Genomic DNA, 70,783 nt, shown 5'->3' on the forward strand with positions numbered 1-70,783 from the left:
AGAATTTTTATTTTTGGAAAATTTCACTTTATTACCCTGAATTTTGGGGATAGTGTCAAGTTAATACCCAAACTTTTAAACATGTCACTGCAGTACTTAAACTTTCAAAAAGTGTTAAGTTGGTTTCTACCATTGATCGATCATTAGTTATCTGTTGAAAATATCAAAACTATCCTTAAAAAAAATCACAGTTCATTGTCTTGTACCTTGAACTCGCGGCCTTTTGTGACATTAGAGTCCATCAGTTAATTATCCAAGAAGGCAACCGTAAAATGAACAACTGTATGAACAATTGTTGAATTAACTGATGAACTTGCCTAATACAAAAAAAGAAAACCTACAAATTGATTCTAATCTATGAATTTCTCTTCTCTGTTTACTATTTGCAATTGCATTCTTCTTTTTAGTGTGTATTCAAAAGGCATTTTTCATAATTATCAAAGCCAAAAAAAATGGTTGCCGACAGAACTTGTGCAGATGGTGACACATGAACAACTGCAATGTTCGATGCTTGAAAGAATGCACAGCCGTAGTACTGCTTTACACATTTGACCATGAGCAATACGTTATATCTCAATTAGGCTTAGACATTGGTCTTCTTCAATCCATCTAAAAGAGTTTGACAACAGCGAAAGAATTCGGATTTGCTCCTATAGCACGCCTTATACCAACCTCATAACACATTGTAGCCATGCATTGAAAACATTTCAATGCATTAATCACTGTGGGCCTTTTAAATCTGGAAGATCAGTATTGATTAATCCAATGGCCTATTCCTTAAAAGGGGTCCAGCCCAAACATGAGAAAAGGTATCATGGGCATCAGCAAAATTTCAAATAGAATGGACCCAGTCATGGGCCTACTTAATTCACATCCAATACAACAGTGAAAAGCAAAAAAGGTACATTTATCAGTCTTCCATATAATGAGTGTCCGTTAGACTAGTTGTAGTGGGTTGGTTGGCATGTCCCTTTATTGATGTTTTTGGAGATATGGCGAATCCAAGTCAAGTGATCTCGTTTCCTTACTGGGCTCATAAGCCAGACCCAGGCGACTGGGCGACATGGGCCTATGACGGAATCACCTGTGGCTGCTGTTGCGTATATGAGATGCAGATTTTTATGCTTTTGACGTGAATGAATTTTGGTAGGGGTATGTTTGGCTTAGATCTTTCTGGATTACATTGGATGATGGGATGAATTTGCTACAGTTGTTATTGTCCTCAAGGCATGTATTGTTATATGGGCTCTTGGATTTTAAGGTCATCCATCAGCCCCCCTCTCTCTGGATGTGTTCTCAACTTCTCTCTTTATTGATCATTTCTGCAAGTAAGGACCCATTTAGTTCACGGGAATAGGGGTTTGGAATCGGAAACAGAATGGGCCATTCCCCCATTCCGATTCCAACAATAATTTGGTTTGGTGGAATTGGAATGTCATTCCCTCTCCCTCATTTGAGGGAATGGATTCATTCATTCCAACTGATTCTAATTCTCATTCTGATTCCAATTTATACCAAAGAGAATATGTGAATAGATCATTCTGATTCCGATTCTAACTGCAAATCAAACAAAACCCTAATTCTTTTGAAAATTAGTATATTATTTAAGACCGTGCATCAATGCAGTAAAAGTAGGACTCTTTTTCTTTTCATTTGGTGTCATATTGCTACTTGTGAAAAGAAAAAAAAAAAAAAAAAAAGAAATCCACATGCTAGATTCAGACTGAGGCCACAAACCACAACCCAATTGAGATAGTCTGGGGGCTATTGGGTGAAAAGAACTGGATCCAACTTTGGCCCACAGGCTAGAGAAATATTGTCGTTAAGTTGTTCAACCAACAGTACAAGTATCACGCTGGCCTGACCAGACCTGCCTGAAAAAGGTCGATGGGGGCTTCCTTGATGCATTTTACTATCCATGGATGTCGGCTTTACTGTACAACCGCAGCAATTTACTCCCACTCCACCTGCTCATCTACTTTCATGAATGATGAATTGATGATCATGTAATTAATGGGTCTAATTTTCATAGTTCCTGCAGGCCCAATATCAGAACCTGGGACGAGGTCTGGTCCATTTGGGAATGGATCAGGATTCAGTTGCACCTTCTGTCGAACGAACGGGATCTAAGCCGGGCATCCATAAAAAACCAAAAACCGAAAAATCAAATCAAATCAGAAAATGCGGTTAATTGAATTAATTGGTTTGGTATTTTTGAAAAATTGAAAGATCGGTTTGATTTTTTATTAACTTAGAAAAACACGGGTGGTTAATCAAATCGACTGGTATATATATTTATACTATATCTTATATATATTTTTAATATATATCACATATTTTCTATATACTATATATAAATATATACATATATTATATTTATAATAATTTATTTATTAATATATTATAGATATTATATATGTTTATAATATTTATAATATTATATATCATTTATTATTTATATTTATATAATATATTATAAATATAAAAAACCAAAAAATCGAACCGGTCAAAATTCAAAACTGGCGGACTGGTTAACCGGTGGTACCGGTCGGTTTCAAAAATTTGTCAGTAACCGAACCGTGGACACCCCTCTAAGGTTTTCTGTTTCTCCCTTCTGAATTCTGGAAGTTCGTTTGTTCTCCGTTCTCTGTCAAATAGAACTTCGGAATTTGGGATTATCTCTACATAACTACATTCATTGTCTTCTGCTCGAACCTCCTTAACAGAGAGAGAGAGAGAGAGAGGGAGAGAGGAGGAGGAGGAGGAGGATGACCGTGTTTCACTTCTTCAACTGCGCAATTCTTACGTTCGGTCCTCACGCCGTCTACTACTCGGCGACGCCATTGTAAGTCCCTTTCTTTTCCAATACTTTTTATAGATCTTCCATACATCAAACCAAACTTAACCTAGCTCTCGGGTTTTGGAGGAATTACTTCCCAAGTTATAGAGTTAGAACCAAATATCATTTATCAAATTTTGCTTCTTCTATCTGGTGGATTTGACTATACATGATTTTAATTCGTTTTATTCTTCTTTTCTTTTTGAATCTCCTCGAACTCTCATACGGTTCTTCTAGGGCCTTGGCTGATAGTCAGGGTTGCCTTGCAGACAAAAATAAAAGGAACTTAGAAAGACGTTTTGTGATTTTGTCTTTGGTATACATTCGTTGATAAAATTTCAAGACTGCGCTTGGGAAGTGTTCCGGAAGCTATTGATCTTTGTATATCTATGGTTTTAACTGTTACATTGACTTTGTGTTGACTACATTTGTGCAGATCCGAGTATGATACAATTGGTACTTCCGTTAAGGCCGCAACTGTATATCTTGGGACAGCTTTAGTTAAGGTTGGTTGTAAACATGAAGTGTCACTGGTCTCTCTTGAGAACTCTCAATTTTTGGCGTCACTCATGGAGTCTTTTAATCTGACATTCTATGACATCCTATTTAGTTCGTTTCAAGCATTAGCAATTATCAAGAACTTATACCTATAATTTTTTTGTTGTCAGATCGATGTTAATTCTTAGTTTGCACTGCTAAGCATTTTCTCAGTTAGGACCTTTAAGCTTGTTTTTTGTTTAATCCATTCACAGTAACTTGTAGGCTGGGTTATTTGACTGGTTGTTTAATTGACCTTGGCTGCACTGAACAAAGAATTCATATATAGTCTCTCTCTCTCTCTCTCTCTCTCTCTCTGAATATTCCATTGCAATTCTGGATTTGCTTCTTTTCATTTTTCCCTCTCATATTGAAAAACTCTCAGGTCTAACACAAGACAAAGAGGGAGGGTAGGGGGATGAAACGAAACTTGTATAATCATACCTGGTACCTACTTGGTTAGTCAAATGCATAGCTTGGTTCTTTCCTTTTAAGATTCAATAATTCTTCCATCACTTTGTTGAAACAAAACCAGTTTCTCTTTTCTTCATTTCACTCTGCTGTAATTTTTGGTATGCACACCTTATAAGAGCTCCACAATATCCCTCCAAAATACCTAAATCCAGAGAAATTCAAACTTTTGGATGTTAAGCTTTGAAATCACAAACAAGATTTGATGCAGTGTTTTCATGAAAGCTCGTATAATGTTCTGATGTGGCTTTGATTGGACAGACCTATATTTCACTACTTGAATTGTATTATGATGCAAAAAAAAAAAGAGATAAAAAAAGAAATTCTCCTACAAAACTAAGGAAAATGTTTATTACAGGAAGGGGGGAGGGAGAAGTAATTGCAGCAGTAGAAATGTTTTATCTTAAATCCTGACAAAAGATACCATCCCTTTTTGCTACATATCACATGGTGACATTTTAAGGAAAGCCCAAGCTACTGCATTCAAGGCTCCAAGGTGTTCTAGATTTTTTAATTTCTTTTTTTTCTTTTTAATTTTATTTCCTGAAATAAATCTACTTCATGCATTATGTAGTCAACTATGGTTTTAATCCATGCTTGTAGAACTGCCAAAACTTGATCTAGATTGAATGTCCGAACATCTTTTGTCCTGCATCATTTGTCTCATGTTCTTCTTTACTCATAAACTATCGTTCCCAGCACATCTTAATGTTACTTCTTATGCTTTGATGAGTGTGATACAATTTCTTCAATGTTGTTATGATTTTATTTATTTATATTGGCAGCTTGTGTGTCTGGCAACATTTCTCAAAGTACCTGAGAATGACAGTTTTGATCCATATCAGGTTTTGACTTTTTACTTGACTTTTTAAAGAACACTTTAATTTTGCATTTTCTATGTTCACATTTTCTTACTGGAATCTTGAAATTATTAATTTATTTTCTTTAAGGTTGATTTAGAAGCTTGCACATGTGTGTTTGGAAGGTTCAGAAAATAATAATATTAGTACTCACTACTTGGAGTTTTTGTTCTGTTTTGATCTATTTTTCTATTTTTATTTACTTATGCAGATGAAAAATGACGTTGAAAATTTTCTATATCTGTAATGTAAGGATGGCTTGATTTCTGCACATTTATGATTTATGAAGTCAAAGAATGGTTTTGGTTCTGATTGGGTCAAAGGAGAAAATAAGAGTTGTAGGGTTTCAGCTTATGTTGGAGCATGAATGATGTATTCTCTTAGAATCAGCCTAAGTAAATATGATTTGTAAAGTATGTTTACGGAAAGCTGACTTCTATAAACTCAGGTGGAAAAAAGAAAATGAGAATATATGAAAATATGTTGGTAGACAATTTTAATACATATATTGACTGTTATACAATCTTCAAAACTTTCATGTTGCTGAATTTCTGGGCAGCATAGAAAACAGAAATTCACTCTTTAAGAATGCTTGAAGGATCATTACTTGTAGCTTCCAGAAAAGACATAACAGCGAATAGGAGCTTCAGTGTTTGTTCTTTTCCACTGGCTGCAAAATGTTTTTATGCTGTTTTTCTGCAGATAGTTATGGAAGCAGGAAAATGGGAGGCCATGACTGGAGATTAGAACATTTTTTGATGACAAATGGATAATATCCAGGATCTATTTTATAACATGAGTGAAGGTCAAAAGGAAGAAAAAGGTTTCTTTTGTTCTTTTGGGTGGATCAGTATCAGTAGGAAAAATGATGTTAAGGTTGGCAATGGGTTGGTGAGGTTGCATCCAGAAATACCCAACTAAAAAGGTTACCAGATAAATCTGTCATTCTACAAAAACCTGTTTAGACTGAATATGAAAAATGTTGAGTTGGGTAGTTGGTAGTTACTTAAAGAATTCTATCCTAAACAAATTCTTCAGATATCAGTCTCAGAAAGCACGTAGTTGATAAAATTGGAAATGTTGAAAGATTGGTAATTGGCTTCTGTCAGATTATTAGAGCTAAGAAGTGACAGAAGTCAAACTAGGTAACATATTTGGTCAAGGGTGAATAGATTCCAACTGGGAATTGTTATTCTGATAATTTAACTAATGTGTTACCATGACTTACCCTACAGTTTTATGTTCATAAGATGTTGCGCTTCTTATTTACAGCCCTATTATAGCTATATTGGAAAATTCATGCATCTCTAGAGAGGGTGTGTATAAAGGGCCTTTTTTTTTTATAAGCAGATGAATGTGTATATTCATTCAATGAACCCCACCATACATCCTGTGATTCAGAATTAAAAACTAAAGAACTCCAACTATTCAAAAAGTTGTAATAGGGTATATCCTCAAAAGCTTTTAAAGCCTAAGTCCACGGAACCAATAACCATTAAATTTTGCTGATTACTACTTTGATAGGCGCAGCCTTGTCTTCAAAATTTCTGCTGTTTCTTTCCTTCCACACCCCCAGAAAAGGGACAAGGGGAGCAATTTTCAGAGAATTTTCCCTTTAGCAAAAAAACCCGGCTTGGGCCAAGAGGCAAGCAAAGAGGCCAAATCAGGGGGTATCATCCAGCTTGTGTTGAAAACTTTAAGGAAATGAACCCAGATTGAGTTGATCAAGAGGAGATCAAGAGGGTAGTGTTGATGATGGATAGATCTTGGGCCTAGATGGTTTTGCAATGGCTTTCTATCAAGATTGTTGGGATGTATTGAAAGATGATTTATCTGATGGTCTTAAGGAATTTGCAGATAACCACATAGTGAGTCCAGGAGTCAATGCCACTTTTTTGACCTTAGTCCCTAAGAAGCCTGATGCTAATCACCCTAAGGATTTTACCAATTAGTTTGGTGACTAGTATCTACAAAATATTAGTTAATGTTTTATCTTTGAGGCTTAAAGCAGTTCTCCTTTCCTTAATTAGCCAAGCCCAAAGGGCTTTTGTACAAGGGAGACAAATAATAAACCAAATTCTGATTGCTAATGAGTGTGTAGAGGATATGAGAAGATCTAAAAGAAAAGGTTTTGTTTGTAAGCTGGATTTGGAAAAGGTTTGTGATCTAGTGAACTGGCATTGCCTTCTACAAGTATTGAGAAAATGCGGCTTTGGAGACAAGTGGTGTAATTGGATTTTTTTTCTATATTAGTTCTTGTCATTTACTCTATCTTAATCAATGGAGTGGTGAAGGATTTCTTCCCAGCATGTAAAGGTATAAGGCAAGGGAGCCCTCTCTCACCCTTTCTCCTCACATTATGACGTTAATAGCTGATGTGCTTAGTAGAATGATCTCGAAGGCTGACAGGGAAGATGTAGTAAAGGGGTGGAGAATAGGTAGAGATGGTATTCCAGTCATCCATTTTCAATTTTCAGATAACATGCTACTTCTCTATGACAAGGGTGATTTTGAGAAGGTGAGAAATCTTAAGGAGTTGGTTAGAAGCTTTTAGAGGTTGTCCAATGTGAGAATCAATCTTGGAAAGAGTTGTGTAGCAGGTGTCAATTTGGAGGCTATTGCAAGATTCTTAGAGTGCTCCATTTCTTCTTGGCCCATGACCCATTTGGGGCTTCCTCTAGGGGCAAACCCTAGGGAAAAGTGGTGATGTCTGTGCTGGCAATTCCATCCTCTTTTGGGAGGATACTTGGGTCAGAGATGTTCCTTTGAAGGACATCTTCCCTTCCTTATTCTCTGTCTCTGAGTGTAAAAAGGAGTTTGTATCAAAATTTTTCTCCCCTCTTGGAAATCCATTGGCACAAAACTAGGACTTTGGGTTCTGTAGAGGTTTAAGGAGGAGGAAATTGAGTGTCTAACCAGCTTGCAAAGCCTTCTTGATAAAGTTTGTTTGGACCCTTCTGAACTAGATAAAAAAATTTGGACACCTCGACTAAAAGGGTCTTTTTCTTGTGTTTCTTTTCTCAAATCCTTTTCTCAGTCTCCTTCCAACCAATTCTTCCCCATCAAGGAAGTTTTTGCAAGCCTATTCCCCCTAAGGTTATGGCCTTTTCAAGCACCACAGACCCCGCGTGAACAGTAACGTGAATAGTAACCGTGAGTAATAATTCGATTGCTAGTCTTAGTTCACCAAACTAATTCCCACTTTAAACCTGCTCTAATACCATGCCAACTAACATAAAATAGAATAACAAATCAAGAAGAAAATAAGAAGAAATAGAGAAAACACTAAGATTTAACATGGTTTGGCTCGGCAGCCTACATCCTTGGGAAGAAAGGGAAAAATATCCACTATGAGAACAAGAGATACATGGCTGACCTCTCTACAGACTCACAACAAAATATCCACTCTCACTCAACCCTAATCCCATAAACCAATGGCTTAAATAAGCAAAAGACCCAATTATATCAGAATTTCACATAGGCCCATCTTTCTCCCATAAATACATACAAGTCTCCAAAATTTAGCAACATTACAATTATACCCCTTTAACCTCTAACGTCCTCTAGAGGCCTGAAAAAACTCTGATGAAACTCTATTAAAGTAAGGAGAAGGAAACAAATGAGACATGGACATACGTCCAACTTATCCATTTCTCCCTAATCCCATCAATCTTTGCATCTCTTCCAAGAAACCCCACTCAACATGGTCATAAGCTTTTTCAATATCAATTTTATACACCAACCCGAGTCTCCCACTCCTTAGTCTAGAGTTAAGACATTCACTAGTCGCCAGCACCCCATCCAAAATTTGCCTTCCTTCCACAAATGCCATTTGGGTTTCTCCCACCACCTAATGAATTACTCCTCTCAATCTCTTGGACAACACCTTAGCCAATAGCTTGTAAGGGTTGTTGATCAGGCTTATTGGCCTGAAATCTTTTATATTCGCTGCTTCATCTTTCTTTTGAATCAGTGTAACAATGGTGGCATTATTTAATTCTTCTATCAAGTTCTTTCAAATCACAAAACTTCTTGATCATTTGTACAAAGACTTCTTCCAAGAAACCCCAGTTAGCCTTAATAAAGTTTAAATTAAATCCATCTGGCCCTAGGGCTTTTATCCCCATTTATCTTTTTCATGGCGTCTCTTATTTCCTTAATTCAATCTTCCCAAGTATCCACCAGTTCCTCCCCCACCTGAAATCTTATATAAGGTTTCTTCTCCTTCTAGCACTTGTGAAAGCATGGAAGTATGCTGAATTTTTATCCCCCTCTTTTAGCCAAATAGCCCTTGACTTTTGTCTCCAACTTATTTTTTTTCTTTAAAATAATCCCTTCCAACTCTCCTTTTAGCTCTTTCCTTTCCAATTAAGCCTGCCTCGTCAACATCCCTTCTTCTTCCAGCTTGTCCAGCCTTTCCGTCTTTTCTAGCACCTCCTTTTTTCTGCTCTCTGTTCTCCCAAATACCTCCAACTTCCTGCTCCTGATTTCTTCTTTCAGAAGCTACAGCTTCCTTACCAACTTGAACCCAACTAAGCCTTCAACTTGCATATTTCTCCACTTCTCCTCTGCCCACTCCAAAAAGTTTGGTTCATGTAACCAAACATTTTCAAATCTGAAAGGCCTAACTGCATTTATAGAAACAAAATTCTGTAGAAATATCGGTTTATGATCTGACATGCTTGTTGTGAGTGCCTTTTGCACCACTTCCCCACATACTCCACCCAATTCCTTGAGAATAGGAATCTGTGCAACCTTCTAAGGACTACTGGAACTTGTCCATTTGACCATGTAAACCAGCCACCATTCAAAGGTGGGTCAGTAAGCTCACACTTACTGATAAATTCCCAAACCTTCTCATCCTCACATTTGTCCTCCTGTCCCTCCCCCCTTTCATCTTCCCCCTCCTTACAACGTTGAAATCTCCTTCTATACACCAAGGCCCATCCCACATCCCCCTCAACCCTTCTAGCTCTTCCCAAAAGTCAGCCCTCTCCCCTTTTGTATTCGGCTCATAAACATTTGTTATACCCAAACACCATTCCCCATTTACCCAAACTCTTCTATCACTATCTACATGGACTGGATGAAACTCAATCTGCCTCAAAAACAAAGAACAAAGCTCCTCCACCTCCCAATCATTCAAATTTCACCAAAATGTAGGATTCTACACCACATGAAACCTGGAATTTGAATTTCATAGCAGTTTGATAGAGAAGCCTCCTTGTTGCAATGGAGAAGAGAGAAGGGTGCACCTCGCATAAAGGCTGATCAAAGCACCAAGTGTCCTTCCAAAAGAAAGTCCTATCACCTCTTCCAGGCTTCAATTTCACCTTGCCAACAGAAACCCCTATCCATATTTCATTAGTCCTCCTTCAAAACCCCTATCCAGTAAGAGATGAGAGGTTCACCAGTCTCCCATTCATTGTTTGCTAAGCTAAACTTCCCATGGGATAATATGATTTGTTAAATTGTTAAAATCCCAATAAAGTTACTATGTAGTAGATTACAAGTATACTAATGGCAGGTTTATTTCCATGGGGTAATATGATTCAGTGTTCTTGGGAGAAGGTGGATCAGATTTTAGGGTTTGAGGCCCTAATTCTGATGGGTTGTTTTCTTGTAAATCCTTCTTATAGTCTTTGGTAGCCACCTTCTCTTCTCCTTTCCCAGTCAAGGAAATTTGGTACTCTCCCATTCCCCCTAAAGTTAGTGCTTTCTGTTTGGAGGTGTTTCATGGTTGTTTTAATACTTATGGTCCACTTCAAAGAAAAAGACCAACTTGGTGTTTGTCCCCTAACTGGTGTGTCCTGTGTAAGTTGAATGGTGAGACTGCATTTCATCTTCTGATCTCCTGCCCTTTTGTTAGCTTTATTTGGAATTGGCTTGCTTCCCTCTTTGGTTGCAGGTGGTTTTTCCCTAACAGGTTGGATAACTTATTTAGCCCTACCGGCATTAGTTGCACTAAAAGAAGGGGCAGGATCCTGTAGAGGTGTACTAGAGCTGCACTATTGTGGACTGTTTGGGAGGAAAGAAATGCAAGAATATTTGAAGAGAAAAAAGCAAGGAATCTTTGATTGAAACAATAACTCTGAGTGGGGCAAACTGGGCAAAAAGCATAGAGTTCTCATATTTTAAGGTTGAAGATTTCTTCAGGGCTTAGGGTGTTATTGCCACCTCTTCATCTACAAGACAGAAATCTGTTGAGACTTGGTCTCCCCCTATAGATGGCTGGAAGAAGCTGACCTTTGATGTGAGTTGTGTGGGTAGTCTGGGCCCCTCAGGCATTGGGGGGGGGTCATTAGAGATGTATACGAAAATGTCATTGCTCTATACTCGGGTCATGTGGGACAAGGTGATGTGGCAAGGTTAGAGTTTCTGGCTGCAGTATATGTGTTTGAAAAGGCAAAAGAGCTGGGTATTAACAGACTGATTATTGAGGGAGACTCGAAAACTGTGATAAAATGGCTGCAAAAGGGTGAGGGGTGACATGGCAGTTGTGACATGAATTCAGAAGATTTAAATGGCTCTCAAAGGACATGTCAATCCGAGTGAGATGGGTGACAAGAACTGCAAACAGCTTGGCAGATAGCTTAGCTAAGCAAGGGGTACAAAGAACACATCCGTTCTGGGCTCAATTGTAATTTGGTTTTGGGTCAACTTTCTAAAGCTGGGTTTCACAACTTCTTGTTGTAACCATTTTTAACTCTAATCAATGAAATCTATTCTGTGTTGCTGATAAAAAGAGGGTTTTCTTTACTTGTTATGGCTTTTATGACATTGTTGAGGTGCATTGGCACAGGCTGCCTCTTTTGTGCCCCTTTTATACCCTGCTAATGTGTCAAACAATTTCATTTCATTTTCTTCGAACTTCTTCAGCCTTGAAACCCGGAACTGTTTTTAAGGAGTAAACCACATGCATACTAATGGTAGGAGATTGTATCATGTGGGTATTTTTTTACTTGTTACAACTTTTATATATTCTTGATGTGTCTTTTATCATCTGAAATTGGATATATTTGTATGAGCTGTCTCATTTGTTTCCTTCGTTTCTACACTGCGTAGAAGTTTCTCTACCTTCTCTATGGTTAGTCAATCTTGTGGTCTATATGGTTAGTGTCTTTGCAAATCAATCAATTTCCTTCCTTTTCTTCAGACTTCCTTAGCATTGAATCTCTGAACTCTTTTCAAGTGGTTCTTGTGTCTAATGTCCCATACTGAAACTTACTTCAATGCTCGGTGTATGAGGTCATGCAAGAGTCGATATCCTATTAGGAAAATATGCTGTACAAATTGTAATGACTATCATTTTTTTCAGGAACTATTGAAAGCTTTAATTGGGTTTATAGATGTTGCTGGGCTTTATTTTGCATTGACACAACTGACACATAGAAACATATCTCAAAATCATAAGTTTCAAGCTGTTGGACTTGGTGAGTATATCTTCACATTTTGCAAATATTTGATTCTTGATACTTTGTCTTTGATTTATATGAAAAAAATGCGAGCTGTTTCGACGTGGTGTTTTGGAATGGTAGAATACTGATATGTTTCATTCTATTGCCAATGAGCGTATTTATACAGTAAGCTACTACAATAAATAGAAAGAAAGAAAAAAAGAAAGAAAAGAAAATAGAAAGAAGAAAAAATAGAAAGAAGAGAAAATAGAAAGTACAAAAATAGAAAGAAAGAAATAGAAAGAAGAAACTTTCTAAATCAATCCTTCCACAATCCTAGGAATATATACAATTCTATTTTCAGATCTGAACCAGTAACCCCACGTTTTCCAACACTCCCGCTCAAGCTGGTGAATAGAGATCCTCCATTCCCAGCTTGGCTATAATTCTTCGAAAGTTTGTACTATTGAGCCCTTTAGTAAATACATCGGCCAGTTGTCCTTTTGTAGACACACAGGGAGTGCAAATCAACTTGCTGTCTAGTTTCTCTTTTATAAAGTGTCGGTCAATTTCGATGTGCTTCGTCCTGTCATGTTGAACAACATTGTGAGCAATATCAATGGCTGACTTGTTGTCACAATATAGTTTCATAGGCTCTTCTCCTGGAATCTTCAGGTCTTCTAAAATTATCTTCAACCAGAGTAATTCACACACTCCTTGTGCCATAGCCCTGAATTCTTCCTCTACACTTGACCGAGCCACTACATTTTGCTTCTTACTCCTCCAAGTGACTAAGTTTCCTCCTAAGAAGGTATAATAACCAGAAGTGGACCGTCTATCTACTGGAGATCCTGCATAATCGACATTTTTATATGCTTCAAGAGTCGGTCCTCCATTTCTTCTAAATAAAATTCATTTTCCTGGATTGGCTTTCAAATAGTGCAGAATTCGATGAGCAGCCTGCAGATGAATTTCTTTAGGATTATGCATAAACTGACTTATTACACTTACAGCATATGCAATATCCGGTCGTGTATGTGCAAGATAAATGAGTTTTCCAACTAGTCTTTGGAACATCTCCTTGTCTACACTTGCATTCTCGTTGGCTTCTCCAAGTTTATGATTGGGATCCATAGGCGTGGAAGCTAGTTTACATGCCGTATTTCCTGTTTCTCTCAAAAGATCAACAACATACTTTTGTTGAGAGATAAAGATGCCTTGTTTAGAATGTGCAACTTCAATTCCGAGAAAATACTTTACTCTCCCCAAGTCTTTTATCTCAAATTCTCTGGCAAGGCAGTTTTTCAATGCTTCATTCTCCTTTTTATCATTCCCAATAACGATTATATCATCCACATAGACTAATAGTGCAATAACTCCCCCTGAAGCTGTGTGTTTGATAAACAATGTGTGGTCACCTTCACTTTGCTTGTAACCTGTACTCAGCATTACCTTCGTAAACCTTCCAAACCATGCTCTCGGAGATTGTTTGAGACCGTATAGTGCTTTCTTCAACCAACAAACTTTGTTCCCTTTAATGCCTTCTCCAAAACCCAGTGGAATGTCCATGTATATCTCCTCTTCTAGATCACCATGGAGAAACGCATTTTTTACATCAAACTGTTGCAAATCCCAATTATAGTTAGCAGCCAACGACAGTAACACCCTTACTGTATTCATTTTAGCTACTGGGGCAAAAGTCTCTTGATAATCTACCCCATAAGTCTGTGTATATCCCTTGGCTACCAGGCGTGCTTTGTACCTTTCTAATGACCCATCAGATTTGTACTTAATTGTGAACACCCATTTACAACCTACTGTCTTCTTGTTTCTTGGTAGATCCACAACTTCCCATGTGTTGTTTTTTTCTAATGCCTCTATTTCCACTCTCATGGCTTTTTTCCACTCCTTATTAGAAAGTGCCTCGGCTAGAGTATTAGGAATTGGAATGGTGTTAAGGCTGACTAGAAAACTTTTATGGGATTTAGAGAATCTTTGGAATGATACATATTTGGCTTTAAGGGTACAATGGGCGTTTGGTACATTCTCTGGTTCCTTTTCTTAGTGCAATAGGTAGGTCATACTCATACTCAAACTGTGAAGGTGTAGGTTCAGGTTCTAAGCATCCCTCAGTTCTAGGATTAGGGGTTGAATCTTGGACTTGTATAGGTTGAGGATCTGGATTTTTCCTCCTAGAGTAAACCTGCATATATCTCACATTATCATGCACATCATTCGTGGGGTTAACAGTGTCCGAATTTGGTTCAATGGTCGGGTTGTTTGACTCTTGTTGAGACTCGGGAATGTGGGACTCAAAGGAATGTGACTCAAAGGGATGTGATTCTTGACGATTGAATGTCTGTGAGGAGGGTAATACATCTAGGGAGAGTAGATCCAAGGCCTTATCTTCCATTAATGAGGGCTCCCCCTGAAGATAAGGTTGAGTGAAAAAAGATTTTCCTTCCTTAAATGTGACATCGATGGAGGTGTAGAATTTTTTGGTGGCTGGATGGTAACATTTATAACCTTTATGAGTTGGGGAATATCCCAAGAAGACACACCTGATTGCTCGTGGGTCTAGTTTTCCCTTATTATGGACATAAACAAAGGCACTGCAGCCAAAAATTCTTGGTGTGAGATTATCTGAGGCTCGAATATCAGGGTAAAATTGAGAAAGGACTTGTATTGGACTTCGGTTGTCAAGAACTTTAGATGGTAGTCTATTTATGGTGTAGACAACAGTAAGGACAGATTCCCCCCAATATTGTTTTGGCACCTGATTTTGAAAGAGAAAGGCTCAGGTGGTTTGCAAAAGATGGCCATTTTTTCTCTCAACTACCCCATTCTGTTGGGGAGTGTTAACACCAAAGGATTCATGCACAATGCCTTCTTTCTGAAAAAATGGGGACAAATTCTGATTAAAATAATCTGTAGCATTATCAGATCGAAACCCTTTAATTCTCACACCAAACTGAGTTTGGACCATGATATGAAAGTTGGGAAGAATCGTACCCACATCAGATTTAGACTTAAGAAGAAAAATCCATGTGACTCTAGTGCAATCATCAATAAAGGTGACGAACCATCTAGAACCAGTAATGTTGGGAATTTGAGAAGGGCCCCATATATGCGAATGAATCAAATAAAACAGAGTTGAAGATCTTTTATTGCTGATTGGGAAAGAAACCCTTTTGTGCTTAGCAAGTTTACAAACATCACAATGAAATGTTTCAACATCAATTCCTTTAAACAAAGAAGGAAGCATTGTTTTTAAATTAGGAAATGAAGGATGACCAAAACGGAAATGATGACGCCAAATTAAATCTCTATTGGAGGTAGATAAGAATGACTCATGTGTGACATGCATAACAATGTGAGATGATTTGCTGGTTGCTTCAAGGTAGTAGAGTCCATCTCTTTCCTTAGCAAGTCCAATCTTCTTCCTCGAAACCCGGTCCTGAAATACACAGTAAGAAGGGAAGAACACAACATTGCAGTTCACATCTTGGGTGAGTTTATGTATAGAGATAAGGCTAGTGGATAACTTAGGAACATGAAGCACATTTTTAAGTAATAGGGATGGAGTAATTTGAATATCGCCAATCCCTGCCACTGTGGTGAAAGATCCATCAGCAACAAAAATTTTTCTATTACTAGGACAGGGTGTATAGGTGAGAAAATGTAGTGAAGAAGGTGTCATGTGGTCAGTAGCTCCAGAATCAAGAATCCATGGAAAAACACTAGCCGAGGCATGTAATCCTAGAGATAAAGACTCACCTGAGAGAGCAAGAGAGGTAGAACCACTTCCTGGTTTCAAGGATTTCAGGAAGCACCTTAGCCTTTCAATTTCTTCATCATTAAATGGTCCCTGACTTGAGTATTCTTGCTGCGGGGTTGTGGAGACATTATGGGCTTGTTGAACTCCTTTTGAAACTCCTCGATTTCCCCATTCCTTGCTGGATGTGGGAGGTTTCCCATGAAGTTTCTAGCACCGATCTTTCGTGTGTCTGGGCTTGCAATAGGTACACCAGAGGTTATCGTTAGAGTCATGGGTGGTTGTGTCACGAGCCAAGTTGTGATTGTTCTCACCCTTTGAACCACTGTAACTTCCTCCCCTTGCCACCATGGCTGAGCCTTCGGGATCTTTAGGCTCAAGCATGATTCCATGGCGGCTTTCCTCAGCTCTGACAAGGGCTATGACTTCATTCAATGGAGGCACTTCTTCTTTGCCAAGAATTTGTATTCGGACCTGATCAAATTCAGCATTCAGTCCGACCAAAAAATCATACACCCTATCTCTTTCAATAAAATTCTTCAAGATCACAGCATCATCTGCGCACTTTATCTCAAGAACCCGATAATGAACAAGTTCATGCCATAAATTTTGTAGCAGATTTGCATACTCTGTAACACTCCTGCTCCCTTGTTTAGCCACCACAGTCTTCACTTTGACCTCATTGACACGAGTACCGTCAAGGGCTTTGGAATAGGTTTGTCGGACAGCATCCCAAATAGCCTTTGCAGAGGGAAGGAACATACAAGTATCACTGATCTCGGGTGTCATTGAACTCCACAACCATGACATAATCATCGAGTCCTCTTCGTCCCAAGCATCAAAATTTGGCTCGCCCAACCTTGGTCCTGTTCCAAGGAGGTGACTAATTTTTCCTTTTCCTTTCAAATAGGTACGCAAATCACCAGTGTGAGGATGAGAATTTGTTGCTCCATCGGTTTGGATGGGAGCACTTGTTGCAGTCATGTCGGACATTGTTAATGGAGGAAAAATAAGGCCAGCAGGAAAGGAGAATAAAGGAACACTTCTGGTTACAGCTCAACACTGAAGGCCAGAAGAGAAAAACACAAAAAACTGGCAATGAAGGCCGAAAAAAAATTTCAAGGTTGACAAACCTAGAGCTCTGATACCATGTTTTGGAATGGTAGAATACTGATATGTTTCATTCTATTGCCAATGGGCGTATTTATACAGTAAGCTGCTGCAATAAATAGAAAGAAAGAAAAAAAGAAAGAAAAGAAAATAGAAAGAAGAAAAAGTAGAAAGAAGAGAAAATAGAAAGTACAAAAATAGAAAGAAAGAAATAGAAAGAAGAAACTTTCTAAATCAATCCTTCCAACACATGGCCACTGAAGTTTTGCTTTCTGACTCCCCTAGAAATCTCTATTTAGGGGTGTCAATGGACTAGGTTTGGGTTGGACCCCATCTGAATGAAAACCAATTTGAATGGGTTGGATGGTCCAATAAGACATTGAATTGGACTAGTCCAGTCCAAAATATTTATTGGATTGGATTGGACCCGGTCCTTCTGTAATGGACTCAGATTGAACTAGATTGGGTTGGACCAATTTCCAGTCCATTTACACTCTATCTCAGTTGGCAATTTACCATCTAAAGGGTAAAAGAGTTCTAATTACTTTGCCTTCCATTTGTAATTCATATTTCTTGGGTTAAAATTATTTCCTTTTTTCTTTGATTTTGCACCTCTATCTCCTGGTATTCTTTATTATGGCTGTGCCTTTTGCCTAATTCTTTCACTGATATTCTGTTATCCTAAGTTCCTAACAGTGCTTACATTCTTCCTATTATAAGGCAATTGTTTCTACTAAGCTGGATGAAGCATGCGATTTGTTGCATATGAAAATGTCAGAAAAGTAATATTTATAATCATATATAAATACATCCTATAGTCATTACATGCATAATATGGGAAAATGGAACCCTAGGATTCAAGAATGTTATTTCCATAAAATAACATGTTATCACATATCTGATTTGGTAGGAAGAAAGGAGAAACAGATATAGGTTTATGTTCTGAAATATAGAAAAAAAAGGATTGCACCTTTAAAAGGAAAGGAGAATAAGCTCTAGCTAGGCTGAGAATAATGGGGCGGCCTTCTCTAGCTAGGCTGAGAATAAGCTCTCTGAGAGTCTCTGAACCACGATGTTTCAGCTTGGACAGGAAATGTTTGATGCTGTTGATGGGTTTGAAGCCGTCGTCATAGCTGTCTGAGAAGGGTGCAAAGGTTAAGCCATTTGGGTTGCAGGTGTTCAACATGTGATGGTGGGCAGAGACGCTGGTGGCAAAGGTGACTTGAGTGCCAATGCTTACGAGGTACTTGGCAAACTGGAGGCTTGGGTTGATGTGGACTTGAGCAGGGAAAGTCACAAGCATGAAGTGGAGGTGCAACATAACTGGAGCCTGGAATGCAGATTCAAGTGTTTTGTGTGGTTTATTTTTAGGGAAAATAACAACAAATCGTAATACATTATTGATTCGTTAACACATCATTCGGTCCTGAGCAGTCTCTCTCTCTCTCTCTTGATTCATCTCCCTTACTACTCTCTCCCTTGGCTCTGTTTTATTTTCTTGAGGAAGAAGATGATAAACAGTGTTTTAGCGATGATTATAAAAGATAATTCCACCAATTTGTTATTGGAACCTTAATAAATTTTTATGTTGGAGGAAGGAAATCATTTTTGGTTTCTTGTCTGTTTCTTGGCTAACTTGTGGAAGAGCACTTGATCATTCGGTTATTGTTCATAGTTGCTTTGGTTTAGTTTCAGTTTCAAGGAAGAAGACAATTAACAGTGTCTTCTTTAAAAGGGTAATTTTTTATTTCAGAATGTTATAAATCACATGTAACATCACGTGCATCAGTTAACTGACGAACTACTAACAGCAGGTACTAAATTGACAATTTTCAAAAGTTTGGGTAGTGACATGTTTTGAAGTTTGGGTACTAACTTGACACTACCCCCAACGCTCAGTGTACTAAACTGAAAATTTCCCTAGTAATTATTTGGGAGAATGACCAATCAGCCCAGGGTCAGAATTTGTAGGCTCAAAGTACTGTCGGGGTAGGTGCCAGCTCGGAATTGATGCCAATTCACAGGCGGGCGTTGGTGCACAGAGTGTGGGTTGTTGACCTTTTGAATGTTTATAGCTCTGCAGTGGAAATCAGAAATCTGCATTGGGCAAATCCGTACTTCTCCATAATTATTTTCCTCATATCATTCTAGGATATTGTTTGGGAAATACTGGCATTTCTTTTGTGCAAGCAAGAAAACATGGTTGACACCACACTTCACCCACTTCTATTACTAATGCAAGCCACATTTTTCCTTTGTTTCAGGATGGGCTTTTGCTGATTCTGTTCTGCACAGACTAGCACCCCTCTGGGTGAGAGCAAGAGGGCTAGAGTTTACATGGGAATACATTCTGCAAGGCCTTGAAGCAAACGCTAATCTGGTAAGCTGTTTTACTGCATCTTCTGTTTAAGTTGATGGTAATTATTTGGGCCTGGACCTAGTTCCTCATATATCTTTTACTCTGTATTCAGGTTTTAACCATATCTCTTGCTGCCTTGGGATCTTTAATGTGGCTCCGGAAGAACAAGCCCAGGGCATTAGTTCCTATAATTTATGCCTGTGCGGGTATTCTTGCAACCATGCCATCCATCACAAGGTTGTCTTTTAACCTTGATCATTAGTTATATTTAGACCTATTAATTTCTTCAACAGCATTCCTTTATAGATCAACCGATTCATGGTTCCTTTGAAATTTACCCTTTGTGGTGTTTCTACATATGGGCGCTTGACACTTGCACTCTTGTTTATATACAAGTAGGTATGCCCTAAACATAAAAGGGATTATAATTGGTTCCAGCCATCCAGGTTCATGGGCATTTATTGCACGAAGTGGCTGCTCTTGAACTTGAACCCACATTCCCATGCTTGTCAGCCTGAGCTTTTACCTTTGTTCCAAGCAATGGTCCTTATTGGGGGTGTTAGTTTTTAGATTTTGAGAGGGAGGAAGGGGGGGGGGGGAGTTGGTTAATGGGATTACCCATGTTCTTTTTTCAGATTTAGGTGGGGACCAGGGAAAGCTTATTTTTCCAGGTAGATACCCATCTCCCAGGTGGGTAAATAACTTTTCCACCTGGAGGAAAGTCACCAACACTTGGATGGGACAAAAATTCCTATTTTAATAATGGATTTTTATGGTTAAAAGGGACATTTTCTTATTTACCTGGGAATGGAAACACTTACCCGGATAAGTAATTTACTGAAAAGCAAACGGGCCTTGCAGTTAAATATTTCATTTTTCTTCTTGATGATATCACTGCCCCGTTCATATAGCGTTTTGATTTGATACAAACGATAGTCTGGTCAGCAATCTCTTGAAAATTGAAACCACTCTTGTTTATGTTCTTTCCCATTGACAAATGTCATGATTTCTGTTTGAGAAATATATTTTCATCCCATGGCATGTAAAATTTTCCTCAACTGACAATTTTCTTGAAAACTTTCCTCATAATGCTAAGCAAACAATTTTGCAGTTATCTTAGGCGAGGATTGGGGTGGCACCTACCGAAGGTGGTGGGCTTTGAATTGTTTGCTTCATTAATGATGGCGTTTATTAGTTGGCAGCTCTTTTCTGCTTGCCAGAAGCCATCTGCATGAGAGACTCGAAGTTTCAAAAAGATGTCCAAGGAGACAATAAAGGGAACTCCTGCCTGCCGGTGCTACTGACTGCTGCGAGCTGTGAGACGTTTTTGACATCTTTGAAAGACTGGATACAAACTCCCGCTGAAGCTTATCCAGATGAGGGCTTGGATTTTTTAGTCCAAAAACGTTTTCCAAAAGCGGTTATACAATGGTTGATATTCTTAACTTGTGAACGTTTCAAAGCTCCAATTTTAACTTTCTTAGGTTCAGGAGAGACAAATCAGCCCCCCACAACGTCCCACAGTACATTTCGGTCGTGTAATGGGAACATCTTCCAATGATAATCTCAGAAATGATGATATCATAATCGGGAGATATTCTCAATACACGGCGGGGATGTCTTGTAGGACGTTGTGAGGGGCAATCTTGAGGGGGGCTGATTTGAACTCGGTTCAGCGGGCATTCGCCGATATTTATATATGATTTTGATTTTCGAAAAACAACTGCGACATCGGTTTTGAAAATCAAAATTATATATATTGTTCAATGCCCTGTAAATCTTCAATAATCTTGAGGTTGCTCGCACACCAGGATTATATTTGGTATCATTGTTGTTTTCTATTAGATAACCATTTTCATTGAAAAAATATAGGGAGAATGACTGATCAGTCCAAGTCAGAATGTTTTAGCCCCACCTTACAGGAAATGAATCCCGACCGTGGATTGATGCCAAATCTACGGGTAAGATGTAGTTTATAGGGGGCTACTAGTAGGGCTATAGGGGGCTGTAATTCAAAATTCTGCATTGGATTGCAATGTATTTAACCCAAAAATATATGCATTAGATTGATGTCTAGAAATATCAAATTTCACATTTCATGAAGTGGCAATGATACTTGCATTTAATATCAAAAGTGGTTTTTTCATAAACAATGACAATTTTATCAAAAATCTGTGTTAATAAACTCTAAACCATTCTAATAGAAGTAGCAATGATACCAAATACAACCTTATCGTCGATAAAAGGGTATCGTATCCTTTGCAGTTTACCAAATAGTCAAATACTGTGACCAACTGACCAAGTTTGAAAATATTGAATTTGTTTTGACATATACTTTTACCGATATGTTGTGCTGAAATAACTTAACCCACGAGAGAGGTAATAATCTGACAAACTGTCCAATCAAATAAGAGCTTTATTGATAATTAGATATGCAACATTTTCATATTTTTTGGTAAGACTCAAAAACTATTCTCATGGTTTAAATGTGTGGTCTAGTACTTGTACAGCCAAAACAATCGAGTTTTACTTTTACATTCAAAATGAACAACAAAAGAAAAGCATGGTCTTGATTGGGATATAACAGAAATAAATATTAGTCATTTGGCTGGAATTCTCACTCCGCTTCCTCCAAAGATGCTTCTATTCGTAGAAGAACGAAACCCACGGCGACCCCAACCAGAACAAGTCCATTCATGACTGCTGCAATCCTGAATATTTCAGCAGCGGCATTGCAGGTAGAGGAAAGTGCTCCCCCACCTCTTCCTTTGCTTTTGGATGTTGATCTTAATGAGCTAACGACCTTGGCAAAAGACTGTTCCGTGCACTCAGTAAGGCCTAAAGCCGCTACACTGTTGTGGGCTCTCAACCCCCCAAAGGAATTCAGTCCTATGTATACCACATTGCTCCTTTTCTTCTGGGTGGAAATGCGATTGGAGGAGCTTACAATGGCAGCAGTTGTACACGTAGCTGCAGAGAGCGCAGCGGAAGCGACTGCCATTTCTGCAGAGAACCCACAACCTACAAAAACACCATGCATAGAAAAGGTTTGAGATTTCTATGAAAACTGAAAATTGTGTTTGAAGTTGTCAACATGAATGAGATGGTGGATTTATTTACCTTTGGCGATGATCTACTCTGGTTATGGGATTGTAGAGAGAATAGGAGCAAACGAGACTTTGTATGGGGAGAGTGTAGGAAGAGTTTGGATAAGGCGAATTCAATATGGTTGGTTCACAGAAGAAGAGATTAGATGAGCCTTCCTTTCCAGAGAGAGAAGTGTATGTTGTCCAAGAAAAATAAGACTCAGCTATATTCACACTATCGTTTCCATTGGAATAATCTACATAGCTAAATTTCTACAACAAACCAAGCTTGACATCTAACGAGGGACGATTTACCCCTTGTCAACACTCAATTTTTGCTTGGCCCCTTCTCTAACCGATTTTTCACACTCCAATTGCCCAATCAGACCTTATCAACATATTTAGAATATGCCAAAACCCTAAGAAACTAAATTTCAAATCAGATAGCCTTAAGTTCATCGTCAAATCCACAAGATTCCCTTTTGATAGTTCCGATTGTACCACACCACTGCACCTGTTACCCGATCAGACTCCATCACATGAAAAGAAAAGTTGTTTATCATCAAATCACACCAAATTTCAACCTTAAATCCCTTGATTTCACCATTTATCCATTAAAGATTCCATTTTGATGAACTTAACATTACGACAATTCTCGAACCTAAAACCTACGACCCACACATCCCCGACATGATAAAACCCTCACAACAGACTTGTAATTCAAACCCATGACACTCCACCAAAGTCAAACTTAAAATTCCCTCATTTACCTATTCATCAACCTAAGATTCCATTTCAAGCCCCCTCATTAACCAAAATACTCATAACTTAGATCCTCACGATTCCCACACCTCTAAAGCCATCGCACACTTCCATTAGACTCCAAGGACCCCAGGATACCCATTGCCCAAATTTCAGATCCAAAAGTTCCCATTTTGCCTTTTGTACGTAAAGATTCCAAATCGACCATTATCATTGCTCGCTATTCTCAAAATTTTAGATATCCATCACGACAACTCCCCCAAGATGACCTTCCTAAAACCTCCATTAGACCCCTGATCGACCATCCACCAGATTTCTGACCCAAAAATGACTGTTTTGCCCTTAATCCATAAAGATTCCAAACTAGCTATTCTTATCGGTCATCACTTTCAAAATCCAAGATCTTTGTTGAGACACATCATCTAAGACCCCCAAAACTTACTAAAACCTCCATCGACTTCCCGATCAACCATCCACCAAATTTTAAACCTTAAAATGACCATTTTACCCCTCATCCAAAAATATTCTAAATTGACGATCCTAGTTGGCTGTCACTCTACAAATCCAAGATTTCCATCACGACACCTCTCAGAGACACTCAAACCCCACCATAACCTCCATCAACTTCTCGATTAACCATCCATACAAATTCAAACCTTAAAATTACCTTTTTACCCTTCATTTACAAAGATTCTAAATCGACGATCCTTTTGGCCGGGATTTCCATTACAACACACTAACCGAGACCTTCGAACTATACCAAAACCCTCATCAACCTTTTGACCGACCATCTATCAAATTTCAGATTTCAAAATGATAATTTTACCCTTCACTTAAAAAGATTCTACATGGACTATCCCCGTCGCCCAATACGCTCCATATTCAAGTTATCTGTCACCACACATCATCCGACACTTCCAAACCCCATCAAAACCTCTTGATCGATGATCTATCACGTTTCATACCCTAAAATGACCATTCTACCCTTCACTTAAAAAGATCTTAAATTGACTATCACTATCGCCCGATACTCTCCAAATTCAAGATATCCATCGTTGTACATCATTTGACACCTCCAAACCCCATCAAAACCTCTTGATGGACAATCCTTTACATTTTAGACCTTAAAATGACCATTTTACCCTTCACTTAAAAAGATTCCACATGGACCATCCTTATTGCCCGGTACTCTTCAATTTCAAAATATCCATTGGCATGCATCATCCAACACCATTAAACCCCATCAAAGCCCCTTGATTGACAATCCAACAAATTTTAGACCCTAAAATGACCATTTTACCCATCATCTATAAAGATTCCAAACTGAGGGCTCTTATTGGCCGCTACTCTCCTATTTCAAGATTTGCATTACGGTACACCCTTCAATACACCTAGACCACATCATCACCTTCCTAAACACCTGGATAAATCCTCATCCGTTTTAAATCCAAAATGACTATTTTACCCTTCCACTAAGAAAAATCCCGATTCAACAGCTCTTGTTGCTCGACACACTCCAAATCATGATTTCTCACGCTAGCACACTCCTCGAGGCCATCAAACCCTATCATTGCCCTTTTCGAACACCTTAGAACCCCCTTGGAAAATTTCATTACAAAATTCCCCATTTTACCCCTCCATCTACGAAGATTTTAATTCGGGCGATGTCGTTGTTCGAGATAAACCCTAACATCTTGAGTTTTAACCTCAACCCTTGAATCCTACACATCAAACCCCTTGGATTTGCCCTTTCATTACAAAACCCCCTTTTTTCACTTAAGTCCTTGCACATTTCTAGAAACCACCTAAAGCCTCCACTAAACCTAGAATCAATCCTTGCCCTAGATTTGAGCCCCCCTTGCTTCTCCACCCTAGGATTGGCCTAACCCTCACTTCCACATCCCAAAACCCTAAATTTTAAAACACTAGCTACTACCTCTTCATTTCCCCCTCAAATTCAAAATTTAAATTGAAATTTAAAACTCCCCCTTTTTAGGCCATTAATAGGGAGACAAGCGGGAAACTTTTGAGGGAAGTTGTCTCCTTGCCTTAAATTCGGTCAAAAGGAAAAAGAGTAATCTAGGAAGCCCCCATCCCTTAGGTTAGGATCGAACCATCCCAGTCGTCCATCTCTTTTGAAAACCAAGCCCAAAACCCTAATCTCCCACACTTAAACCCAAACCAAAACTCTCCAAATTCAGTCCAAGTTTAACCAAACCCTAAACTAAAGCCAATTCAGTTCTAATGAAACTAAACCATCCCAACTGAACCAAACCAAACCGATGCTGTCTCTATTCGGTTTTGAAAATAACATAAACAAAAAACCTAGATAAAACCTAATTGAACCAACCTAACAAGGGGGGACTGTCATTCACAACACAAGAGACCACCGAACTCTCCCTCTAATTGATCTCTTCTCCCTCAAGCTCTTTGCATCTCTCTCATTATCTTCCTCTACCATGAAAACCCCATGAAAAACCAAATGAACATACTGGCACTCATCCCTCCCTCTCATCTTCTTCCTCCTCTAATCTCCCAACCTCCATGACCGAGAGCTTCCTTCTCCTCCCTCTAACATTTTTAACTTGAACCTAATAACCATCAAACTTCAGCCATCCTCCATCCCTTTCAATCTCCAACCCAAAAATTAAAGAAAAAAGAAGACGAACAAGAAGAAGAAAGAAGAAGAACAAAGGAGGGAAGACACTCTAAGGTCTCCACCGTATTCAGCCAAGAAGGAAGAGGGGACGTCCTACCTCAGTTTGTACATCCATCAAAAGCATTCTCAAAACAGTCCCAACATTCTCTAAGACCTCCACTATATTCTCTAAGGTCTCCACCATATTATGCGATCTATGTTTCTTTTCTTTTATTTTTTTGTTGTTCTCTATTTCGTTCAATGATGGATGAAGTTGATAGATAGAATTTGGTTTTCCTATGTTTGTTTAGTGTGGATTCTTTTTCTTTTTTTTTTCCCTTATCAGATTAATGCATGTTGAGTGGAGTTAGTTCTGACTTGGATTTTTTTTTTCTTGAAATCAAACCTGTTTTGTTAGGTTTCTTGTGGGTTGTTATGGTTAGATTTTGTTTAAGTAATGATAGCATTGTCTTAAATATGATTTAGAGGGAAGCTTGTGGAATTTTGTGCTCCTCATGGTCCCTTCTCTCTCTACCTCAAGTAGGAATGTGGGAGGCCTTGGATAAAGAGGGGGAGGGTGTGTAGACACCCGCCCCTTTGCTCCTCTAAGGGCTTCTCAAACCCGGAAAGAGGGAAAGAAGAGATTGAATCATGTGAGAGAACACTATCTCCATGTTAACATTCTTGTTGAATTGGAGGAAGCCTTTTGTATATTGATTTAGTTATGAATTTTAACACTAGTGTTTTGGAATTGGCGTTCACAAGACAAAAGGGAGAGGGGTGCTTCATACCTTCCCTCTTCGTCCCTTGGATGCCTAGAATCATGCCTTAATCTTGGTTTAGGAGTCAACTCTTTCATTATCTTTTGTTTCTACTTGGGAGGCCCATAACTCCCTTGTTCAAGTTGTTGATGGGTGGTAGCTCCTCTCATAGCCATGAAGTGACACCCAATTTCAATGGGATGTTCACACCCTTCCAATGATATTCAGCCACATGGCGACAAAAACGCTTTATGGCACCTTGGAAACATATGTGGCAAGACCTCACTTAAATGCACCTCGACAGGTCAGCTTATGAAGCCCAAGCGAACTTTGACCTTGCTTAAGAGCACCCCCGCAGATCGGCCTGTCGGCCTAGAGTACTCACTCGATTTGACTACACCACTCTCGACCTACTTGCTCGACCTAGGTAGCCCGTGACATGAGGGACCTCTCTGACCTCAACATGCCGCTGACCTATGTGTCGTTTTTTCTCTCTTCTCCCTTCACAACAGATAGCTAGCCCAAAATGTACTTAGACACAAAGCCTACCTGGCAACGATAAGCCCACTCACCTCCACTTCTCGGGGAAGTAGATAAGGACACAAACAGTGCCGCGCAAGTCCATCCCGAAAGAAACTTAGGGATAGACACTAAAAGCCCAAATGTGTTGAACACATCTCAACCGAGCCTCGAGGTCTATATAAGGGTGAGCCTTCACCCTCAAAAGGCAAGCTCACATATCACACACACACACTCACTTTGATTCTTACTCTATTGCTTTGTTTTCTACCACCTTAGAGAGCTTGGTTCTTACTTGAACGTCGAAGTTCCTTGCCCAGGAAATCCCCTTAGGCCTTTTGACATCCTTTTTTTTGTAGATCCAATTTCTAGCTACACTTGCCAAGCTTCGAGCTATCATCAACAATAGGGATCTAACACTTTCAACCTTCATTAATTATCACCTATAGGAACTACCCAACACAAAAGGTTGTTCCCTCCTATCATCCATCATTATGTCTACTTTTAAGAACAAGGAGACTCAACCCACTGGTGGATCTTTCTCCAGGGGACAACCTCAAAACATCGAGCCTCTATGACACCGTGGGGGATTAATGGAGAGTAGTTCAAGGACCTCATGCAACCGGTGAAAAGCATGGGCTTTGCCTTCAAGCCTGGGAGGAATGCGGAGTCATAGTATAGTAGTAGCCACCTCAAGAGCCGCCTGTCGTACCAATACGTGGACAACTTCCAATGCAAAACTAGAATGTCCAACTTCCTGCACCTCAAGTAGTCCTTGTATCTCCCCCACCAGAACCTTGCTAGAACCTACACCTCAGAGCAATGGGGTCGTGCCTATGTACCCAAGGAAGGGACTAGGGTGAATGCTTCCTACGGGTCGAATAACTCACACTCCGTAGGAACTTCGAGGTAGGACAGATATAGAAGGCATCCTTGAAGTGTACATGTCAAGAGCTGACTTGTTCCTAGGGAAGATCACCGTGTTGATTCATCCAAAGATTGTGAACCTAGTTGGTTTGACACCTCAGATTCCCTAAATCTCACCAAGATGTCACCTCTCTTGCTTTAGATACTCTCGAAGGCACGCCCTAAAGACTTCAGAACATTGACCTAGAGACCTATGATGGAACCACTGACCCACTAGACAACGTCAAAAGGTTCTAGGCACTCATGCTACTACATGGGGCTTTAGAGGCAAGCATGTGCTTGGCCTTCCCAACCACACTCCGGAAAACAACTTAATTGTGATACTCAAGACTTGCACCGAGCTCCAATAAGAGCTAGGACTAGTTTAGTGACCTATTTGTGGCACACTTTGCAACAAGCCAATGACATCCAAAGATCGTTGTCTATCTAATACACATCCAATAGCTAGAGATTTAACTCAGAAGCCCTCTAGTTCTGCGACCTCGAACCAACAATAGCAGTAGTAGTATCCACCCATGGGGTTAAAGAATGTCGCCTTCAGTTCTCCCTAGCAAAGAAGCTACCCTAGAACATGACCGAATTCCTCAATTGGGATGAGAAGTACATGAACGCTGAAGAGGTCATTTGTGCATATAGTGACCAAGGGGAAAGGAAGAAAATGAAGGATCAGGACAAGGACCGAGGTGAAAGAATTGGCAAGCGAAGCTATAGTGAAGGTGTCCAAGCGATCTTGAACACCACCTAGATGACCTTGAACCTTTCCCAGAAGGTACTGTATCTACACCCCATTGAATGCCAAGAGGTGTGAGATCCTGATGCAAATCGCATGCATAATAGGTAACCTAGTGGAAAGAAACCAAGACCGGTACTACAAGTTTCACCGAACAGTTGAACACGATTCAGAGTATTGTTGGGACTTGAAGAACAAGATCCAAGTTGTTGATCTAATGCGGCTACCTTAAGCAGATCATCAAGAGAGACACCCGACCTGTCTTGCAGCCTAAAGACCGTTAAAAGGAAGTTGAGGAAAAAGCATCCACAAAAGTAATCACAATGATCATTGGTGGATGAGCAATAGCCGGGTGTAGCCAGGCCACATGAAAAGCATCAGTTCGAGAATTTCAGTCCGTAAAAGGCAGCTCACCTCTGAAGCGGTCAAAGCTAGATCAAATGATCTTGTTCAGGGGTGAAGATCTGAAGTATGTCCACTTATCTCACAACGATGCATTGATGGTAAAATGATCATAGCGAACTATGAGGCAAAGCACATTTTGATAGACAATGGTAGCTCTGTTGACATACCATTGAACAGATTCAGTGGGGACATAGTTCATCCAATTGGGAAGATCAACCTACCAATAACAACGGGGATCACGTTAAACAAGGCTACTATGATGACACAATTTTTAGTCATTGAAACACCATCACTATACAATGTTATATTAGGCTGCCCTCTTATGCATGCCCTCCGAGCTATCATTTCTACTTACCACCTTTCAATGGAACTGTGCAAGGGATTGGCGTAGTTTGGGGGGATCAACTCAAGTCAAGAAAGTATTATGTGCTAGCATTAAAAAGGAAGGAATTGTTAGCTGTTGAACTAGACTCATCATACAAGATCGGTGACAACTGATGATAGCCTATTGAGTAGGTAGGTTCAATGCCTCGCTCTAAGATCAACCCTGAAAAGAAGGTACAAATTGGCTCATTACTCTCAAATCCTCTTCGAACTGAACTGATTAGATTCCTTTGACTAAATTCTGATGTTTTTGCTTAGGTAGCCATTAGCATGCCTGGTATTGACCTACTGTTATTACTCATAAACTTAACGTGAATCTGAATTTTAGACATGTGAAATAGAAGAATAGGAATTTCACCCCAGATCAGTGGAGGACAATTGTTGAGGAGATCGAGAAACTCCTAAATGCCAATTTCATATAGGAGGTAAAGTACCTAGATTGGATAGCCAATGTGGTGCTCATCAAGAAGGGAAACAAGAAGTGGTATATGTGCATTGATTATATCGACCTAAACAAAGTTTACCCAAATGATAGTTTCCCACTCTTACAAATAGATAATCTAGTTGACACCACGATTCAAGTTGTTAAGCTTCATGATGTCTTTTTGGGCTACAACTAGATCTTTATGGACCCCTAAGAGGAGGAAAAAACTAATTTTATTACAAAAACTAGATTGTACTATTATCGAGTCATGCCCTTTAGTCTCAAGAACATCGAAGCAACTTATCAACATCCTATAAATAAAATTTTTAAGGATTTAATAGGAAAGAACATTAACATTAATGTTGATGACATGGTAGTTAATAGCAAAACTTCTAGCTCGCATATTGCCGATCTAACTGAAGTGTTTTAGGTATTGCAAGAATATAGAATGAAGCTCAACTTGAACAAGTGTATGTTCGGCATCACGTTGGGAAATTTTCTTGATTATATAGTAACTCGATATGGCATCAAAGCTAATTTCAAGAAGGTTCAAGCAATCTTGGATATGCAATTATCGAGATCCATCAAGGAGGACTAGAGACTCACTAGCCGAGATGCAACACTCAACAACTTCATGTCCAAGTCAACAGGAAGATGTCTACCCTTTTTCTAAAAAATCAAAAAGGCAAAGGACTTCTAATGCACCGAAGAATGTCAATACATGGTCAATGAACTGAAAGAGTACCTCAACTCGCTTCAGTTATTGATGAGGCCTGAGCCTGGAGATGAACTCTACTTATATTTATCTGCTAATGACAAAGTCATTAGTTCAATACTGTTTCAGACAATAAAGAAAGTGCAATGATTTGTTTATAATGTAAGTAGGGACTTACATGCCGCCGAAACTAAGTACCCGAACATTGAAAAGCTCGCCTTTGCATTGATTATCTCAGCATGGAAGCTGCAACCTTACTTTTGAGCCCACACTATCATCATACTAACCAACTAGCCATTGTGCTAAGTCCTGTAGAAACCCAAAGTATTAAGGAGACTCACTAAGTAGGTGATCAAACTTAGCAAATTTAATATCCAATTTGAGCCATAACCAGCTATCAAGGCTTTGGTCTTAGTCGACTTCACTACTAAACATACCTTCAACTTGGTGATACCAAACCCAAGCAAACCACCAAACAGCTTGGAGACATCCACCAGTGTGGAGCCTTCATCCAACTCAAAAGAACCCTAAAGCCTCCACATAGATATCTTGTCCAATTAGAAAAGTAGTGGTGCCAACCTGATTCTGCTCAAACCTGACGAAGTGAAGCTAGAATACATCCTCTAGTTCAGATTTAAGTGTCAAACAATGAATCTGAGTACGAGGCATTGATAGCTAGACTATCACTGTCCAAGGAGATCGTTGTGAAGAATATAGAAGTATGCAACAAATCCATGCTTGACATTAATCAAGTCAACGGATAGTACGAAGCTTCGATAATGATGAAGTATCTAGTGAAGGTACGAAAGCTCTTCCAGTAGTTTGGTTCATTCTCTATCCACTAAAGCTAGATGGTTCTATGGACAATGCTTGGAGGACAATTCACATCAAAGACCAATTGCGCCTTAGCATAGAGAAGGCGATAGAGGTCGAAATCACTCTAGTAAAGAGATGGAGCTGAGTTGGATCGATTCCATTCTTGGAGTACTTGTAGTAGGGAATGCTATCTGCTAATCGAGAAGATCAAGCGCAAATCTTCTCGCAACGTTATTATCAATGACCAGTTGTACCAAAAGTCCTTCATTTTTCCTTGCCTCTAATGTCTTTGACCCACCAAGGCGGAGTACGTGCTCAGAAAGATCCATGAAGGAATTTGTGGTAAATAGACCTGTTCATAGGTCGGGTAGCCCGAGCCGACCTGACCCTCGACCGGTTTTGAACATGATTTTTAGCCTACAGGCTTGACCTCAGGCCTAAAAGCCTATCTCAGGATTTGTCAAAAATGCCCAACTCGAGCCCAGCCCAGTCGAACTAGTTTCTAAAGCCTAAATCCCTATTCCCCAACTCAACTAACCTTTCCCAGTTTCCCTCTTTTCATAGTTTTGTCTTCTCATTCTCACTCTCATAGTCTCAAGCACCAGCGAACTCAGACACCTTTCTCACTTTCAAAGGTGAACTCAAGCACTATCACAACCAACCTCTCTCTCCAATGATGACCACTGACCAGGTCCTCTCTCTCTCATTATCTTCCTCTCTGTCTCTCTATCTCCGATGGTAACCACTAGGTCCTCTCTCTATCTATCTTCCTCTCTCTGTCTCTCTACCTCTGGAGTATGTCTTTTCTCCCCCTCTCTCTCTCTCTCTATCTATCTTCCTCTCACTACCTCTTTGTTTCTGGTGGTAACCACTGACCAACTCTCTCTCTAGAACAAGCTTAAGTCCAAATTGTGGCCTACTAGCAATGAGTAGCTCGCTACCACAATGCCCGAATCAAGAGCATTGCTTCCAAGTTGGTGATCCAGTACTTCGGAAGGTCATGGTACCCAATTCGAGTTTTGGGAAACTCAATCCGAACTGGAAAGAACCCTACAAAGTTGTCAAGGCAATAGGTGGGAAGGTTGGTACCCCATACATGAAACACCAAAAACCTTAAAGGGTATTATATTTAAAGTTTTGAGCTCGCTTCACCAATTCGATTTATTTCATAATCTTAACCAATTAATTTCAGTTCGATTTATTTTGCCAAACTCGGCTCGACCTTGTGAGTTGGAAGACTCAAACCGGTTTTAGTTAACACTAGGTTGGGTAACTTGGCCCTAATTGGCCAGGATATCTCGGGTGAAGAACTACCAAACTACCTGAAAGCTGCTTACGTGACCTTTGCTTATGCAACCCTGCTTTGCATAACCTTGGTCAGGAAACGTTATGGCTAACTCGACTAGCTCGGATTCATATCAATCATTCAAAAGACAAAAAGGCATAAAAGAAAAGGCTTGCACATTTCATTGTTGATAAAATTCTTCTAGTACATAGCCAAAAAAAGAAAAGGAAAGAAAAAGTTGAGCTCTGAGCATAGGATACATCAGTTCATATTTATAAAGAGCAAAGAAAAGAGGCAAATGGTCAAGGCAAACATCACTGGGAGCACATCATTGGCAACCACCTCGTCACCCCGGTCCTCGTATCCTCCACCTCCTCAGAGTCCTCTTTGTTTGCCTTCTTCAGCACCTCTCGGTAACGACTGACAACTTTAACTTTCCTAGGTCACACTCCAGGAACGTGTCCATGATCTATCGACAGATTTTGAAGCCCTTATTCATGTAGGTAGAAGCATACTCATCCCAATCGACCTGGAACTCCTTTGGGGCGGTGTACTACTAGATGGTTTTATCCTTGGCCACTTTCAACTCCTAGCTAAGCTTCATCCTCCCATACACAGTTTAGCCTCCTTTTGCTCAAGTTCACTAATGAGTATGGCCATACTCTTCTCGGCATTGGCCAACTTCTCCAACAACTTGGCCTTTCTCTTGCCTCTCCTGCTCCAAAGCAGCAAGACTAGACTCCACCTCAACTCGAAGAACTTCCACTTGGGCCTTTAGAGCCTCGAACACCTTGGCCACCTTCAATTTTCCTCGGGAGTCCTCTACGTCTTTCCTCATAGCCTCATATTGGCAGGAGCACGAGTTTACTTTTCCTATTGGTGCCCATCAAAGAGGACAAGGGGCACTTGGCTGCTTAACTCCTTTACATACTTGGAGAGGAGGACCCCCTTATATAGATCGAGCACAACTCTCGGATCCCAAACTTTGTCAGTAGTCTTCACTAATCACCTTGGGTTAAACACTAGTGCCTACTCAGCTGCACACTACTCTCCCACACCAACAAAGGGGCTTGATGTGTCATCCATCTCTGTACTGGGGGCTATAGAGACTTGCTCAGCAAGGTGGACCTCCGAATTGACGGACTCTGTGTTCCCCCTCCTGGGCACATCCTTCAGCCTTTCTTGACATTGTCAATGTCAATGTCGATGACCTCTACATCTACTTGCTCAGCCAACCTAGGCTCATCGTCCACAACCCCATAAGAACTGCCCTTCTTGACCTTCCTCTTGTTCTTTCTAAGGGCATTAAAGACTCCAACGCTATTGACATGTGGCATCTCTCCTACAAGAAATAATATGCGTCATATCGCACTACAAGGTAAGCCTAAGGTAAAACAACGAAAAAAATCCAAGCATGGAGAGGCAACCTACCCGCTGGATTGAGACTGGCCTAAACCAACATCTGCTCAACCAAATAATCCAAGGTGAAGAGCTACCCTCCTTCGGTTGGAATAGAGAAAAACTTTCCCTTCCAATCTGATATCTTAGAGAGGCCATCTGGTAGCTTATGTTTAGAGCAAAATGATAGGGAGAAGAAGCCCTCCTCACTAGAAAGCTTCTTTATATGACAAATCCCTACAAAATTTTTGAAATACTGGCCCAAGGTGATGTCATAATAGTTCAAGACTTTTGAGATGAAAAGGTGGAGAGAAAATCTAAGCCTGACATTGAAATACACATAGACCACTCCCTAACACATGGTACCACTCCTTAATACACCAAAGGTTAGCGAGAGTAAGTCAAGTTTGGACAAACTCTGACTTCTTTCTTGAGGACGAGGCCCTTTTATGGGAACCTCGATGCTCTTGGACTGAGGGCCCTTTCTCAACCTAGGCGCCAGCTCGCTCCTCACACTCAAACCCAAAACTAGACATAATTGTAAAGAAGAGAAGGAAACTCACCAAGAAAGGCTAAGGGACCAAATCGACCTAGCTCTAACTGTATTCTCCCACCACACGTTGATCTCTTCAACCTCTCTACAACGCTCCTCCACAGTGAACAAGTGCAAATGGACCCCCTTGGCCTCACTATTTATAAATGGGGATAGCGGATCATTTACGGTTGAGGTATCTTTGATCTAATAGTCTAAAAGTTAGCGACGATTCATCTATTAAGGTCCAAATTTAGATTAGCATATTTTCTGGCATTTGTGAAAGCTAATTTTTGCATGAAATCCATGCGGAAGGCGACATGACTTGCTAGACAATCCCAAACCGGTGTGAATCCATGACATTTTGAGAACTCGACCCAAGCCAAACGACTTCCATCACTTGAGCTATTCACCTTGAGATTGGAAGTGAGGGGTAATTGATGAGGGACGATTTATCCCTCCAATGATATTCGATCACATGGCAACAACTTTATGACACCTCAATAACACATGGCAAGACCCTACTTGAACGCACCCCGACAAATTGACCTATTGGCCTAAAGCACTCACTCGGTTTGACTATACTCTCAACCTACTTGTTAGACCTGGGCAGCCCACAACCTAAAGCACTCACTCGGTTTGCATATGGCACGTTTTCACTCTTCTCCATTCACACCAGATAACTGGCCCGAAAGATAAATGGACACAATGCCTACTTGGCAACAATAAGCCCGCTCACCCCACTTCGTGGGGAAGTGAATAGGAACACCTGCAGTGCCTGAACATGTAAGACACGTCTCAGCCAAGCCTCGAGGTCCATATAAGGTAAGCCTTCACCCTCAAAAGGAACGCTTACATATATGCATACACACTCTCGCTTTGATTCCTGCCCTATTGCTTTCTACCGCCTTGAAGAGCTCGATACTCACTTGAACGTCGAAGTTCCTGGTCTCGAAAATCCCCCCAAGCCCTTTGACATCATTTTTCTTGCAGATCTAGTTTCCAATTACACTTGTTGAGCTTCAAGCTGTCATCGATAGTAGGGATCCAACACTTTTGACCTTCATCAACATCATAGGTGAGTATGTAATGTTAGTTTCAGATTTCTACCAAGTCATCTACTTTTGTGCAAGTGTCCAGAGTGGGTTGAGGTTTGTCTTAAGAATCAATGAAAATATTTTAGTTTAGCCGATTTAGCCTTTTCACATCCAACAAACCCATTAACAATATAATAGATTTGTAACCCCATATGAGGAACAGAAGATTGCCAATAATGCCTCCTTATAAAAATATTGTCTTTGTTGTGTTCCCACTCTGAAGAGATTTGGCTTTGCATACATAACCAATTTGAGTATAATAGAGAAGTGTGCATGCAACACCCATGGTCTGTAACTGCATGATCTTTAATTTGAAGTACTAGAGACATAGCAACACCACTGATAGTTTACTAGCAATAACGGCTTCATCATTTCTGATACATGCAAAATCTGTTCCCGCATTCAGTGGATAGCTCTAAAAAAGACCTAGAAACATAGTAGCCACTCTACTAGCTTTGCAACCTCTCCATATGCTTGGATTGGTTTGCTGGTTATAGTGTCAAGCGTGAAGAAAACAGGGAAAACATCAAGAGGGAACTCAATTTATAGAGTTTGCGAGCACATGATTTCTATTCAGTTAGTATATATATTAAAGGAGAGGTCAACTGCTTTATTTTTCCTATTACCAGTCGACACTGTTGGTAAACTTTTCACAATCATCAACCATTAGAGGTAACACTTTCTCAGTGTAGCATGATTTTTGAACCGCTGTTGAGACAGTCAGATCATTCAGGCAACTGATTCCATTTTACCTCAAACCCAGTCCCTGGCCAAAAACCGTTGAATTAACCAACAAACCGTTGATCCAAACAGTCAAACCGTTTAAATGGTTTTTGGCCATTTCTAAATTTTAATTATTTTTTATTTTTTAATTTATTTTGTCAAAACAGGCCATCCACTTGGACCAAACAGTTGAAACGAAACCAGTGGCCAAAACAGCCAATTAGTCTTTTGAAGTAAATATCAACTTTATATCTTAGTCTGATTTCTAATTTTCCACTAAACAAAGTGAGGGTTCTAGTTTTCTCTTTCGGTTTTTGATCAAGTAGAATGCAGATTTGGGTGAACTTGGAAATGGGAGCTGGCAATTGCTGTTCCATCATGGAGACTGGTTCAGTCAGCCGAGAAGACCGATGGACACTCCTTTCTTTTTCTCTCTTTCTCCCTATCTTTCCTTCCTCTTCATTTTTCTTTCTTATTTTCTTCTTTTCTCTCTCCTTTTTTTTCTCTTCATCCCTACACCGCAACAATTGTTAATTTTCACTGTTCGTCGTTTGACAGTTTGACTTCTTATTCCGTAGCCCTAAAGTTGATTTTGGTTTTCTCCCCTTCTTTAAATAGAAAAAGTAATACCTTAGAATCTATAAAGAAAAGCTTTCAAGTTTTCAAAACTTGTTAAAACATACAATTTAAATGCTACAGGGCAAGTTCATAATGACGTATTTTTGAATCAGGTCATGTTGGGTTCGGATTGAGACAAACCCATACCATACCTAATTCGTTGACATCCCTAGTGGTTAATGATTGTCAACTGTATTTAAGGGATTTTGCAAATATTAAAAACTGCTAAAACTCAGAGATAACTTGAGAGATTTTTCCTAATTGTTTACGGAATAAGCTTACCTACATTATATTTGTTGGATATAAACTGGTGTCATAGGGACTAGGGGTAATCTAATTCTCAGCCATCCGAAAGATGACAATTTTCAGCTTGACGGGGTTTCTTTCAACCAGCTCAAAGATGCAGATGTCACCTAATTTCAAATGGTTTTCCCGCACAAACTTACGCCAACCTTTGCATATCCTCACTGCACCATTTCCTTCAAAGAAAAGCCGGGCGGACCACGATCTCCCGTCAGAATCCTCCATTTTGATGTTCCTCTGCATCTCCTCCGTCAAATATATCCTACAGAACTCCATTGGTAGATCCTGCACGACCATGATTTCATGTTTCAGTAGATCACTATGCTACACTATTTACCTAATTAAAAAAACAAAAAAAACTTTTTAATCTCTCTACTCTATACAACCCTTTCTAAATCCATGTGAAGATTTTGCATAGATTCCCATCTGGGAATGATGTTTTTAGATATCTGTTTTAGGAATAAGCCAAGGAGCTGACCAGACTGCATCCTCTTCCTCCTCCACCAACATATGATGGACGCATAATAACCGAGACGAAAGGATTCTTGGACTTAAATGCTCTTGCAGCTTTACCAACTCTACTTCTTTCTTGGATTGTCAAACCCCTCGTTGCAAAAGCCCTAGAATCAGGGCGCCTTTTGGTTCCACTTGTGATTGCACTCTTTTTTTCCGTCTCTGCAAAACCATGCATCCCTTTGCACTCAACAATTAATCAAAAGAGATGAGATAATGCTCTAAACTCCAAATTAAAACAATAATGCAAAAACATTATCCGGAGGCCAAACCGTTTTTGCCTCCAGGTTGAAGTCATGGTTTGATTGTTCAGGTCGAGCGGTTTTTATCAAGTCAACAGTTTTTTGACCAAACCTAGAATCTTGATCGAGTGATGGTTGAAATGATTCAATTTCAACTTCGAAAGTTTCTCACTGGATTAATTCAATTCTACCTTTATGCCCAACAGAAGGAGTACTCGATGCTGGTGGATGTGGATTGCCATTGCCATGGTTCTTTGTTCCACAACTCGGCTCACTTTTCCTTGACCATCTTGGGTGATTTTCTCTTCTTCCTCTAGTCGTGCATTGATCTTCTAGTCGTTCCTTAATGACACCCTTACTGCTTGGAGTAGCTAGAGAAGCAGGGTTTCCCAGGGAAGGTGGAAAAACATCCAAGATTTCCAGAGAATCCTCTTGCAATATTTCTTCCTTTACCTTGCATGGTATCAGGCTGGTTTCTATATGATTCTCAGTACGATCACATGGATACTCTATCTCAGAGGCTGTGGTATCAAATATAAGGACATGAAAATGTGAATTCCCGTCATATCTAAAAACCAAGACGTGCCCTTCGCCTAAAGAATGATACTCTACGAACTCTTGCCAACCCTTCTGGAACCATAGTTTTCCATTCACCTTCTTCAACCCTACTCTCCATACTTTACCACTGGGAACGGTAAGGACTGCAACAGTAGAGAGATTTCCCCTCAATTTCCTCACAAACTTTTCTGGGATCACCTGTTCAAAAAAAAAAAAAGGGAGCAACTGGCTCAGTCTTCCCAGTGAGTTGAAAAGGGAGGCTCCTCCTATACAATCCGAGTTGTGTTGGGTTAAATTTGATTTAGGATCCCAAGATGGCTCTGTGGAAAAAGGACCCACAGAGCCTATGACACAGAGCAAACCTCATTTGGGGCCTACCATCTGGATCAAAACCAGGGCAAGGTTCGACACAAGACAGAGAACTGGATGGAGAGACAGCACAGTCACAGTCTAACTCTAACTCTAGATCATTGGGATTGAGATTTTTAGTACAGAGAATGGGCAGGAGGTAACGAGGCTGTAGAGGAAGAAGGGGAGTTGATGCCTCATACATTCTAAACAAACAGAAATCTCACATGGATAACATCATCGTGTACCGGTAACAAAAGCCAGAGAGAGAGAGAGAGAGAGACTTACGAGTTGTCGTTGTTGAAGAATGGAGGAATGGATTATCTTGAAGAAATGAAAACTCTTTACCCAGGAGATTGATGAAACATCGGAGCTATCTTGGCGCCTCCGGCGACGGTTCATTGTTTCTGCCAACGTATACGACGACCAACCTCCTGAAGGGCGGCGAAATCCAACCAGTAAGTCTCAGAGAGACGCTATGCTTCCATCTTTGTTAGTTGTCTCGAGAAGTTAAAAATTAACCATCATTTCAGCCAGTCTCAAGATAGACTGACAGTGAAAGAAAGAAAGTCTTGACTGTCGAGCCCTCGATCCGCAGTCATCATTTAAGCGGGGTTGTCCGTTGTCAGCATTTCCAATTTTATGCATCTGATGAAATTTAAATCGGCTGATACATTAACTAAATTCAAGTTCAGATTCAGATAAACTGATATTGATTTGCAGCCTTAACTAGATCCATGTCAGAGGAAATCCCCTGGTTCAAATATGGATGTCAGAGCAGTAGAAGATTTGTCAATCACACCAAATTAAAGGCCATTTGCCTCTCTGACATTTTTAAAGAAAAATTAAAACATTATAACCCTGTTCAACTGCATGCCAAAATTACACCTTGATGCACTCAGTTTCAACCAGATAAAAAGATCGTGCATTAATTCCTTTGATTCTACCATCCAAATAATTAATTAAGGTGATTGATTGATGAACCCAAAAAAGAAAGTTCAAAAGTAATATTTTCTGCTTTTCTACTTGAGTTCCACAGAAGTGACTTCCCCACTACCGCCAGCATCTGTTTGAGATACGTCCTCTTCTGTGATACATGGCAACGCTTTCAGCACTGTGGCTGTAGAAGGTGGAGGTGGGCGTGGTATCTGGTTAGAAAAGTGTGCGAGTTCTCCAAATCCTGCAGCCTCCCGGAAAATGTTGACACAGATTACGACCCCAGGCCCTCGGATGAACTCAAAATTGCAGGCATCACCTTGTACTATGTTGTTGGCTTTCCGAAAGGCAGGCCACCCGCCTGAAATATCAGCTCGGCCATCGCTCCTTGGATGAACTCTGACGCTCCACGACCTCCCCCGAGGATCCCAAAGCATGGCTTTCCCCTCGCTTGTCAGCCCTACCTCTTTCGTCACCGCCTTTGGAATCATCTTCATTAATTTCGTGCACCACCATAAACAGAAGAAATTCAAATTGGGTGAGACATTTGAAACAACAATATATAAGCATCTTTCCTCTGACAGTCCAAAGATGAATATCGAAAATTAGAAGTTTAGGACCAAAACGCACCATGTGACTTCTGCTAGTCTTGCCACACAGTGATGCAAACTGTGGGAATTCTGTTTTGTACGAAGAGGCTGCTTTAATCGCCTCGTTTCTTGGTTGCCTCCTTGGTGTAGCACGGCCAACTGCGTCCATATATATCATGAATATGAGAAGCGTTGCATGGATAACGACTGTCAGTGTTGTGCTGAAGAAAAACTTACCACCATTACCTTTACTAGTAGAAACAATTGCTTTGGTGGTGGATTTGGTCTTTGTTTTGCCTTGCTTTTTGTTCTTTGGCCGGAGATTATTACTCTGACCACTCTGAGTGGTAGTGGTTGTCTGAGCTGACGATGAAGAAAGCAGAAAAGGCAATTCCTTTTCGCAAGAGCTCGTGTCGTATATTTTAACAGTGAATCTGGAATCACCATGATAGCTGAAAACTAAGAGGTCCCCTGCCACCAATCGATGATGTTTCACAAATCTCTGCCAACCCTTTTCAAAGTAGAATTGTTTTTCAATCCTTTTCACCCTTACAGACCAAAGTTTTCCGGTTGGACTTCTGAGGATGGATGTTTCGGGCACTGATCCACAGAAATGCTTCATGAAAGGTGGCGGTATCCTCTACAAAAATTAAAAGGAAAAATGAAGAAAATGTCAAATTAAATACAACATATAGGAGCTACACGTACAAAAGAAAATCCTCTCTTCTCACCAGCAGTCTGGAGAAGTTGGGGGCGATCAAAACTTTGAAGAAGGAAGGCCTGTTGCGTCGATGGTTTGTCATTCTACGTATTTTTGTTTCAGCAATTGGTCTAGGCTGTCGCAGCTTTTTAGTCACTGGGGGCATTTCCACCATGAAAGCACTCTATGCATGTATATATATATATATATATATAGAGAGAGAGAGAGAGAGAGAGAGAGAGACTATAGTAATGGCAAAACCAAGAGGAAGTCGCCTCTCCTCCTCGAAGCAAGACCGGCTTTATAATAATAATACTCATGGCAGTGGCACGCTCATCATCCATCAGGGCGTCCAAAATCCAGACCGTTGCTGGGTTCCTTGGTTCTCCCTGCAGTGACTGTTAGAAGTTCAACGGTCGGGTATATCACATCAAAACTGAAAGGTTTGAAACCATCGGATTGGAATTAACGTTAATGATACCCGCCATGCATGCACAGATTTTGGTTTTAACGGTCGAGAAAATAAATTAGGCAATTGTGGCATCAACGGTCGAATGATTCATACTCCCTTCACCAGTCTAATTAGTCTTCATAATATCAAAATCAGTCAATTGCGGCACCATCGCTCCTTGGATTGACAACAAATTAGTGGGTGCATCGATCTGCATATTCTTTGTTGCAGAAATCTCTGTATGCAATATGCTCCTCAAAGGGATCAAAGAACGGTCACAACTAAGGCACCCCAACATCCAAAACCAGCCATGAGCTCTTTCTCATTCACCATTCATCACTGTTAGCGTGCTACCTATAATAGATGAATTTGGATTCAGTCCTCACACCATTGTCACAGCACCTTCCAACTGCATGCGGAGTTAAACAAGAAAATGAGGTGGGAATAGAAGAGGTATGCTGTGTAGTAAAATGGGGTGGGAACGTTTGGGTCTATTGTAGATTTTTTTTTAAAGAAAAATTAAACAAAATTTTTAATTTTGGGAGTTGGAGGAACATTAAAACTGATCCTTTTTAACATTTTAGTTCAAATTTTGGGTGCCAAGTACCACTTTATTATATTTTTTACCTTACCTCTACTTATGTCATATTTAATTGGGCAAAATTCAAATGGATTCTAAGTTTGGAGACGAGATCTAGTCGTCTTTGTAAAGCGCTCCTCACACCAACCTCACAGCACAGCATGTATACTTGTGTGTTATTATTATTCATGAGAGATTTTTTCAATATATACACGGTTGGAATGGCTGAGGTCAATTTGAGGAGGGCTTTGTAAGGAGCAGACTCCAATTCCTAACCCTTACATTGTTTTTGGATTTTTATTGTTAGATAAACTTCTATTAATTTTTCCATAATGTTTGTTAATTTTTATTATTCTAAATTATATTTAAATGAATTTTATTTTTTTGTTAGATAAACTTGTTTTGATTTTTATTAGATTTAATTTTATTAGTTTTTATTAGATACATTTGTTTTGATTTTTAATAATTTTTATTGGATTTAATTCTTTTTTATTTATTTTAAGTAGAATTTAAAATAAAATGACCCAGTTAGCAAATCCGTATATATACCTAATAAAAATTGGGCCTAAAACGATCCATTTAAATCATCATCTTCGAAACCAAATTAAGTCACTGCAATACCCATTCGAACAACCATTATAGCCTTGCATTGAGAATATTTTTCCATGAAGTAAAACATACAAGCATGGAAATGTTTCCGATGCAAGGCTGTAAAGACTGTTCGAACGGTGTTTGAACAGGACTTGCACTAACTGAAGCCGATCTCGATTCAGTCGGTGCAAGGCCTGTTCGAAAACCTTTATAGCCTTGCATTGGGAATATCTCCCATGAAAGGCTGTAAAGGTTGTTCGAAGGGCCCTGCACTGACTGAAGCCGATCTCATCTTCTTCACTCAATTTGAAAATCAAAAAAAAAAATTAATTTCGTGAATCCTCAAAGTAAACAGAGCCCAGAGCCTAGAGGTCAATCTCAATTGAGCCATCCACAATGAATTTGAATACTTGTACTCTCTTCCAACACCAAGCCAACAACATCACTTTTATCTTTTTTCTGTTTTTTATTCTCAAAACTCCAACATTTTGAGCATCAATTTCTTTGAACCTGACACTAAGTTCTTTTAGGCTATGTTTGGTTTGAAGGAAAAGATGAGGAAAGGAAGGAAAAGGGAGGGAAACCTACACAAATTGCCTTTCCCAACTTTTTCCTTTAAACTAAAAGCAGCCTTATTGATCCATATAAATATTTTCAGTTCAAACCAAGTTCCATCTCCCCATTCCCATGAATCTGACAAATATATGCCCATGATTTCATTCCAAAATCTCACCTTTGTTTTATATTATATTTTTTGCAAGATATACATCTGGCTGTGTATGGGTTATGGTTGAATTGATCCCGCATGTCACCTTTGCGCCCGTCTTATCTCTTCGGCCATGTTGGCCCCACGTAGGATGGATAAGCACAACCAAGAAAGGAGAACCATGTATGGATAAGGAGGATAGTTCCGTCGAGGATTAAGACTTATCTTGAAGACCTCGACGAACAACCTTATCCCCGACAACTCCAGAAGCCTCATCCAAATAGGATACGGATTCTCAGCTATAAGTAGGTAACCCTCACTCGAGGTAAGGAACTTTTGATTCTTCAGCCTCCATATTGTTACTCTCCCTCTATTCAAATCAGCACGTTTCTCTCAACTACTCGGCCCGACCATCCATCTCCCATTACTGACTTGAGCGTTGGAGTGCCTACCCGAGGAACAACTCTTTGGGCCTCTGATCACTTTCTTGTTTCAGATCTCACTGCATGAATTCGTCTTTCCACCTCGGCTTCGCTAGTTGATAAGATTATTTGACTGCGATCTTGACTTGAGACACCTCGGATCAGACAACATCAACTGCTTATATACAAAATGTCTTAAAATTTCTCCTAAAGGGTTTAGATTATGTTTTCATGGAATCCACGTGTAGACAGGTAAAGAAATGCAACTCCATTGTTCATTCAAACTAACAAAATATTTGAAGTTTTGGTTTTTCTTTTGCTTTACTCAATACTCCATCTTAATTGGTTCATAATCGATGAAACTCAAATCTTGATTGTTGTTGCCTATTGGTAAATCTTTGGATTAATTTATTGAATTTAGTATAATAAACTGTATAAAAATAGAAATTGTAATTGTATATATTAATTTTAATATGCAATGAAATACAGAGAGCTTTGTTTTGTTTTTAGTTTTAATTTTTCTTTCACTCCTCATGATTCTTGCAAATCAAGAAAAGATATAAATAGTAATGTGGTCCATTTCTATGACGTTTCTGGAAAAGAAAGCAAAACGATGAACACATTTAGAATCTCTCTCCAGGGAAAATGTTTGGCATACTCCAAAGGGACCCACACAGCTGTGCAAGCAACTCTGTAAAACCTGGTGCACTAAGATTCAGGATCTATGCTTGGCCAACATGCAACTATTCTTTCACAGAAAAGTAATCTCACCATTTTCTTTACACCTAATTTGTATGGTATATTGGAGGCGAGAGAGTTACAAATTCATCCTGTGGGCATTATGTAGTATTTATGAAAAATTTTAGGAGAGGCTTAAATATTTTACCCTATAGCAGAACATTTCTCTCACATGTGATTGGACATTTATAAAATTATATAGATTTAAAAAACAGCAGGGGTCAATTCTGTTCAGTTTCATGGCAGAACCTAAAACTTACCTTGTAGGGGTTGGTTCCAAGTTTTTAGAACTAGAACCTACCCTATAATGGCCAGTTTTAGGGTGGGTTCTGGCCTTGGTAGTTCTGAGGTCACCCTCTTCAAAAAAAAAAAAAAAAGCAGGTTCTTTAATAATTTGATTTTCAATAAATATAATATATATACCATATATAAAAGTGTGGATGTAGAGTGAATTTTTTTTTGGATTAAAATTATCCACAATTTTTTTTGTTTGAGAAAGGGTATAAAAGTCATTTTATTACAACATTAATGTCAGCTTTAATGGCTACTAAATTGTTTATATTTGTGTATTTAGTCTATTTCTAATGGTAAGGGTTGAAAGCGTAACTTCAATTATTACTTTCCACCCATTTAATCCCCTCTCATTAAGGTGGTGTTCAATATCATGGTTATCCATGATATATTGTATTTCAAAACACACTACAGCTATTTCCATCATTCAGTTCAATATAGTGTGGACCGAACCACAATATCTCGTGGAATAGTCCACACTATATCGCAAAATCTCTTCCACGGGTAAGAATCGTGGAATGCTCCACACAATCGTGATCCCTACTTCGCATCATTATTCCACCCTAATAAATATTATTGTTATAGCTCTTTTTTTGAGGAAACCATTGTAGCTCTTGGTCTCCCATCAGCCTGCCTTGCCGCTAGAAGAAGGTGGCCAACACTAGTCAAAGTTACCCTAGTTCATTGAGCATCTGGTCATCAATTATTTGAATAGATGTTCATCTGGATTTTTCTTTTATCACAGATGTTTATTTGGGATTGAACCACCGTTATCTTGTGTCAATACATTGAACAGTTGGTCCGTTCTGACAGAAAAAAATAAAACAGATAAAAAGCGATCAAAACTGTTGAATGGTTCAATCGCTTGGATCAACAGTTTGCTGACCAAATCAACGTTTTTTGGCCAAAATTCGGTTTTGGCAAAAAATGGAACTGGTCATCTTACCGATTCCTAGCTTTTTCGGTTCAAACATTCGAAAACAATGGTCGACCCATTCTGATAGAAAAAAAATAAAAAAATAATACAATAATAAAAAAATGGTCAAAACAGTTGAATGGTTCGAGCAAGGTTCAAAGTGTCGACACGTATCGGCCCATATCGAATGATACGTATCATTCCAGGACCTCTCTGATATGCCCCTACAATGGGTGTATTGGAGTCTGACTGGTTCAAGGGGTGGAGGAACCCTAAACCACCCCCCTGAACTGGTTTTGAAAAAAATAAAAAAAAGTAAAAAAAAGGTATCGATTCGCCCGATATGCCGGTAGAACCTTGACAGTTTAACCGCTTGGGTCAACAATTTGCTGACTAAATCAACGTTTTATGGCCAAAATCCGATTTTGGCAAAAAACGGAACCAGTCACATGACTGGTTCCCGGTTTTTCTAGTCTGACCATTCAAACAGAACGGTCAACCCGTTTTGATAAAAAAATAAAAAATGGTTAAAACCGTTAAACGGTTCGAATGATTCAACTACCCAAGTCAACAATTTTTCTGGTCCAACCGTTTGATCCGGTCTGGTTTTGAAAACCATGGAAAAAGTAATAACATTTAATTGGATAAATGTATATTTTATTATTTATTATTTTACATAAATAAATAGTAGTAGTGTCAAATTGTCAATAACTTCATAAAACAATATTAGTAATATTATTAATAATATTTTTATTAATTAATAAGTTTTGAATATTATTAATCATGGTTAATTATTAGTAATTAGTAACAATATTATTAATTATTATCAAATATTATTATTAATATTGTTAATTATTGTTAACATTATAACCATTAATTATTAATATTAATAATTATTACTATTTTTAGTTAATATTAATATAATTATTTTTTATTAAATATTATTAATATTATTGTTAGTAGTATTAATTATTATTATTTTTTTATTAATTATTAAACTTTTTTGTAATTTATTAATGTTTTTTATTATATACTACTAAAAAATAAAATATTGTGTTTTAATGATTAACGACATAAATAATCTCACATGTTGTAGTTGGGATGCATAGAATCAAACACAAGATGTGGACAGAAATGTGTCACATTGCAGAACACCCATTAAGGTGTGGTATGGATCAGTACACACATTTTTGTCCATGGTGCAGAACAACTATTCTGTTGAGGTGTGGTGTGTTTTCATCCACACCACACCAATGAAAATACACCACCCAATTTCTCATCTACGTTACAGAACACTCCCTAAGTCTTATAATTAAGGTATTAAGTCACATTTTCTCTTATTAAATCCTATATTTAAGTTATTTTTTCACAAATAAATGCTACTAACTAAACCTATGCTAATACTTTTAACATAAACTGACTCAAAAGCAAAGCTATTCTTTATCCAAGTGGTGGTTAAGGAATTCGACCATACGAATCAATCAATTGGTCAACCTATGAAGTCATAGTTAGGTAATAAAATTTTTAAAATAGAAATAAATATAGATCATTCTCATGAAGTGCTCGGATCTCAAAATCCATGGCATCTTTCTAGTGTGGTTTTGCTACAGACTACTTGTAAGATCTGGGAGTGAATTTGGTAGATAAAACAACAAAGAAGAAGCTATGGACTGGTGAAAAACCATAACTGCCAGGTGGGTGAGAAATTCTAGAAGAACGATGTAAAATGGGTATAGTGGGTTCAAGGGGAGGATTGGGTACACATACTAGGGCAGTTGGAATGACTGGATCAAAGCTGGTGGTGAAGCAGAGGGGGGCATTGAGACTGAAGAAGACCGTTGCTTCCTGAAGTAGGTCTGAAGTTGTTGCGGAGGGGGCATTGGTATACTTGAGGTACATGTAGAGTCAAAATTGTGTAATAACGAAATGGGAGCTGAGAATTTTACAATATGTTCAAAAAATGATACACTTTCAAGGAAAGATACATTACAGGAGATCCAAATGCATCGCTTGTGTAGTTAGCTTTGTGCATTCATGACGTGGAAGGTGAACAAAACAAGCACAACAAAAAACCTTGAACAGATCTAGAGGTTTGTGTAAGAGAGATTGGAAATAAAAATTGTTTAAGACAGACGAAGGAAGACAATATATAAGATGCACAACATCGTTGTTCGCCTCCACCCAAAACCAAGAGGATACATGGAAGTCTTGTAAAATTGTTCTAACTACACTCAAAATATGTCAATTGTTTATTTCTGCTACCCCATTTTGTTGTGGGGTGCTTAGATAGGATTTCAGTGATTGAATTCTATGTTGTTTTAAGTAAGTTTGGAAGTCCATATCAAAATATCCGAGCATCAAATTGGATAGTAACATAATCATGAAAGTGTTTAAATACAGATTAAACTTCATATTTCTTTCGAAAAAAATAAAGCCAGGTGAAACGAGTTCAGCCATCAATAAATGTTACAAAGTATTTATATATCATCCGTAAAACAACAAGAGGGGACTGGACATCACTATGTATTAAGTAAAAAGGGATTGTAGCATACTTATAGTGAGATGGAAAAGGTAAAATATGACTCTTAAATCAACCACAAGTAATTCAATTTTTTGTTTACATTCTTAAAAGAAGTAGCAGAGATATATAAACTACTTGAAGCAAATAACTGATCGAGTTTCTTAGAAAACGGATGGCCAAGGCGTTTATACCACAAATGCAAATCATTATTACAATTAAATGACTCAAAACTAGAGGTAGTAGAAGTCAAACATGAAGTAGAAACTAGTGCAGCCTTATTCTTTTGAAACTCCAAAGTAAATAGTCGTCCCATTCTATGCCCCTTCCCCTTCATCTTCCAGTTTGCCAGTCTTGTATCAAACAACCATCAAAAGTGAATGAGACAAAGTTACCTTCTTCTATCAGTTGGCCAGCTGAAATCAAATTGTGCTGAGCTTGGGTACAAATAATGTTTTCGATAAATGAAATGGAGATGACTTAGAAGTAGATAAATACAAATCATCACATCCAAATATATCTAATTCCTCACCATTAGTAGTGACAATGTGTTTATTGGTAAGATGGGGTTTGGGATGCTAACCAAGTGTGGCCCCTGTCATATGGTTAGAGGTTCCTGATTCAATATACTACAGATGATTCGGTGAGGCACAATTGGTTGGTCACTTACTAGACAGACCAACAACAGAGAAGGTTAAAGAGATGATCGAGGACATGAGTTGTCGAATCCATTCTTGAGACATGCCACTTGAAGTATCATTTTGGCCAGCCATAGAAATAATGGAGGATGTTGCATTTGATGCATCTGCAACAGTCTGATAAGCCTTGTAGCTTCCTTTTTTCTAATTTGATTCATTATTTTTTTGAGGCCAAGTAGAGCATTCAATAATAATATGGTTGAACTGTTTATAGTAACTGCATGTATTCTTTTTCATGCAATGGGAGACAACATGCCCAAACTCCATACACTCATAGCACTGTGCTTTAGAGAAGTCATTTTTCCTTTTCAGTTTTGTTGCCAGGAAAATAGTATTAATGTTGGACTCTTCTCCCATCTAGAGTAGTCTGTGTAGAAAATTTGGTTTCAACTTTTATAACTTCGAATTCAAGCTTGAGATGCATTAGGAAGTGCATAATCTTTCTTCTATCAAAGTGTTCCTTCATATACTTCACACAACATTCCGACAGATCCTTTGCCATGTGTACAAACTCATACTCTGTCCAAAGGTTTATAAGCCCAACATAATATTCTTGGACCTTCCTTTCTCCTTGATAATATGAGAAGATGTCAACCTCTATCTAGTACTATCTCGAGGTGTTTGATTGTTGATATACTTTCTCAAGACACTCATACATCTCATAGGTAGTCCCGTATCCTCTCATAGGAATTGCAATGTTAGTTTCAATCGATCCTATGATCCATGATGCGATTTTCGCATTACAATTCTCCACTAATTAAGACCCTTAATGTCTGAATCATCAGGTTTAACTACAAATCCATCCAGATATCCCCAGAGACCTTTTTGCCTCCACATGAAATTGAAAATTAAATTTTCAAAATGCATAGTTCATACCATTAAACTTAATAGGGAGAACCTCCATCCTTTTTGATGCCATTGAATCACAAGAGCAAGAAAACCACACTTCTAAACAAAGGGTAGGGTTCAAATTAGAAGAAAGAAAGAAGTACCTTTTAGCCACTACCTAGAAAAGGAAACTGTAAAGGTCTGCCATACTCAGAAGTGGCTTAAAACCCTTCTAAATCAAATTTATCCAAACCAAATCAATTATAGTCATTAGATCTGCTCTAGGTGACACTAAATCCAAAGTTTTAGCTTGATTTGATGCCTTTAGAAGGAGATCCAACAAAAAGGAGAAATCTGATGGAGCAATAGTCCAGAAAAAGTTTCTGTGGAGTTCTGTTTAAATGCAACCTCAGATAATGGATTAAAGAGCACTCAAGAGCTTTCTAAATACTGTTAGGGAGTACTCTAGATAACAGAAAAGAAAAGGGCTATGAAGATGTTATATGCAAATTAGATCGCGCCTTGCTCTGATACAATGTTAGAGTTAGATAAAAGAGAGAGAGAGAGAGAGATCACAGAAGATTTGTGGGTGTATCACCTAGTGCCTGTCAACATCCTAAAAGAGATATTTATATTAAAGAAGATAACAGGAAGAATCTGCCCTTAATGTACAAAATAAAGAGTACATAAAATATGTGTACAGCAAAAGATAGTATAAGTACAAAAGTGTCCCTACGGCTATATCTTCTCACTATCTCTACAAGTAGATGATTTGTTTTTTTGTAGCAAGTTATGTTTGCTTCTCAATCCTTATTAATGATCTATGAACGAATAAGGACAACAATGAAGTTAATTTATTCTAAATATTTGTTAATTTCTTAGTGAAACGTAAAATAAGCTTCCATCGAGCTTGAAAAGATGATGATGAAAACCGATAAAAGTCAATTTCCCATATGTTACTCAAATGACTAAGAGCATCTATGCTTGTTCTTCATTTGAAATTTATGAAATCTTGCACTTACATATATTTATGTTTCTAACACGAAAATGCAGATTTCATGGGCTCCTCTGCTCAAAGATTTGTCATTCCAACTTGATGACAATGGAGTGAACAAGGCAAAAATGTCCCATTTTACAAAATCTTCAAAAGAAGAATGATTGAAGAATATACAATTTAGTATTTCATATTTGAGTTTTCTAGCGAACCCGTTTCATTGAACAAGTTTCATCATTATAATTGATTTAATTGATTTTTATCAAAGTTTTTGGAATTGGGATGAAATTCTGGGACCGTTGGACTTTTACAATTTTATGCTAGATTAAAGAAGAGACTCAATTTTTTTTTTTTTTTGCAAAAGTGATGGCATCATTCAATATAACAATGATGAAAATGTACTTAAGATATCTAAGCCCCAAGAGGTTTCTTATAGGTGGTGCTGATGATGCCATTGATACACTGATGAATGGAATCAAAGTTTCCTTATAATCATGAATTGATTTGGTTGTGTTGTAACGGTTGTTTAGATATGGGGCCAAGGCAAGTATTATTATTTTATAATAAAAATATACATAAAATTAAAAGAAAATCAGCTACTAAACTCTTGGTCCTTGGCTTGTATTGTTAGAGTAGGATTTCTGAATCCAGCTATAATATGATTGAGGAATCAATATATAATAAAGTTACTAGATGATGAAACTACCATATCTCTATAAATTTAAACTGCAGATAATGTAGAGAACATATAGATGACTAGGCTCAAAAACTTCATGTCCATAGCCTAAATGACTTTAAAATTTTGTTAAGCTTAATTTTGGTTTGTTTATTAATATATTGATTTTGATTTGACTTTTTTTTCTTAACAATATAGGTTCTTTGAGAGGAGGGGTTTCCAGAAACACAAAGAAAGATTCCCTTGTGTATTTTGGTCCAAATGGTAACTATAAGAACTAGGTATCTGTAGGGGTGGATTTGAGCTGAATCGAGCCGAATACTTGGCTATTAGAGCTCGACTTGCTGAAAATGTGTTGGGCAAGAGCTCGAACTCAATTCAAGCTAGAGACATGAGATCGAGCTCGACTCGGTTCAAAGCTCGCAAGTTCAAGCTCGGCTCGGCTCGAGCTCGACTGCAAGCCAAGTTTTTTTCTATAAATAAAAATTGTAAATATAAAAATATTTTTTATTTTACATACAAAAAATTGAGAATTATAAAAATTATTTGTTATTATACATATAAAAATAAAAATATACATATAAAAAAATAAGAATTATAAAAGTTATTTACTATATGTATATATGTATGTATATAATAAAAAAATAATTATTTATTATACTAGGCTCGATTAGGCTTGTGAGCCTCATGAGTTGAGCTTCATTGGGCTCGAGCTCGACTTGATTAGCAATGAGCCTATATATTAGGCATGAACTCGGCTCAAAGTTCGGTTTAACTGAGATGAGCTCAGCTTTTCATGATGCAAGCTTGAATGGCTCGTGAAAAGCTTGGCTCGTAGCCACCCCTAGGTTTGTGAAGAGATTCTTTCTTGGCTCATCACCTAAGGTTAATGACTTCTCATGATCAAGTCAAGGTGGCAATAGTTCTCAAAGTCTATAATTGGCTGCATAATGAGGACTACTTCAAGATCTTTGGTCTATTATCCATTTTGTTCCAGCTATCTCGCATCAATAGTAAACACCTTGCTTAGGTGCTACCTAGATCAATTGACACTTAAACAAATATATTGGCCTAACAGAGTTAAAGAAGAATGAGTTGTATTTGCATGATAACGATCTTGAATATAAGTAAGGTTGAGCGCTCTTCTACTCTTCTAACATGTTCCTTTCACACCAACTTCTAAACAATTCATTAAGCCATACAAGAATTTGCAATTTTATTTCAGTGAAGTATGGATAGGCCCAATGTAGATTTTTGATTTCCACTGTAGAACTATAAACATTCAAAATGTCAAAAACCCATACTCTACACACCCTTATTTATTGGCTACTTAGAGTCTTGGGATGAATCATTGTAATTTTTGTTACCAATATTAAGAAGTAATAAAAACTAATTTTTTATCTATCAATTTATATATTATGCAATATCTCATGCCATAAAAATGAAAGAGTGGTCAACTAACTTTGAACAGTTTAAGTGGTGTTCTAATGTTGTTTGTAGGATGGCATGGTAACGTGGAAGAACAAAATAGAGAAGTAGCGATGACCACGGTCGTGCAAGGAGGCCTACTAGTATCTATATAGTAGATTGGTATGTTAGCGCTGAGACTTAAGGCTGTGTTTGGTGAATCCGGATCAACACCCTACCAACATCATCTCATACATGATGGGTCCCACTTTATGATGGGCTCAAAGTTTGATTGTGAGATATGATGCAGTTGGCAGGAGGTCTCAACTCGTATTTGGTTTGAAAATTGAAACAAAAGTTATGGAGAATTAGGATCTACTCCTCACATAGAGCGCCTCACAATAGGAGTGATCATTTCAGCCCGGCCTGGCCTGGCCGGCACAATCTCCACTCAGAAATTCTAGGCTTGGGCCTGGGTTTTATGTTCAGGCCCGGCTTAGGCCCAGGCCCACATCAGGCCCTCAAATTTTAGGTCCGGGCTTGGGCTTAATACTTTAAGTCCAGCCCAGGCCCGGCCTGGCCCGCATATATTTAAACTTACACATTTGGTGTATAATGTATACATGTTATTTTACATTATTTTATATATTTTATATATAAATTTTATAACATGACATGTATAATTTATATTATATGTAATATTTTATATTATATAATGTATAAAATAATTTTATATGCTTGTTATGTCATTTAATATATTGATATTTAATGTTTTACATATGAATGATATTGGCTCAGAATTAGGCCCGACCCGGCCCGGGCCCCTATAGACTTGGGCTAGGGCTTATGTTTTAGGCCCAGAACCCTAGGCCGGGCCAGGACCAGGCCTAAGCTATAGCCCTTATCATAAGTGCAAAGCCCCGCTCGGGCTTAGCTTGGCCCGACACATGGTCACCCCTACCTCACAACGACCTCATAGACACATTCTACTCTACATTGGGAACATTTCTCCTAAATAATGGGGTAAAATATAAAAACCTCCCCCTAAAGTTTCTAACAATCATAAAAACCTCTCCTGTAGTTTCATTTTAACAAATATCTCCCCTGAATTTTTTAAAAACTTGACAAAAACCTCCCTTTTGTCACTTGCCCATATCGAAAATGTTAGACTGATGTACCAATTTCTTCCAAATACACATTCTACCATTTTATAAATTATTTTACATACAAAATTACTGAATAACCATGTTTTCATTAAATAAAAACATTAGACGATGATTGTTAAAAAGAGGTTTTTGTCAAGTAAAAACAGGGTTATTTTAATAATTTTATATGTACATAATTTACAAAAGGGTAGAATGGGTATTTAAAAGAAATTGATGCATTATTCTAACGTTTTCCGTCTAAGAAAATGATGGAAGGGAGTTTTTTTGTCAAATTTCTCAAATCAGAAACTTCAGGTAAGGTTTTTGTATTTTACCCGAAAGATGTTCCGAATACAGGGTGGGATGATGTACGTGTGATGTAGGGCTTCAAATAATATTGACTGTAGTATGTTAGCCGAGTGTCTACTTAGGCAACAGGCAACGTCTCCTATTGTTTAACCAATTGTGATCTGCTCTGGACTCTTGTTTAACACACAGATCGTGTGCGTGTTTCATTGGACCGTCTGTCTGAGATGGATGGTAGCGGCAGCCGATGTGATTGCCGACATGCCGTTGGGGCGATCCATGCTCTGTGTTGTATTGCAATATAAAGGTTTGAATTACTATCTGCCCAACGGAACAAATCTGAAAACATGGACTGTACAGTTGCTAATTCCTGTCGTCGGAACAGACCTTCTTTCTTCAAAGTCTTACTCCGCCGGGAAGACTTCAGGCTTCTGGTAAAGCTTGCAGTTCCTCTTGATTACAACATATTCGGCTTCTTTTCATCCTTTTGGCTAATATTAGTTTTTCCGGTGTTCTTCCACAATCTTCAGTTCTATTCGTTTTGTCTCTTCATTGTATGAGTAATCTAGGACTATGTTTTCTGCACTCCGCATGTAATAAGTATGGAATCTGATCATGTGAGCATTGCAATTAGTTTCTGGGTTTGATTGGCGAAGAACAACGATTTTCTTTTCTGTAGCAGTATTCTTGTTGTTGTTATTTTGTTTTTCGTCTTCAACTGCATGAATACCATTGGTTTAGACAATTTTTTTTGTGATATTGTATGGGTTTTTAATTTGGACTGCTTTGATTCTGTAGCGGATACCACCATCATTTATCAAGCATTTCAATGGTTCAGTGCCCAAAGCATCCATCCTTAGGGGTCCAACAGGAAAACCGTTGCATGTGAAGGTTAAATGGGTTAAGAAGCAATTGTTTTTCTGCAATGGCTGGGGGAGATTTGTGAAACATCACTCTTTAGCTTTGAGGGAGTTTCTAGTTTTCAGGTATAATGGTAATTCAAAATTTAGTGTTAAGGTATACGATACAAGTGCTTGTGAAAAGGAAGTACCTTCACTCGAGGTTGGGACTCGGGGTCAGAGTCATTCCTACCAAGATCAAGAAAACCAGATTAGATTGATAGCCAGAGATATCAAGAAAGAACCGGTTGCTGACTGCTACACAACAGAAGAAAATCAGGGAAGGTCGTCATCGTCAATGGCCAAGCACATAAAGAAGGAGGAGATAGTTGCCGACTCCTGCCCAAGGAAAGAAACTCAAGGCAAGATCCTGAGCAAAAAAATCAAGAAAGAAGTGATAATTGGTTCTTGCCCAAAGAAAGAAAATCAAGGCAAACCGTTGGCCAAAGACATCAAGAAGGAAACAATTATTTCTGGAGTAGTAAATTGTGTGTTCTTCCAACTGGTTCGGTTCCCTTTCAGAACACATTATACTCCGTCTCTCTTCATTCTACTCATGTCATTACATCACACATCATATGCATGCAGGTGGATATGTTAATGGTCCAAAGAGGAAAGCTGTCATCAAGGCTAGAAATGCAGCATTTGAAGCTGCCTGTTCATATAAAACAGAGCACCCCCATTTCACTATTCCTTGCTGTGAGTCTAGAAAATATCAAATGGTGAGTTTTTGACTAAATTTCATGCTTCAGATGCCTGGGTAAAGTGAGATATTAACAAATGCTTGATTCAGCTCATTTGATTTCTTCACCTCACTCTTTCTGTATGTTGGATGACAGACTATTCCGAAGGCTTTTGCGGAAGAGAACGTCCTTGGAAGCAAGGTGAAAACAATGCTGCTTTGGGATCCTGAGGGGAGGCCATGGCCTGTGAAGGTCAAAAAGAGGACAGATGGCCGTGTGGACCTGGGATCTGGGATGGTTCAATTTCGGAAAGCAAACAGCATTGAAGAGGGTGATGCCTGCACCTTTGAGTTAAAAGGAAATTCTTTCTGCGTCAAGATATTCCGGACAAAAGAATTTGGAGAATCCATTAATGCAAAACCTGTCGTAGCTACTAGGACAGTGAGGAGAATTCAAAATATGATATAACTGAGTCAGTTAATGGGCACAGAAACTGTGAGGAGTGAAGCAACAAAACCTATTTGTAGCATCCTTTGAATGCACCATCTCAAGAAGACATGTTAATGAGAAAGTTCTTGGTTTATTTCCTTGATTGGATTTTGCTTTCTTAGGTCTGTAGGGTGCTAGTTGTTATAAGAGACTAAATACTTCAAATACTTGCTGAAATAACTAATTTAACTAACAAGGGGTGACCGTGCTAAGCACGGGCATGTAAAAAAAAGGTTGGTATAAAAAAGAAATTTTCATAGAATGTATTTGAAGTAAACATGGTGGTTGTATATATATATATATATATATATATATAAGATAGAATTGTATTTTTTTTGGCCAATAACAAAATCAATTTCATTAAAAAGGCATAACTTTTAGTACAAATAAAAGGAAGCGATCAGAATAAATTATTCCTTCCCACCCCTTGTTTAGCAAGCGTGTCAGCCAATGAATTAGCATTTTTTAGACCCAATTATATACAAATTACCTTTACTCCTTGTAGCATTTTACAGTTTTCCTCTTTTATAAATGTGTAACACCATCAACCTTCCTCCTTTTTTATTTTATTTTTATAACTATCTAATTACAATCTTGGAATCACCTTTAACTACTTTCTGATATTCAGCTCTTTAGTCTTTTGAATCCCTTCCATAATAGCCATGATTTCAGGGCCTAAATACCACTACAAGAAAAACCACTTTTGGTGCCAATCTTTGAACTGGCTGAAGTGTGACTGCTGCTAAAACAGCCGCTGTAAGGAGACTAAAACCACGCCTCTTCCTCTTATATTTTTTCATTTCTTGCTCTTTGTGCCCTCTTTGTATTTTTCCATCTCCTTCACTCTTAGTCATATCTTTCTCTCTCTTCTTTTAATATGCTTCTTTTTCATTCAATGTTTGTACTTTATTTGTTTGAAAAACCAAAAAATAATAATAATTACAACCATTTATGACAATTAGGTGCCACTAAGCACCACATCAGTAAGGAGACTAAAACCACGCCTCTTCCTCTTATATTTTTTCATTTCTTGCTCTTTGTGCCCTCTTTGTATTTTTCCATCTCCTTCTCTCTTAGTCATATCTTTCTCTCTCTTCTTTTAATATGCTTCTTTTTCATTCAATGTTTGTACTTTATTTGTTTGAAAAACCAAAAAATAATAATAATTACAACCATTTATGACAATTAGGTGCCACTAAGCACCACATCAGCGTAATAGTGAAAAAATGACTAACCGTTTGTGAAAGCTTTAAGAAATAACTTTTCTAAACAATAGGCATGCACAAAAACCAAAATCTACTTTTGCCATTCTCGATGCATACGAAAGAGCAAGAGAGGGAATTTCTGAAGTGGTGCCTATGTGACAGCATTTATTAAATAAACGCCTATGAAACCAAACACCCTATTAATCAAGCTTTGCACCAAACACGTCTCCTTCTCGATCAATCCTTGTACCACCAAACAACATCCAACAGTAGGTAGCTCTCTCTCTTCGATCTGATGGATAAGGGTTTCTCTCTATTCTCCACCAACGGGCAATGACAACATCAACATCGTGGTTTTCAGCTTTTTCTCTCGCCTCTCACCCATACATTAATCTATTCCTCTCTATTTTGTACAAGGTAAAAAAACCATCTCTATTCCTCTTTAGTTTTCTTGTTGAGGGAAGGCAACGAAGCTGCATACGCGCAACATCAATGAGTTCCAACGGCTGTTGACATTAGAAAATAGTTATTGTCTCTGTCTCTACTGCTATATTAAGTGCATCAATAAGTCTTGATTAAGTGCATCTTTACTATTTTTTACAAATGGCTGTAGACATTAAGTGCTTCCTTAATATTTCATTACTCTAAGTTTTTGGGTGTATTTATTGATCCAAGTCTTTCACATTTTAGAATTTAATATGAAAATGTAGTTGAATGATAATATTGTGAAGAGAATTTTTTATGCCATTTATGTAAATGTAGTATTTCACATTTTCAGAACTTATGTTTCTAGACTGATTGATTTAATTTAGTATGTAAATAGAAATGCAATTGAATGAGAGGAAATTGATATCCTTAGTGATTTAATTTAATTTGGTTTTGAACATCGGTTTTGTGAAATTTGAAGAGAATTTAGATATCAAATGAGTGTGGTAGCTGATTTATGGAGACTTCTAGGAATTTTGGGATTTATTTAGGCAGGTATTGTTTTCTAAGTTGTTTCCTTACCGAAAGTTCATTTCACACTTATGAAGAGTTCTAGGAATTTAGACATCAAATGAGTATGGTAGCTGATTTATGGAGAGTTGTAGGAATTTTGGGATTTATTTAGGAAGGTATTGTTTTCTAAGTCGTTTCCTTATCATAAGTTCATATCAAACTTGCAATGGGTAAAAAGTCACTTTGCATAAAGTGTTCTTGGAGTTCTAGTCAGTTTTATGTTAATTTGATATTTCAACTTTTTTTTATAAAAAATAAAGAAAGATATTTTTTTAGAATTGAAAAAAAAAAGATTACAAAGATATTTTTTCACTTCATGAGATACAAGTGTTTTCTTTAGCCAACATGTGAGCATTATACTTGTATGGTTGATTTGTTGGGGAAATCTGGAGTCATAGACAAGGCCATGAGTTTTGTTGGTCAAATGAAAGCAGCAGGAGTTGAAGTTAGTGCAAGCATTTGGGGAGCTCTACTTGGAACCTGTAGAATCCATGGGAATATTGAAGAAGGAGTGATGGTTAGAGAGAAAATTTTTGAAATAGAGCCTTATAATTCTGTTGTATATATGATTATAGCGGAAATATATTTAAATAATTGAAGGAAAGAAGATGTAGAGAGGATGTGGGTTAGGATGAAGGAAAGGGGCTTGAAGAATAAGCTTGGGTGTAGTTGGATTTAAGTGAGCAACACTATGCCATGTATTTCTTGCAGGAGATTATTCACATCTTGAGTTTCATAGTGTCGGTTGTGCTCTAGACTTGATGAACATGGTGATTGAGATTGAATGTGTATGAACTAATACTATTTCATTCCAGACAATACAAGTTTTGTTTAGTGGATATGGTAGGGTATAAACATATTCTCTAGATGACAAATGGAATGGAATGGTCAATAGGAATCAAGTTATACATTGCTGCAAGGGGAAAGATAAGATATATAAATGGGAGAATTAAAAAACCAAATTCTAGAAGTGTTGAGTATGACAGAAGGAACTAAGTAAATAACATGGTCATGTCCTGGCTTTTAGTGTCTATGCAACTTCAAGTGAAAATGAACTTTATGTGGGCTGAAATGAGTTATTAGATTTGAGAACAGGCAAAATCGACTTATTCTGAGCTACATCATTATGCAAAAATCTATCAGTTATAGAGAATCATCCACTTGTAAACAGGGGGAGAGGAGTCTTTTTGTGTACTATTCAGACTTGACCTTTGTGTGGAAGGAGTTAGATTATTATCAGAGTATGGACTAAAAGTGTGATGAAGATGCAAAAGCATACATGAAATTTGTTTGCCAACAAAGAGTATTTGTTTTTCTCCATGGCTTGAATCCTGTATACGAATCTATCAGAGTCCAGATCCTAGGCAACAAGGATCTTCCATCTGTCCAGGAGGTTTATGCATTAGTACAGTAAGAGGAAAGTAGAAGGAATTTGATGAATAATTCTTGAGGGAATGCAGTTATGTTGGCAGCAAAAGGGAATGTTACTACAGGTGGGGGAAATGTCTTTAAGAAGGGTGACTTTCAAAACAGGGTGGATGACAAAGACGAACTATGGTGCACCCATTTCCAGAAGCCCTGACACACCTGTGATCCATGCTGGGATCTTCATGGGAAGCCAAAATGGGCTCAGGAGCTTGCTTTAAATCAAAGAGTGAGTTCTTCAGATGACAAACAAACTACGGGTATGTACAATATCTACGAGGGGGCTTCATATACATTGTCTCATTGAACTCCCCATGGAGAAAATGATTCTTTACGTCCATCTGATGGATTGTCCACTATTTGAATGCAGATATAGCCATCAGAAGTCATGCAGTGGTCATTTTTGCTATAGGAGCAAAAGTCTTCTCATAGTCTATCCCATATTCCTCTTTATAACCTTGTGCAACCAACCTAGCCTTTGTATTTGTCTAGGCTCCTATCATATTTCAGTTTCACAGAGTAGTCCCATCGGCTTCCTATGAGAGATGTCTCAGGTGGAGGTTTGACCAAGTCCCAGGTGTCATTCTCAAGAAGGGCTCGGATCTCAGAATCCATGGCATCTTTCCAGTGTGGTTCTGCTACAGCTTACTAGTAAGATATGGGAGTGTCTATGGTAGATAAAACAACAAAGAAGAAGCTATGGTCCAGTAAAAGACCATAATTGTCAGGTGGGCGAGAATTCAAGAAGAACAACGTAAAATGGGTATAGTGGGTTCAAGGGGAGGATCGGGTATACTTACTAGGGCAGTTGAAGTCCGGATCAGTAGCTGGTGGTGGAGTGGAGGGGGAATTGAGACTGAAGAAGATCATACCTTCCTGAAGTAGGTATGAAGTTGCTATGGAGGAGGTATTGGTATGCTTGAGGTACTTGTAGAGTCAAAACTATGCAACAAAGAAATTGAAGGAGCTAGGAATTTCACAATATGTTCAAAAAATGATACACTTTCAAGGAAAGATACCTTACGAGAGATCCGAATGCGTCAAGCCAAAGGATCATAACAAAGGAACCCTTTATGTATAGAACTGTACCCCTTTAAAGGCAGCCACTTGTGTAGTTAGCTTTGTGTATTCATGAGGTAGAAGGTAAACATAAATAAGCACAACAAAAAACCCTGAGTAGATCTAGAGGTTTGTGAAAGAGAGATTGGAAAAGAGGATTATTTAAGACAGACAATGGAAGACGATTTATGAGATACACAGTAGTGTTGGCCGCCTCCACCCAAAACTAAGAGGGTATATGGGAATCTTATAAAATTGTTCTAACTACACTCAAAATATGTCCATTCTTTATTTATGCTACCCCATTTTATTGTGGGGTTCTTAGACATGATTTTTGTGATTGAATTCAATGTTGTTTTAAATAAGTTTGGAAATCCCTATCAAAATACTCTCCCCCTGAATTTGATCGTAGCATACATATCCGAGCATCAAATTGGGTAGTAACATAAATATGAAAGTGTTTAAATACAAAGTAAACTTTAGATTTCTTTCGAAGAAAATAAAGCCAAGTGAAATGAGTATAGTCATCAATAAAGGTTACAAAGTCTTATGACCCACCTGTGAAACAATAGGAGGTGACCAAACATGACTATGTATTAAGTAAATTAAGTAAAAGGGAGTGTAGCATGTTTGGAGTGAGAAGGAAAAGGTAAAATATGGCTCTTAAATATACCACTAGTAATGCAATCTTTTATTAGCATTCTTAAAGTAAGTAGCGAAAATATGTAAACTTCCAAAAACAAATAATTGATCGAGTTTCTTAGAAAACGGATGGCCAAGGCATTTATACCACAAATGCCAATCATCAATACTATTAAAGGACTCAAAACTAGAGGTAGTAGAAATTAAACATGAAGTTAAATGTGTAAACCGGGTCGGGCCGCTCATAGCCCAACATGGTCAAGCAAGATTTTGGATTGGCCTAACACGGCTCGGCACCTCCCCGAGGGTTCGAGGCCTATGGCTACGTGTCGGCCCGTAGGGTTCAAGGCCCGTGGTCCACATGTCGGCACGGCACGAAGCACGGCCCGCTTAGGAATATAGCCGTTGGGCCCCCCAAAGGGACCCAACGACTAGTTTCTGCTTTTTTTTGGGGGGGGTATAGAAATACCCCCCAACAGCTATAAACAACCATATTAGGGGGGTATTTGTGTACTTTGCTTATGGGGGTTGAGAAAATGGCATAAATTCCCCCCAACATCTATATAACAACTAGTTTAGGGGGCATTTTGGGTAAAGTTGTAAATAACTTTACAATGACCAAAATACCCCTCCCAACAACTAAATAACGAATAGTTTTTGGGTATTTTGGGCAATTGGATTATGTTCAATTCCTATAAATAGCTCTATCCTCCACCATTCTCATCACACCAATTCAACAATTCTCTTAATCTCTTCTCTCTCTCTCTCTCTCTCTCTCTCTCTCTCTCTCTCTCTCATACTCATAAATTCTCAATTATCTACAATCTGAGAAATTCTGATTAGCTAACTGTCTGATTCTACATTCTCCAATTCTCAAGTCTCAACTTTATCGAAGTTTCGACTTTCAACAAGAAGAAGGCTTGCTCAACCAGCTCAAGTTTCTCAATTCGGGAGGCTTGGACGTTGAAAGGCTTCAACCGTTGAAACTAAGTTGAGATTTTGAACCAACAATCCGGGTAAGTCGAATTAGATTAATTTTTATCATTTTAGAATTAAAAAAATGCTAGCTCTTCTGAAAACTGATTCCCCAACATGTTCACCATGGATGACATTCAATTGCATCATGATAGTGTTAGCACTAATGCGATTGATGTTGATGGAAGTGGAACTTTCACCCCCAGTAGTAGTGACACTAGGGGAAAAAAGAGGGCATCTAAGCTGAGTAGCCCAATTTGAAAAGTTTTCAAAGTGGAGGATATAGATGGGAAGGGAAAAATGTTCGTTTGCCAAAACTGTAGGAAAGACTTTAGTTATTGTAGCAAGGGTGGTACGGGTTATTTGAGCAGACATCAGTTCACACATGAGCGAGAGGAAGATGAAGGGAGAGAAACAACCCAAACATATATTGGGAGGGGGACTAGTTTTGGTACTTTTAGATATTCACAAAAAAAATGAGACAAGAACTTGCTAAGTATATTGTACATGCAGAACAACCATTTATATTGGCTGAAGATCCAAAGCTAGAAAAATGGTTGTGTAGTTCTGTAAACCCACAATATAAAAAAGTTTCTAGGAATACTATAAAAACCGATGCTTTAAAATTTTTTTATTCATATAAACAAATTTTAATTTCTTTGTTAGCAAATATTTATTCTAAAGTTGCAATTACTTTGGATGTTTGGACATCCAAATTTAATATTAGTTATATTTGTGTTATCGGTCATCTCAATTAAAACCATGCTTAAATGGTAAATCATTTCATATTAGATGTGCATGTCACATCTTAAATTTATGTATTCAAGATGCCTTGAATATTATTTCAAATCATATTTCAAAAATTAGAAATAGTATTATATATATATATATATATAAAAAGTTCAAGGGCAAGAAAACAAGAATTTAAATATTTATGCCAAAATTATGTAAAGCATAGGTGGAATTCTACCTATTCTATGTTAGAAAGTTGTATATCTCATAAACAAATTCTTTCTAATTTTTATAATTTAAAAATGCCTAATGATATGGTATTTGAGGAAGATTGGGAAATGACAGTCTGTATAAGAGATTTTTTAAAACATTTTTATGATGCAATAAATGAATTATCTGGAATTTATTATCCAACTAGTTGTAATTTACCATACCAATTAATGGTAGTTAGTGATTGTTTTGCTAAATATGGAAATAATCCATAATTTCAATGTATTGTTGAAATTATGGAAAATAAATTTAAAAAATATTGGGAGAATATTTCTCCCCTTTATTGTTTAGCTACAATATAAGACCCTAGGATTAGGAAAGATGGTTTAGATATTTTACTTGAAACATATTGTGAAAATATTAATATTGATATAGGAAAGAAGAAATTAATAATTTATTATTTAAAATGTACAGTTTGTATCAATCTAAAGTTATTCATCATCTTCTTCTTCTACTTCTAACCTTGAGCCCAGGAGTAGAAGAGAAAAATTTTTTTATTTAATAAGTAGAAGATAGAAATATGTTAGTTCTACAAGTTCATTTATTGAATTAAATTTTATTTACAAGCAAATTTTTCTAATTTATGTGAAGTATGAAATAATTTTGATATTTTAGCTTGGTGAAGTGAACACTCGAAAAATTATCTATTCTCGCCGCCATGGCATGTGATATACTAACCCCTCCGGTGTCTATAGTTCCATCGAAGTCTTGTTTTAGTGCAAGTACCAGGGTGTCAGATAACAAAAGAAGCTGCATGAACGATGAGAGCATAGAAATGTGCATATGCTTCAAGGATTGGCTAGATGCAGAACATAGATTACAAGACAAGGGAGGGCATGATACAACACAAGACATTTCACTCAAAGTAGATGATGAAAGTCATGAATGATGACTCATGAATTTTGACTACTTGTATAGAATTATTCATTTTTTCAAATTATTGTAATTTTTTTTAATTTTATTTAATTTATTTGATATATATTTTTTAATTTTTTAACCATGTAATTTTGTATTTTCAATTTGTAACCACGTTGTATTTTTTATATTTTATTAATTCATTCCATTTTTATATTTTATTCATCCAAGTATGCAATGATCCAATCATTGTATTTGTAATTCATTAATTTGTACTATTCAAATTTAAATGAAATAAAATTCCTATTTTTCTTCCAATTTGTTATTCCGTCATTCTTATTTCAATTTGGTTAAGTATTTTTTTTTCATTTATGTGTTAAATAACTTAGATTTCTTATTTCCTAATTTTTTAAATAGTTTCCAATTCCCAAAGTTCATAGGAAAGTTAAATATTTTAGTTTTACATTTTTACTTAGAAAAGAAATCAAAATTTACAAAAAAAAATGAAAAAATATAGTGCAGCTTGGTTCGGCCTAGGCCCAAGGCCTGCCCTGTGGCCCAACCCGACATGGCCCAAGCCCACGGCACGGCCTACAGCTCAGTCCGACCCAGGCCCGATTCCGACACGGCCCACTTTACACCTTTACATGAAGTAGAAATTAGTGTGGCCTTATTCTTCTCAAACTCCAAAGCAAATAGTCGTTCCATTCTACGCCCCTTCCCCTTCATCTCCCCAGTTTGCTAGTCCTGTATCAAACAATCATCAGAAGAGAATGAGACACTATTACCTTCTTCTACAAGTTAACCAACTGAAATCAAATTGGTGGTGAGCTTGAGTACAAATAAAGTTTTGTATAAATGAAATGGAGATGACTTAGAAGTATATATAAATACAAATCATCACATCCAAATATATCTAATTTATCATCATTAGCATTGACAATGTGTTTATTGGGAAGATGAGGTTTGGGACGCTAACCAAGTGTGGTCCCAGTCATATGGTTAGAGGCTCCTGAGTCAATATACTAGAGATGATTCAGTGAGGGACAATAGGTCGGTCACTTATCAGACATACCAATAGCAGAGAAGGCTGAAGAGATAACCGAGGACATGAATTGTCTAATCCATTCTTCAGACATGCCACTTGAAGTGTCATTTTGGCCAACCACAGGAGTAATGGAGGAAGCTACATTTAATCCATCTACAGCGGTCTGATAAGCCTTGTAGCTTCCTTTCTTTTAATTTGATCCACTACTTTTCTGAGGCCAAGTAAAGCATTCAATAATAATATGGCCGAATTGCTTATAGTAAGTGCATGTATTCCTTTTCTTGCATTGATAGACAACATGCCCAAACTCTTTACACTCATAGAACTGTATTCTAGAGAAGTCCTTCTTCCCCTTTGGTTTTGCTACTAGGAAAACTATATCAATGTTGGACTCTTTTCTCCCATCCAAAATAGTTTGTGTAGAAAATCTAGTTTCAACTCTTATAATTTCACCAAGAATAGTATCCAAGTTAGGAAGTGTTCATCAGCTTAGGATATTAGATTTGACAATTTCGAATTCAGGCTTGAGATGCATTAGGAAGTGCATAATCTTCCTTTTATCAAGTGTTCCTTCATATACTTCACGCAACATTCTGACGGATCATTTCCCATGTGTACAAGCTCATATTCTATCCAAATGTTAATAAAACCAGCATAATATTCTTGGACCTTCCTTTCTCCTTGATAATATGAGAAGATGTCAACTTCTATCTGGTATTGTGTCTCAAGGTGTTTGATTGCTGATATACTTTCTCAAGATACTCAAACATCTCATAGGTAGTCCCGTATCCTCTCATAGGAATTGCAATGTTAGTTTCAACCGATCCTAGGATTCATGATGCGATTTTCACATTATAAATTCTTCACTGATTAAAGACCCTTAATGTCTAAATCATCAAGTTTAACTACATATCCATCCAAATATCCCTAGAGACCTTTTTGCCTCCACATGAAATTGAAAATTAAATTTCCAAAATGCACAGTTCGTACCATTAAACTTAATAAGGAGAACCTGCTCTAGGTGACACTAGATCCAAAGTTTTAGCCTGATCTGATGCCTCTAGAAGGAGATCCAACAAAACACACACACACACACACACACAAAGAACATAGAAGACTGGTGGGTGTGTCACCTAGTGACTATCAACACCCTAAAAGGAATATTTATATTAAAGAAGATAATAGGAAAAATCTGCCCTTAGTGTACAAAATAAAGAGTACATAAAATATATGTACAATAAAAGAGAGTAAAAGTACAAAAATAGCCCTATGGCTATATTTCTCACTATCTCTATAAGTAGATGATTTCTTGTTTGTAGCCAGTTATGTTTGCTTCTCAATCCTTGTTAATGATCTATGAACGAATAAGGACAATAATGAAGTTAATTTATTCTAAATATTTGTTAATTTCTTAGTGAAATGTAAAATAAGCTTCCATCAAGTTTGAAAAGGTGTTGATGAAAACTGATAAAAGCCAATTTCCCATAACTCATTAGACTATGAGCATCTATGCTTGTTCTTCATTTGTATGTGGCTGTTTGGCATCGTTGTCGTTTCCTGGAGCAACGGCGCCACATCAATGCCACATCAGAAAAAACGATGCACAAGGAAACGGGCATTTGTTTAGAAAAAAACAGTGCTCCAAGCCATACCTTGGAAATCGAGAAGCCATGGCTTAGAGAAACGCCAAATTTGGCGTTTCCTGGAGTTGTAGCTTGTTGCTGCCAATAGGGCAGTGATGTGGCACTGGATAATGGGTACCAGTGCTGAAAACATTTCTTGGAGCATCGGTACCAAACAGAAAAAGTTGTTCCATGAAACGTCCTACATGCAGCAATGAGTCCAAACAAAAACAAAGACACCGTTTTCCAACCACACATCAACAGCACCGTTTTCTCAGGAAACATAAAATAATTTATAAAATGGTAGAATGGGTATTTAAAAGAAATTGGTGTATCGGTCTAACGCTTTCCGTCTAAGAAAATGACCAAAGGGAGTGTTTTTTAGTCAAATTTCTCAAATCAGAAAAGTCAGGGAAGGTTTTTATATTTTACTCGGAAGATGTTCCCGGTGCGATGATGTACCTGTGATGTCCGTGTAAGACGCCCTGTGTGGGGGAGAAGATCCGGTCTCAGTTAGGGAAACCCCAGTTAGGCTTCATAAAATATTGACTGTAGTATGTTAGCCGAGTGTTTACTTAGGCAATAGGCATCGTCTCCTATTGTTTAACCAATTGTGATCTGCTCTGGACTCTTGTTTAACACACAGATCGTGTGCGTGTTTCATTGGACCGTCTGTCTGAGATGGATGGTAGCGGCAGCCGATGTGATTGCGACATGCCGTTGGGGCGGTCCATGCTCTGTGTTGTATTGCAATACAAAGGTTTGAATTACTATCTGCCCAACGGAACAAATCTGAAAACATGGACTGTACAGTTGCTAATTCCTGCCGTCGGAACAAACCTTCTTTCTTCAAAGTCTTACTCCGCCGGGAAGACTTCAGGCTTCTGGTAAAGTTTGCAGTTCCTCTTGATTACAACATATTCGACTTCTTTTCATCCTTTTGGCTAATATTAGTTTTTCCGGTGTTCTTCCACAATCTTCAGTTCTATTCGTTTTGTCTCTTCATTGTATGAGTAATCTAGGACTATGTTTTCTGCACTCCGCATGTAATAAGTATGGAATCTGATCATGTGAGCATTGCAATTAGTTTCTGGGTTTGATTGGCGAAGAACAACGATTTTCTTTTCTGTAGCAGTATTCTTGTTGTTGTTATTTTGTTTTTCGTCTTCAACTGCATGAATACCATTGGTTTAGACAATTTTTTTTGTGATATTGTATGGGTTTTTAATTTGGACTGCTTTGATTCTGTAGCGGATACCACCATCATTTATCAAGCATTTCAATGGTTCAGTGCCCAAAGCATCCATCCTTAGGGGTCCAACAGGAAAACCATTGCATGTGAAGGTTAAATGGGTTAAGAAGCAATTGTTTTTCTGCAATGGCTGGGGGAGATTTGCGAAACATCACTCTTTAGCTTTGGGGGAGTGTCTAGTTTTCAGGTATAATGGTAATTCAAAATCTAGTGTTAAGGTATACGATACAAGTGCTTGTGAAAAGGAAGTACCTTCACTCGAGGTTGGGACTCGGGGTCAGAGTCATCCCTGCAAAGATCAAGAAAACCAGATTAGATTGATAGCCAGAGATATCAAGAAATAACCGGTTGCTGACTGCTACACAACAGAAGAAAATCAGGGAAGGTCGTCATCGTCAATGGCCAAGCACATTAAGAAGGAGGAGATAGTTGCCGACTCCTGCCCAAGGAAAGAAACTCAAGGCAAGATCCTGAGCAAAAAAATCAAGAAAGAAGTGATAATTGGTTCTTGCCCAAAGAAAGAAAATCAAGGCAAACCGTTGGCCAAAGACATCAAGAAGGAAACAATTGTTTCTGGTGTGGTAAATTGTGAGTTCTTCCAACTGGTTCGGTTCCCTTTCAGAACACATTATACTCCGTCTCTCTTCATTCTACTCATGTCATTACATCATATGCATGCAGGTGGATATGTTACTGGTCAAAAGAGGAAAGCTGCCACCAAGGCAAGAAATGCAGCATTTGAAGCTGCCTGTTCATATAAAACAGAGCATCCGCATTTCACTATTATTTGCTGTGAATCTAGGAAATATCAAATGGTGAGTCCTGTACTAAATTTCATGTTTCAGATAGATACCTGGGTAAGGTGAGATATTAACAAATGGTGAGTTCATTTGATTTCTTCACCTGACGGCTCACTCTTTCTGTATGTTGGATGACAGACTATTCCGAAGGCTTTTGCGGAAGAGAACGTGGTTGGAAGAAAGGCGAAAACAATGCTACTTTGGGATCCTGAGGGGAGGCCATGGCCTGTGATGATCAAAAAGAGGATAGATGGCCGTGTTGAACTGGCATCTGGGATGGTCCAATTTTGGAAAGCAAACAACATTGAAGAGGGTGACGCCTGCATCTTTGAGTTAAAAGGGAATTCATTCTGCGAACAGAAACTGAGGAGAATTCAAAATACGATATAACTGAGTCAGTTAATGGCCACAGAAACTGTGAGGAGTGAAAGCAAAATCTGTTGGTAGAATGTAAACCAGATTGGATCAAATAGTCAAACTAGTTGACCCGAGAACCGATCATGAGTCTAGGTCTAGTTTAGGACTCTAAAACCATCTGACTTGAGTTTGGACAAACCGTTTGACCAGGAACCAATGACCAAAACGGTTTCGTTTCTGGTCCACTTGTGAAAACCATGTGTTTTACTATTAAGGGAGACTTAGTTCTGACTCATCTCTTTTGGAAGCATATATCCCTCCTATTTGGTGTTTTCTAGTTTTTATACCGTTTCTAAAGGGTTGGTATATTTGCTTCAATATTTAGTGAGTTGCTTGGTGATGGTTTTCTCTTTGAATGCTTACCACTCTGTATTTGTCTTTTGGCTGTTGGTAGAATTTTTGCTTTTACTTTGAGTGTTTTTTTTTTTTTTGGAGATTCTAAGGCTCCGTTTGGTGTGTTTTTCCACATAGTCTGCATTTGTAATAAACCGTTCTGATTTCAGGAAGTTCCAAATTGAGCTTTTCGTGTATTTCTCTCTTTATTCTTGTGCGGAAAGACACGAAAAGACGCATGGTAGCTAAACTAGTTTTGGGCTGCTCAAATCTTCATACAAAAGCTCAATGCATCTTTTGACTGTCAGAGCTACCAAAAGATCTTCACAAAAAGACTTGCCAAATGGCCCCCAAGTATTATCTTTCATATGTATCCATATATTTCCATACTCCATTCATATCTGTATTCCTATATGAATTGTTTGATATAATACCTAATACCGTTACTTTGAT

The 70,783-nt window shown here is 38.2% G+C and overlaps 6 protein-coding genes and 1 long non-coding RNA gene across 8 annotated transcripts in view; 3 read left to right on the forward strand and 4 right to left on the reverse strand.

Annotated features, from left to right (window-relative positions):
* Window positions 1–2,581: 2,581 nt before the first annotated feature.
* On the forward strand, window positions 2,582–20,795 carry LOC148849197 (uncharacterized). Its single transcript, XM_088950854.1, has 7 exons — window positions 2,582–2,845; window positions 3,276–3,345; window positions 4,633–4,692; window positions 12,026–12,140; window positions 19,254–19,369; window positions 19,461–19,585; window positions 20,460–20,795. Exons 1-7 carry the CDS (start codon window positions 2,769–2,771, stop codon window positions 20,581–20,583), a joined length of 687 nt encoding a protein of 228 aa, XP_088806980.1. The 5' UTR covers window positions 2,582–2,768; the 3' UTR covers window positions 20,584–20,795.
* A 941-nt stretch (window positions 20,796–21,736) lies between these two features.
* LOC148849198 (uncharacterized) lies at window positions 21,737–22,608 on the reverse strand. The gene is made up of 2 exons (XM_088950855.1): window positions 22,469–22,608; window positions 21,737–22,369 (listed from the first exon to the last, which is right to left on the reverse strand). The coding sequence occupies exon 2, from the start codon at window positions 22,347–22,349 to the stop codon at window positions 21,966–21,968; it is 384 nt and encodes a 127-aa protein (XP_088806981.1). The 5' UTR covers window positions 22,350–22,369; window positions 22,469–22,608; the 3' UTR covers window positions 21,737–21,965.
* Window positions 22,609–37,501: 14,893 nt separating this feature from the next.
* LOC148849199 (B3 domain-containing transcription factor VRN1-like) lies at window positions 37,502–39,534 on the reverse strand. The gene is made up of 4 exons (XM_088951450.1): window positions 39,421–39,534; window positions 38,418–38,982; window positions 37,950–38,164; window positions 37,502–37,756 (listed from the first exon to the last, which is right to left on the reverse strand). The coding sequence occupies exons 1-4, from the start codon at window positions 39,532–39,534 to the stop codon at window positions 37,502–37,504; spliced, it is 1,149 nt and encodes a 382-aa protein (XP_088807576.1).
* Window positions 39,535–39,928: 394 nt separating this feature from the next.
* Window positions 39,929–41,636, reverse strand: LOC148849200 (putative B3 domain-containing protein Os03g0621600). Of its 2 annotated transcripts, none has more exons than XM_088951452.1 (4): window positions 41,390–41,636; window positions 40,905–41,298; window positions 40,699–40,817; window positions 39,929–40,559 (listed from the first exon to the last, which is right to left on the reverse strand). In XM_088951452.1, exons 1-4 carry the CDS (start codon window positions 41,531–41,533, stop codon window positions 40,155–40,157), a joined length of 1,062 nt encoding a protein of 353 aa, XP_088807578.1. In that variant the 5' UTR covers window positions 41,534–41,636; the 3' UTR covers window positions 39,929–40,154. The 2 variants fall into 2 exon arrangements, with proteins under 2 accessions (XP_088807578.1, XP_088807577.1); XM_088951451.1 differs by having other exon boundaries at window positions 40,896–41,298.
* Window positions 41,637–54,788: 13,152 nt separating this feature from the next.
* LOC148849201 (B3 domain-containing protein Os01g0723500-like) lies at window positions 54,789–56,687 on the forward strand. The gene is made up of 4 exons (XM_088948539.1): window positions 54,789–55,059; window positions 55,424–56,012; window positions 56,113–56,246; window positions 56,364–56,687. The coding sequence occupies exons 1-4, from the start codon at window positions 54,973–54,975 to the stop codon at window positions 56,673–56,675; spliced, it is 1,122 nt and encodes a 373-aa protein (XP_088804665.1). The 5' UTR covers window positions 54,789–54,972; the 3' UTR covers window positions 56,676–56,687.
* Window positions 56,688–68,779: 12,092 nt separating this feature from the next.
* Window positions 68,780–70,637, forward strand: LOC148849202 (B3 domain-containing protein REM19-like). The gene is made up of 3 exons (XM_088951536.1): window positions 68,780–69,368; window positions 69,462–69,595; window positions 69,719–70,637. The coding sequence occupies exons 1-3, from the start codon at window positions 69,179–69,181 to the stop codon at window positions 69,968–69,970; spliced, it is 576 nt and encodes a 191-aa protein (XP_088807662.1). The 5' UTR covers window positions 68,780–69,178; the 3' UTR covers window positions 69,971–70,637.
* LOC148849203 (uncharacterized) overlaps window positions 68,921–70,783 on the reverse strand; it is an 11,806-nt gene continuing 9,943 nt past the window's right edge. The window contains exon 2 of the long non-coding RNA XR_016101130.1: window positions 68,921–69,069. This is a non-coding gene — a long non-coding RNA (uncharacterized LOC148849203). The remainder of the gene's footprint in view (window positions 69,070–70,783) is intronic.

Source organism: Nelumbo lutea, chromosome 6 (assembly GCF_056320005.1).
Source record: "Nelumbo lutea isolate HS-2025 chromosome 6, American lotus-T2T, whole genome shotgun sequence".
NCBI classification, from domain to species: domain Eukaryota; kingdom Viridiplantae; phylum Streptophyta; class Magnoliopsida; order Proteales; family Nelumbonaceae; genus Nelumbo; species Nelumbo lutea.

What these genes read in the sequence shown, in the direction of transcription:
- LOC148849197 (XM_088950854.1), top strand. Translation starts at nt 2,769, where the DNA reads ATGACCGTGTTTCACTTCTTCAACTGCGCAATTCTTACGTTCGGTCCT. An exon ending in ACAGTTTTGATCCATATCAG is followed by an intron (nt 4,693 to 12,025) that starts GTTTTGACTTTT and finishes CATTTTTTTCAG; the next exon opens with GAACTATTGAAAGCTTTAAT. An exon ending in GTTTCAAGCTGTTGGACTTG is followed by an intron (nt 12,141 to 19,253) that starts GTGAGTATATCT and finishes CCTTTGTTTCAG; the next exon opens with GATGGGCTTTTGCTGATTCT.
- LOC148849198 (XM_088950855.1), bottom strand. Translation starts at nt 22,349, where the DNA reads ATGGCAGTCGCTTCCGCTGCGCTCTCTGCAGCTACGTGTACAACTGCT.
- LOC148849199 (XM_088951450.1), bottom strand. Translation starts at nt 39,534, where the DNA reads ATGAACCGTCGCCGGAGGCGCCAAGATAGCTCCGATGTTTCATCAATC. An exon ending in TCCTTCTGTTGGGCATAAAG is followed by an intron (nt 38,165 to 38,417) that starts GTAGAATTGAAT and finishes TTGAGTGCAAAG; the next exon opens with GGATGCATGGTTTTGCAGAG. An exon ending in GAGGAAGAGGATGCAGTCTG is followed by an intron (nt 37,757 to 37,949) that starts GTCAGCTCCTTG and finishes ATGGTCGTGCAG; the next exon opens with GATCTACCAATGGAGTTCTG.
- LOC148849200 (XM_088951451.1), bottom strand. Translation starts at nt 41,533, where the DNA reads ATGGTGGAAATGCCCCCAGTGACTAAAAAGCTGCGACAGCCTAGACCA. An exon ending in CCAACTTCTCCAGACTGCTG is followed by an intron (nt 41,299 to 41,389) that starts GTGAGAAGAGAG and finishes TAATTTTTGTAG; the next exon opens with AGGATACCGCCACCTTTCAT. An exon ending in AGACTAGCAGAAGTCACATG is followed by an intron (nt 40,560 to 40,698) that starts GTGCGTTTTGGT and finishes AAATTAATGAAG; the next exon opens with ATGATTCCAAAGGCGGTGAC.
- LOC148849201 (XM_088948539.1), top strand. Translation starts at nt 54,973, where the DNA reads ATGGACTGTACAGTTGCTAATTCCTGTCGTCGGAACAGACCTTCTTTC. An exon ending in GGGAAGACTTCAGGCTTCTG is followed by an intron (nt 55,060 to 55,423) that starts GTAAAGCTTGCA and finishes TTGATTCTGTAG; the next exon opens with CGGATACCACCATCATTTAT. An exon ending in AGTCTAGAAAATATCAAATG is followed by an intron (nt 56,247 to 56,363) that starts GTGAGTTTTTGA and finishes GTTGGATGACAG; the next exon opens with ACTATTCCGAAGGCTTTTGC.
- LOC148849202 (XM_088951536.1), top strand. Translation starts at nt 69,179, where the DNA reads ATGGCCAAGCACATTAAGAAGGAGGAGATAGTTGCCGACTCCTGCCCA. An exon ending in TGTTTCTGGTGTGGTAAATT is followed by an intron (nt 69,369 to 69,461) that starts GTGAGTTCTTCC and finishes ATATGCATGCAG; the next exon opens with GTGGATATGTTACTGGTCAA. An exon ending in AATCTAGGAAATATCAAATG is followed by an intron (nt 69,596 to 69,718) that starts GTGAGTCCTGTA and finishes GTTGGATGACAG; the next exon opens with ACTATTCCGAAGGCTTTTGC.